Source organism: Carcharhinus amblyrhynchos, unplaced genomic scaffold (genome assembly GCF_965287045.1).
Source record: "Carcharhinus amblyrhynchos unplaced genomic scaffold, sCarAmb.v2.hapA scaffold_92, whole genome shotgun sequence".
Taxonomy (NCBI): domain Eukaryota; kingdom Metazoa; phylum Chordata; class Chondrichthyes; order Carcharhiniformes; family Carcharhinidae; genus Carcharhinus; species Carcharhinus amblyrhynchos.
The window spans coordinates 176063-230308 of NW_027649832.1; the positions used below are offsets into that span (position 1 = coordinate 176063).

A 54246-nucleotide genomic window follows, 5' to 3' on the forward strand; every position below is an offset into this window, starting at 1 on the left:
GTGTCTTTCAGCGTTTGTAGGTGTCTATTGTGTTCCTCCTCATCTGAGCAGATCCTGTGTATCTGGAGGGCTTGTCCATAGGGGGTTGAGTCTGTGTCTATATATGCTCTATTTGTGAACCTAACTCTCCACTCATCTGATGAACGAGCAGTGCTCCAAAAGCTCGCGATACCAAATAAACCTGTTGGACTTTAACCCTGGTGTTGTGAGATTGCTTACTGTGCTTACCCCAGTCCAAAGCCGGCATCTCCACATCATAGAAAGCAAGGAGATGGTCGATGAATTAAACAGGCATTTTGCATCTCTCATCCCTACAGAGAACACAAGTAAAATCCTCGAATGAGCTGTAAATCAGGAAATGCAAGGGAGGAACAAACTCTAGAAAAAACAGCAGGAGAGTGGGATTGAACAAATTATTAGTTCTGCGGGGCTGAGAAATCCCCTGGTCCAGATGGACTTCAACCTAAAGTTCGTGAAAAAAGTGGTTTGTGAAGTAGTTGAAATATTGCATTTAATTTTCAAAATTCCGAGGACTCAAAGATGGTTCCATTAGATTGTAAGAGAGCAAACGTTATTCCATTATTCAAGGAGACAATAAAACTACAGGCCAGTTAGCCTAACATCTGAGGCACAGAAAATGTTAAAAAATGTTATTAATGATGATATAACAGACCACTTTGAAAAAAATTAAGGTAACCAGGCAGAGGTTTCGTGAAAAGGTAATCCAGTTTAACCAATTTATTGGTGTTCATTGAAAGACTCAGATGTGCTGTGGTTGGCAGAATGTGACACATGGTGTACCAGTGCCGGAACCTCAAGCTTTTACAATTTATATAAATGATGTAGATGAAAAGACTGAAGATATGGGTTGCTAAATTTGCTGAGGGCAAAAAGATAGGTAGAAAAATGAATTATGAAGAGGGAATAAAGTAACATAGCTTAAGTGAGCAGGCAAAACTCTGGCAAATTGACTATACTGTGGGAAAATGTAAAATACTCCAGTTTAGCAGTAGAAAAAAGTTTATTATCTAAATGGTAAGAGATTGCAGAACTCTGAGGTGCAGAGGGATCTGTTGTCCTTGTGCATAATCACAAAAGTGAGGTTCCCAGGAGGAGCCCTGGGATTTGGCTAAAAGCCAAGTTCTCCATTCTCGCTGGCACGCGAGATCCCAGAATCGTGTAAATCACTGGAAGGAGCCCTGGCGCGGACTGAATTGGAGCAAATGGCCCGTTTTTCTGTACATTCAATGACGAATGCTAACTCCCTGCCTGTTCCAACAGTGAATTTGATCACGATCGCAATTCTGTACCGGGGCAAGTGCGGCCTTTCCAGGTGCGTTAGCCACTACCTGGTGGCCATGGCATGGACGGACCTCCTCCTGGTCGTCACTGCGGTGATATTGAACCGGATTGGCAGCATTTATTTCCCCCTCAGCCTGCTCTCCAGCACGCCCGCCTGCAGCCTTAGCACCGTGCTCATTTATATGACCAGGGACAGCTCTGTCTGGCTGACTGTGGCTTTTACTTTCGATCGCTTCATCGCCATTTGCTCCCAGAAGCTGAAAGGCAAACACTGCACCAAGGGACGGGCAGTAGCAGTTATCGTAATGGTGTGCACGCTGTGCTGTTTGAAGAACATTCCTTATTACTTCACCTACGAACCCCTGTACAGAATCGATGGCAAACCGTGGTTTTGCAGCATCAGGTCCACGTTCTATTCTTCCCCTGCCTGGAAGGCATTTGACTGGGTTGACCGTGTCTTAACCCCCTGTGCTCCATTCTTTCTCATCCTCCTGCTCAACCTTTTGACCATCAGGCACATTCTAGCAGCGAACAGAGCTCGGGGACGGCTGCGGGCACCCAGCGCCAGGGAGCAACGGACTGATCCAGAGGTGGAGAACAGGAGGAAGTCCATTGTGTTGCTCTTTGCCATTTCGGGCACCTTCATCCTGCTCTGGTTGACGTACATCATCAATTTCCTCTACGTCCAAATTCGTAAAAGTTCCTATTTCTCTGGTTTCAACTTCAGTGACTCACGGTTCATCCTCCAGGAAAGTGCAAACATGCTGCAGCTTCTGAGCTGCTGCACCAACTCATGTATTTACACTGCAACTCAGAGGAGGTTTAGGCAGGAACTGAAGAACGGCATGAGATATCCTCTGAATTTTGTTATTAAGGGATTGAAACAGTGACCAGCTCTGCCCATTCCATATTCTTAGAACTCTTAGGTATAGTGAGAGGTGGGAATCTGGGTGTACATGTCACTGAAAGTGGCAACACAGGTGGATAAGTTTGTCAAGAACGCATACGGCATGCTTGTCTTCATCGGTCAGGGCATTGAGTATAAAAATTGACAGATCATGCTGCAGTTGTACAGAACCTTACTTGGGGCTCATTTAGAATATAGTATACAATTCTGGTCACCCACACTACTACAAGGATGTGGAGGCTTTGGAGAGGGTACAGAAGAGGTTTACCAAAATGTTGCCTTGTCTGGAGGGTATTCGCTATGAGGAGAGTTTGGATAAAGTCAGGAGGGATGACCTGATGGAAGTTTACAAGATTATGAGCGGCAGGGACAGAGTGGATAGTCAGATGCTCTTTCCTAGGGTAGAAAAGTCAAGTACTAGGGGACAGAGGTTTAAGGTGCGTGGCTGAAAGTTTAGGGGAAATATGCAAAGCAAGTTTTTTACACAGAGGATGGTGAATGTCTGGAACACGCTGCCTGCGTAGGTGGTGGGAGCAGGTATGATTGCGGCATTTAAGGGGCAATGAGACAAATACATGAATAGGATGGAAGGATAATAATAACAATAATAGTAAGGATAATGGAAGAGTTAATTACTAGGAGACATCAGTTTAAGGTGCGAGGGGCAAGGATAATAATAACAATAATAATAAGGATAATGGAAGAGTTAATTACTGGGAGACATCAGTTTAAGGTGCGAGGGGCAAGGTTTAAAGGAGATGTATGAGGCAGATTTTTTAGACAGAGAGTAGTGGGTGCCTGGAACTCACTGCTGGGGAGGTAGGGGAGGTGGATACGGTAGTGACTTTTAAGGGGCATTTTGACAAGTACATGATTAGGTTGGGAATAGAGGGATATGGTCCCAGAAAGGGTAGGGGGTTTTAGTTAAGTCAGGCAGCATGGTTGGTGCAGGCTTGGAGGTCAAAAGGGTCTGTTCCTGCGCCGTAATTTTCTTTGTTCTTTTCCTTCTTCTAGGCTAGACTAGGATAATTGAAGCCCCTCCCCATTATCACAAGTCTCCCATTTTAGCATCGATCGATCATGCTCTCAGTTAAACGTACAGAATGGTTATAGGGCTCGACTGGTACAGGATGGTTTGCAATTGTTATCTGCTTCCCCTGGTTGTTTCTGGGAGGTGGGGGGTGTTTCCTAGAATCAGGCTTGCAGTCTCCGAATGGGACACAAGCTATTTCGGACTAAGAGGAAGAATTTCTTCACTCAAAGGGCAGTGAATCTTTGCAGTACGTTCAAAGCAAGAGGTTGATAGATTCCAAGTCATTAAGGGATGTGGGGATATTGCAGGAAGATGAGGTTGAGATAGATCAGCCATGGGCAGAGCAGGCTTAAGGGGCTGAATGGCCTTTTCCTTCATTTGCTATTTCCTTCCTGCTATTTGTTTCTCTACAGAACATACCCAGCAGCACAACTCTCCTTCTCTCCATTACTCCAACCAAATTCTTAAGTACATTATCCTATTACCACCGTCCAAAGATATGCAGGTTAGGTGGATTGGCCATGGTAAATTACCCCTCAGTCTCCCAAAATGTGTAGATTAGATGGCTTAACATGGTAAATGTGTGGAGTTATGGGGATAGGTTGGGGGAAGGGGGGATGGACCAGATGCTCTGTTAGAGAGTCAGTGCAGACTCAATGGGCCAAACTTTTGCAACTGCATGTCAATGTCACAAACCGAGGGGGCACCTTGGACCAGCAGTACACCAGCCTAGCTTGCCATGCTCTACATACCTACACACAGGCACTTCAAAACCTATCTTAATCCAACTTGTATTTCACTGACTGCTCCCATCACTCACCCACTTTGTATCCTCACGCTGTTTATCCTTCCCGGACACCACGGCCTGGATTCTTCCCCCCAAATATTTAAATGTCCAACAGGTGGGAAAATGGGAGAATTCCCTGCCCGTTCTTTAGTGGAACGAATCTCTGGCACTCTGTGCATCACAGAATGCCTCAGAGGGATTCACAAAGAAAGTACGGGGCGGGACCTCATTCCCCTGGCAAGACTGGCAGCATAGTACTGAGTGGGCCACTGCGCCTGCACCTATCCATCAGTGGGGAGACAGATGTTCACCAGCCCCATCATCATCGGCCTCCTGATCGCAGTCCCACTAGACACTGATCACCAGTCCTCCCCTTCCCCTCCTCTCCAATCACCGGCTTATCAAACCGCCCCTCCAACTGATCGCTGACCTCCCTGCTTTCTGCCGCCTCCCCCACCCCCCCACCCCCAACCACCAGCCCCCCAAGACTAGCCCTGAGCCCATACACCCCCAGCCCTGATCACCACCTCCCTCCCAATCTAACTGGTCCTATTGCAGAGTGTGCAGCCGGACTTTCCCCACTCACCACCACCGCTGGTCTCTCAGTAGACCTCACCCACTTAGGCCCCACCCAATGCCAGGCTGGCACTGCCCAAGGGGGCATGCCCTGCCCACCACCTGCTGCAGGGTGGGGATGGGCTCTATGGCCTCTGCCCCCACCAGAAGTAGTTTATTTATTAATCACAAGGCTTACATTAACACTGCAATGAAGTTAATGTGAAATTCCCGTAGTTGCCACATTCTGGAGCTTGTTTGGGTCAATCCACCTAACCAGTATATCTTTCAGACTGTAGGAGGAAATCGGAGCACCCGGAGAAAGCCCACAAAGAACATACAAACTCCAAACAGACAGTGACCCAAGCCGGGAATTGAACCCAGGATCCGGGCACTGTGAGGCAGCAGTGCTAACCACTGTGCCATCCTGTAACAGCATGCCTGTTCCTTGCTGGTGGCGAGCAGTTGTAAACCCCACTGGTGAAAACCTCAGCCAGCGTGGGAGGGGGCAGGGGGAGACTCTAGTGGGACCAGAGGCTACTGTCCTGGGCTGGCTAAACACATGGATTTCCATAAGGTAATCAGCTCGCACCATTTTCCAGCACGAGGCTCATTAGATAGTTAAAAAAGGCCTGGGAGACTTAAGAGTGGCCAGCCCCCCCACTGATGTCTCCCAGCCTGCAGTGCAGGGAGCTGGGAGAATTCCGGCCCATATCAGTTGATTTCTCCATGATAATGCAAATAACAGAAGGATAAATTAGTATCTTGTCATGTTAGTGCACCTTTAAAATGTTTTTTTAAAATCATGTACTCTGCAGTTGAAAAAATGTTTTCAGGTTGTTTTTCTCATTGTTACTGGGCTGTCTACAGGAATCTTTTTATTGGTTTGTTTATTTTTACTGGGATCTTTATGACACTGCATTCTTGGGAGAAAAACTGGTTGGCAGCTCAGGTAATAGTTCTTTTTCATTTTCAGTTTGGAGCTGCAGGTTTTGGTTTTAGAAAGGGCATTAAGCTGAAAAGTCTCTCTCTCTCTCTCTCTCTCGCCCTGGTTTTGGAAATTCTGTGGGTTAGCTGAAAGCAAGGTCTTGCCTTGCTGAAGGGGGAAAATCGGCTGCTGGTGGCTTGCCTCGAGTTCCTGGTATTTTGGGAAGCTGTGACAGATAGTGTGACATGAACTCAACATCCCGATTGAGGCTGTCCTCATGTGTGTGGAACTTGGCTATCGGTTTCTGCTCAGTGAAACACTCCCGGGGCAGGTACAGCACGGGGTTAGATACAGAGTAAAGCTCCCTCTACACTGTCCCCATCAAACACTCCCAGGACAGGTACAGCACGGGGTTAGATACAGAGTAAAGCTCCCTCTACACTGTCCCCATCAAACACTCCCAGGACAGGTACAGCACGGGGTTAGATACAGAGTAAAGCTCCCTCTACACTGTCCCCCCATCAAACACTCCCAGGACAGGTACAGCACAGGGTTAGATACAGAGTAAAGGTCCCTCTACATTGTCCCCATCAAACACTCCCAGGACAGGGACAGCATGGGGTTAGATACAGAGTAAAGCTCCCACGACTTGCCTGGGTTTGCAAAATCTCACTAACTGTCCTCTCTGGAGACAATACACATCTCTTTAACCTGTGCTTAACACTCTCTCCACTCACATTGTCTATACCTTTAAGACTTGATTATCTGTAAAGACTTGCATTCCAATCATTATTTTGTAAATTGAGTTTGTGTCTTTATATACCCTGTTTGTGAATAGAACTCCCTGACGAAGGGGCAGCAAGAACTCCGAAAGCTAATGGCTTTTGCTACCAAATAAACCTGTTGGACTTTAACCTGGTGTTGTGAGACTTGTTTACCCCAGTCCAGCACTGGCATCTCCAGATCAATGTTTGATAGGAACAACGTAGAGGGAGCTTTATTCTGTGTCTAACTCCATGCTGTACCTGCTCTGGGAGTGTTCGATGGGGACAATTTACAAGTTTCCTTTGAATTTCTGATTTGGTGTTACTTTGCCCACCAAGGACACTCCCTTTCCTCTGCCAACTCCTCCACAACCTTTCCCGTTGGTTTGATTTAATAATTATCTAAAACAGAATATAAATTGCGAACTGCTCCGTCACTGGGCACTGGATGTTGAGACTAAGCAATGACAGCAAACAGCTGTCTGTGTTGGGTTTGAATTCACCAGCTTGTTTGGATAACACTCAGCTGGAAAAGCAAGCTTCAAACGCCAAAGGAAATATTCTGCACTTTTATTCTGTGTAATTTCTGACATGAGGGAAATTGTTTCCATGTTAAGTTCGTTCTTCAGCTTCTCGTCCACTCTCCATGCTTCCTGTCCCTCTCGGCCTCAATCCCAGACACGCACACTGGCTGATTAGATCCGGCTACAAGCAGTTCTGGTTCTGGAGAATGGCAGGAAATAATCATCCAGCTCCAGTTCTCACACTCTGCCTCTCCCCGCTCCTCCTGTGTCTGAGAGACAGTTCCCAATTCCTCCACACACACATCCCAGTGATGTTGGCACAAAGTCGCCCTTTCTCAGCAGTTATCCCATCCCGCCGGGAATCTCGGCTTCGCACAATACCTCAGGAAGCTGCGGACAAGGGCTAGGATAAGTTCCAACCCTGAGGAGGAGAGTTTAAAACATTTCTGCTTCACTCTGTGTGTCTGGATACAGGGAGACCCCTGTTATTGGGGAGAGGAACACAGCCCGCTTTGGGGGTGGAGGAGGGGCACAGAGAGTGGGGAAGAGGAAGTTGCTGGGGGGGCGAGATAGGAGTAAAGACTTGATTGGGATGGTTTACACGGAGCATGAGGAACGGAGCAGAGGTCCAGCAGGAAGTTGCAGGTGATGATTTACTGACGGGCTGCGCAGCCTCCACTTTCCCTTTACTGAAACGTTTGCCCTGGCAGCCCAGGGGTCTCCTCTGCCCGTCGCTCCCATTCTCCTCTTAGTTCTTGTCCTGTCCCTCCTTGTGGTGGACGTAGCCTTTGCTGATCAGCTCTGGGATCTCCACTGCAAGCCACGGTCCTAACTGGAAAAGAAACACACAGTCAATTGCAAGTACAACCCTGCCTGCCGAGAACTCCTCCTCAGGCCTGACAATCCTGCCCTGGCTGTGATGGAGAGCAGCTTCACACCTTCAGTATAGCCAGCCCCACAAGCAGGAATGCCAATTACTGAGAAGGGGAAGTGGATCCAATTTCAGAATAAATGGATGGCCTTTCATTAACATTGCAATTCAGACAAACATTTAGTTTGAGACAGATTGACGGCCAACAGTGCCAAAGCTCTCTCCTGTGGTGGCAAATGATCGGCAGAGAGAGGATTCACACTGCCGGATATCTGAGAACGATCCACATAAAATAGTGGTTAGACACAGAGTAAAGCTCCCTCTACACTGTCCCCCATCAAACACTCCCAGGACAGGTACAGCACGGGGTTAGACACAGAGTAAAGCTCCCTCTACACTGTCCCCCATCAAACACTCCCAGGACAGGTACAGCACGGGGTTAGACACAGAGTAAAGCTCCCTCTACACTGTCCCCCATCAAACACTCCCAGGACAGGTACAGCACGGGGTTAGATACAGAGTAAAGGTCCCTCTACACTGTCCCCATCAAACATCCCCAGGACAGGTAAAGCACAGGGTTAGATACAGAGTAAAGGTCCCTCTACACTGTCTCCCATCAAACACTCCCAGGAGAGGTACAGCACAGGGTTAGATATAGAGAAAAGGTTCTTCTAATCTGTCAGGAGGACATTTCGATTCCAGCCATTTGCAACTGGGATGATACATCATCACATTTTGTGTGGACCTTTGAGCTCCAGGAAAGAGTGAATTCTTGGAACTTTGCCATTCTATGACGTTGCAGTCTGCTTAGTTTCCATTTGCGAGTTTAGCAAAATGCACTGCATTCTTATCGCAACTGTCAGGGAATGGATCGATTGAACACTGACATTTAGGAACTTACCCCAAGTGCCATCAGATGTCCCAAACCGAACTTTGGGACATTACGCGCCCACAGTGGCTTGAAGTGATCCGTTAGACAAATCTTTCCACCTCTGCATAAACAGAGTAGAAATGGGAACATAGTCACAACATGAAGCAGTTATAGGCAGTCATTCCACTAAACATGAAGCAGTAACAGGCAGTCACTGTGCTAAACATGAAGCAGTAACAGGCAGTCACTCTGCTAAACGTGAAGCTCTCCATTCCTCTCCTCCTCTCTCTTTCATGTCCCATTACTCATTTACTCAGTCTCTCTCCCTCTCTCAACCAACCCCTCTTCAACCCATCTCTTTTATGTCCTCTCCCTCTGTAACATCATTTCTTTCACCCTGCTTCTCTCTCTCTCATGTCTCCCTCACCGTTTCCCTCTCCCAGCCCGCCCCACCCTCCCCCTCTCCCTCTCTGCCCCACCCTCCCCCTCTCCCAGCCCGCCCCACCCTCCCCCTCTCCCAGTCCGCCCCACCCTCCCCCTCTCCCAGTCCGCCCCAGTCACTCTCTCTCAGGATATCCCCCCCTCCCCTTTAGCCTGTCTCTCCCTCTCTCTCAATTTGATAAATTAGTATAACGGAGATCTGTATTCCAATAATTTGAGTTTGAGTATGCCTGTATACAGCCTCAGTTGATCTGAGTTCAAGGACAACATATCCCATCTCCTTCTCTGTGTCTGTGTATGCGCTCCTCCCTCCTTCCCGGAGGGTCTCCCTCTGTCCCAGTCTTCCCCCCGCCTGACCCAGTCTCTCTCTCTCTCTCCCCTTTCCCCTCTTACCCAGAGACTGCACCCCCCCCCCGCCTCAAACCCAGCGACTCTCTCCCTCTTTTATCCTGAATGATGTCCTGTGCTGATGAAGACTGGAAGTAACACACAGCACCAATGAGATAGAGACAGTGTGAGGGAGAGAAAGAGGAGGAGTGAAGGAATTAATCAGTTCTAAATCAGGAATCTTTGCGTTGTGTCACCATCGTTCCATCTCCGGTTCTCCACTACCCTCCCACACCCACCTCCCTCATTCCTACCTGTACATTTTGGCAGTCTTTCCGTCCAGTTCTGGAATGGCAATCTCAGGTGCTGTCGTGGGGTACGTGATAGGAATCTGTGGAAAGCGAGAAGTCAGTTGGTCCTGGACCTGTACACAACAGACTGTACCGATTTGTCCCTTCCTTCCTGCAATACTAGTGGACACATCCTCTCATTACAGAACCTCTGGGACCTTGCGCGAGGGAACCTTCTTCACTTTAGTGCACAGATGGGCAACTTTGCAATGCAGAGACCAGAAACAAGCACAATTCCCTCAATGTTCTTAACATTGGCTGCAGAAAAGATTGACCAGGAGAATCCCAGGAATCAGAGGCTGGAGTTACGAGGAAATGAATGAGGAGACTGTTGGGGAGTTTGTTCCCTTACAACAGGAAAGGTGAAGAGATGAGTAACCGTGGCATTCTGCAGACTCGCTCCACTTCAATAACGCTCTGCTTTTTTTTAAACTTTTGCTGCAAAACCACATTTTTTCCATGTTAAACTCCATCAGCCAATTTTTTTTACCCACTCAGTAACCCCTTTAACCAAATTGCTTCTTGATTTATCTTCATCGCGTGAGCAAATTTGGTCTCAGTAGAGTCAATCCTTTCATCCAAGTAACTAATATTGATTTGAAATAGTTGAGGTCCTGACGGAAACCTTGTGACATTTCACTAGTTACAGTTGGCCAACCTGAAAACGTCCCATTTATCCCACTCGCTGTTGCCAGTTCCTTAGTCAATCCTTTATCCATGCTGATACATCACCACTGATACAAAGTTACTACACAAGATAACGTTTGTGGCACAAATCCAAATACATCACATCTACTGGTTCCCCTTTGTCGAACTTGCTTTTGCATCCTCAAAGATCAGTTAATTCCACATGATTTTCCTTTCAGTAAACCATGTGGACTCTGCAAAGAATATGGACAGGAAGTTAGCTGAATGACAGGAAACAGGGCAATGATAAATAGCTATTTCTTCGGCTGGAGGAAGGTTTGTCGTGGGTCGATATTGCTCTTCCTGACATAAATTAATGATCTACATCTTGATGTGCAGGGGGCAATTTAAAATCTGTGGACGATACAAGGCTTGGAAATACTGTAAACTGTGAAGAGGACAGTGTAGAACTTCAAAAGGACAAAGACATGTTGGTGGAGTGGGCAGACAGGTGGCAGATGAAGTTCAATGTGAAGAAGGTTGAGGTGATGCATTTTGGCAAGAACATAAGAAATAGGAGCAGGAGTAGGCCATCTAGCCCTTCGAGCCTGCCCCGCCATTCAATAAGATCATGGCTGATCTGTCGTGGCTCAGTTCCACATTCCCAAAGAACATGGACAGACAATATAAAATACAGGGTAAAATTCTAAAAGGAGTGCAGGAGCAGAGGGACCTGGTGATCCTTAACTGAGCAGGAACATTTATTCCCGATCTACTCTGCCCAGTCCCCTCATGATTTTGAACATCAAATCTCCTCTCAGCCTTCTTCTCTCCAAGGAGAAACAGATTGGAAAAGTTAGGATTCTTAAAAGTTTCTCAACCCTGGAATCATTATTGTAAACCTCTTCTGCACTCCATTATGTTCCACATCCTCCCTATAGTGTGGTGCTCAGAACTGCACAATATTCCAGCTGAGGTCCAACTAGTGTCCTGTATAAGCTTAGCATAAACTTCTTGTTCTTGTACTCTATGCTCCTATTAACAAAACCCAGAATACTAAGCACTTTATTACGTGAGTTTATAAATGTGTCTGTATATGTGTTTGTGGGTGCGGTGATTTATATGCAGGTTTAGATGTATGTATATATTTGTCTGTGTGTTAATGTACCCATACATATGTGAGAGAGAAAGATCCAGCCCAGCTCTATATTAAAAAGAAAGCTGTTACTCACGTCAAACTCAATGTCAAATTCATATTTCAGAAGCTCGTGAATGTACCAACATTTTCCAAACCACCTGGAAAAGAGAGGGAGAAAGAAAACTGCTAACAATCTGATCAAAGCCAGTTCCTCTGCGTTTCCTCCCTCTAACTGGGATGAGTGCAGCCAGGCCAACAGTTACAAGAGTACCTGTCCAGAGCAGTTTGATTAATCAGTGTCTTAGCCACCAGATTTAACATTCATTCCCTCCAGCACCCACTGAGTACATTTTAGCAACTCACCAACCTTCCTGACACCTCCTGTATTCCCTTGGAGCTCCATCGATGAGGACAAGACCAGGAATGTTATGGGAACCACTCCCCCGCACTTCCTCTGATGTCCCTCAGGGATTCATATGTTGGTTTTCTCCTTTTTCTCAACTAAATGCTGTCCCTTGGAGATATCATCCCAAACAGCGTTCACACCCACACTGATGCCACCCAGCTCTATATCAACTCATCCAAAACCCGGTACTGGAAGAGCTGACACTTCCTCCAATTAAATATCGGGAAGAGTAAAGTTTCCAGTTGCTGCTCTAAACTCCAATTGCTAGCTCCGGGCTCAATCCCTCTCCCCGACAACAGTCCCTGATTAAGATTCATACCATCAAAAAAACTGCCCATTTCCACCCGTGGCAACGGGAACGTCTCTGTTCAGCGGCTGCTGGAAGCCTCATTCCTGCCTTCGGTACCTCCAGAACTGACTATTCCAACATACTCCTGGTTACACTCTCCCATTCTACCTGCTAAGCCAATGCCTTAATTCAAGTCCTATTCATCCCTCAGCCCTGTTCTCGCAGACCTACCATGCTTCCCAGTCAAGCTGCATCTTGCAAACTCTCAGCCTTGTTTCCAAATTCCTCCATAGCCTCCCGAGGTCTCTGCATTCCTCTAACTCCAGCCTCCTGAGTATCCCAAATTTTAACCGCTCCGTACACCTCTCCCCCTTGGTCTTCCTCTATCAGGACATTTCTTCAGCTTCCGGTCGTCTCTACCTCGCTCGGTGCTATAATTCGTTCCCTAACACTTTGCTCTGACCCATCTTGTGTTAAAGGTGCCACAGAAACTGGTCATTCAGCCTGAACAGTACATGCCAGTGTTATCACTTCAAAGAGCAAAGAACAATGAAATTTACAGCACAGGAACAGGCCCTTTGGCCCTCCAATCCTGCACTGACCATGCTACCTGACTGAACCAAAACCCCGTACCCTCCTGGGGACCGTATCCCTCTATTCCCATCCTATTCATGTATTTGTTCAGATGCCCCTTAAAAGTCACTACAGTATCCGCTTCCACTACCTCCCCTGACAGCGAGTTCCAGGCACCCACCACCTTCTGTGTAAAAAACTTGCCTCATACATCTCCTTTAAACCTTGCCCTTTGCACCGTAAACCTGTGCCCCCTAGTAACTGACTCTTCCACCCTGGGAAAAAGCTTCTGACTATCCACTTTGTCCACGCCCCTCATAATCTTGCAGACTTCTATCAGGTCACCCCTGAACCTTTGTCATTCCAGTGAAAACAAACCAAGTTTCTCCAACCGGTCCTCAAAGCTAATGCCCCTCATACCAGGCTACATCCTGGTAAGTCTTTTCTGTATCCTCTCCAAAGCCTCCACATCCTTCTGATAGTGTGGTGACCAGAATGGAACACTATATTCCAACTGCGGCCGAACTAAAGCTCTATAAAGCTGCAACATGAATTGCCAATTTTTAAACTCAATGCCTGGCCGATGAAGGCAAGTATGCTGTACGCCTTCTTCACCTTGCATAGCACTTTCAGTGACCTGAGTACTTGTACACCCAGATCCCTCTGCCTATCAATACTCTTAAGGGTTCTGCCATTTACTGTACATTTCCTACCAGTACTAGACCTTCCAAAATGCACTACTTCACTCAAGACTCCTCCCATCTTTTCTCATCCAAATCTATCATTGCCATCCTCTATATTTCACATACTTTTTAAAAACTAATTTATGGCACTGTTGACTGAGACCAGCCTTTATTGCCCATCCATAAGCGTCCTTGAGAGGGCAATGAGGCTCTGGAGTCATTCGTAGACCAGACTGGGTAAGGATGGCAGATTTCCTTCCCTGAAGGACATTAGTGAACCAGGTGGGTTTTTAATAACAATCGACAATGGTTTCATGGTTATCATTAGACTTTTAAGTCTAGATTTGTATTGAATTTAAATGTCACCATCTAACATGGTGAGATCAAACAGCTGCCCAAAGTTTTCCTCAAATCTCTGGCACAATGGTTAGCACTGCTGCCTCACAGCGCCAGGGATCCGGGTTCGATTCCTGGCTTGGGTCACAGTCTATGCAGAGTCTGCACATTGTCCACGTGTTTCCTCCGGGTGCTCTGGTTTCCTCTCATAGTCCAAAGATGTGCAGGTCAGGTTGACTGGCCACGCTAAATTGCCCTTTAGTAAATACTTGGGTCTATGGGGATAGGGGCTGGGTGGGATTATGGTCGGTGCAGACTTGATGGGCTAAATGGCCTCCTTCTGCACTGTAAGGATTCTATGGATTCTGTGTCTGTGTCGGTTTCCTCCAAGTGCTCCGGTTTCCAAAGATGTGCATGTTAGGTGCATTGGTCATGCTAAATTGCCCTGGGATGTGTAGTTAAGAGGGATTAGCAGGGTAAATATGTGGGGTTTCGGGGCTAGGCCTGGGTGGGATTGTTGTCAGTGTAGACTTGATGGGTTGAAAGGCCTCCTTCCGCAATGTAGGGTTTCCATGATTCAATGATCATATTACCTCTGTTCACTTTCTAGTTGTTGGTGTTTACAAGTCGGTCAGATTCTTTAAAAGGCAGAAGAACCAGTTAAAATGCTGTATACCTCACTGAGCTCTGGCTGCAAGACCTCTAGGCTGACTGACAGGCTACTGGAGAGTTCCTGCCTTACATTTACAATCACTCACCGTGTTCCATCCTTGTTTGACTCCAGTCTGAACCAGTCATTGTCTGCTTGCTTGTTATTTTCCACATACTGAAATGAGAATGAACATTATTAAAATGAAGGGGAGTGCATTGTTAAACAATGCTAAAACACCTCTGGTTTGCTCTGCTTATTTTTGCAGGCTTTAACGTTCTGTACAACTCCAACATGACTTCCCTGCTTTTGGAATCTATACCTAACGCCCCATATGCCTTTTCCACCAGCCTACTAACATGCCTTTCTGCTCTGACAAATTTACTAGAGTTCTATGAGGATGTGTCTAGGGCGGTGGATAGAGGAGAGCCGGTGAATGTGGTCTTTCTGGATTTTCAGAAGGCGTTTGACAAGGTACCTCACAGGAGGTTATTGCAGAAGGTCAGGGGACAGGGAGTTGGGGGTAGGGTGTTAGCGTGGATAGAGGATTAGTTGTCAAATAGGAGGCAGAGAGTGGGGGTCAATGGGTGCTATTCGGATTGGCGGATGGTGACTAGTGGAGTGCCTCAGGGGTCGGTGCTGGGGCCTCAGCTATTTACCATTTATATAGATGATCTGGAGGAGGGAACCGAGTGTAGGGTGTCGAAATTTGCTGATGACACCAAGATTGGAGGAAAGGCAAATTGTGCGGAGGGTGTGGAGAGTCTACAGAAGGATCTAGATAGGCTGGGCGAATGGGCCAGGAAATGGCAAATGGAATTTAATGTTGGCAAGTGCGAGGTGGTCCACTTTGGTAGGAATAATGGTAGGAAGGATTATCACTTACGTGGCGAAAAACTGCAGCAGGCGACGGTGCAGAGGGACCTTGGGGTCCTTGTGCATGAGTCGCAAAAACCCAGCTTGCAGGTGCAGCAGGTGATCAGGAAGGCGAATGGGATGCTGGCCTTCATAGCGAGGGGGATTGAATATAAAAGTAGGGAGGTCTTGCTGCGGATATATACGGCATTGGTGAGGCCGCAGCTGGAGTACTGTGTGCAGTTTTGGGCGCCGTACTTACGCAAGGATATTTTGGCCTTGGAGGGAGCACAGAGGAGGTTTACTAGGCTGATGCCAGAGTTGAGGGGGTTGAGCTATGAGGAGAGGCTGAATAAACTAGGCTTGTACTCGTTAGAGTTTAGAAGAATGAGGGGAGATCTCATTGAGATGTATAAGATGATGAATGGGATGGATAGGATAGAGGTGGAGAGACTCTTCCCGCTCAGAAAGGATAATAGGACTAGGGGGCACAGCCTCAAGATAAAGGGGGGGCGGTTTAGAACAGAGTTGAGGAGGAACTTCTTCACTCAAAGGGTGGTGAATCTCTGGAATTCTCTGCCCATTGAAGTGGTGGAGGCTACCTCGCTAAATATTTTTAAGATGCGGGTTGATGGGTTTTTGATAAGAGAGGGGATTAAGGGTTATGGGGAGAGGGCGGGAATGTGGAACTGAGCCACGACAGATCAGCCATGATCTTATTGAATGGCGGGGCAGGCTCAAAGGGCTAGATGGCCTACTCCTGCTCCTATTTCTTATGTTCTGTGCACAAACACGCCAACATCCCTTTGTTCCACAGAACTTCCTAGTGTCCTACCAATCATTGAGTACTTTCTTATCAAATTACTCCTTCCAGTGTGTATCACCTCACACTTTTCAGGGTTAAATGAAGCAGGTTCATCCCTTCACACTCAGGGCCTTAACAAATATGGGATATCTCCTGGAATGCAACAAATCGAGGGATCTGGTCACGGATGGCAAATCTGAACAGACATTCAGTAGTTGAACAAAGATTTGACAGAGGTGTGCAAAATCATGAAGGCCTAGACAGAGTAGATAGGGAGAAAGTGTCCTTATTGGTGGAAGGTTGAGAATGAGATGGACAGAGTGGATAGTCAGAAGCTTTTTTCCTAGGGTGGAAGAATCAATTACCAGGGGGCATTGGTTTAATGTGCGAGGAGCAAGGTTTAAATGAGCTGCTGGGGGAGGTAGTGGAAGCAGATATAGTAGTGACTTTTAAGGGACTTTGACATTACAAATACATGAATAGGATGAGAATAGAGGGATATGGTCCCCGGAACGGTAGGGGGCTTTAGTTCAATCCAGCAGCATTGTCAGTGCAGGCTTGGAGGCCAAATGGTTTAACACGTGAGGTGTCTGAGTCAAATGGATGACTGGAACTCGCTGCCGGGGGAGATTGTGGAAGCAGATACGATCGTCACTTTTAAGGGCCACCTTGACAAATATATGAATAGGATGGGAACAGAGGGATATGGTCCTCAGAAGGGTAGGTGCTTTAGTTCAGTCAACAGCATTGTTGGTGCAGGCTTGAAGGCCAAATGGTCTATTCCTGTGCTGTAATTTTCTTTGTTCTTTCAAAAAGGTAACAACCACTACCTGAGCCACGATTAGATTATTCAGCTAAATGCATGGCTTAAAGATTGGTGTGGGAGAAATAGGTTTCAATTCATAGGATATAAGCTCCTGTATTGAGGAAGAAGGGACCTGTTCTGATGGGACAGTCTTCACCTAAATCATGCAGAGAAAGGCCCAATGAATCCAGGAGAGTTGGCCACCCTCTTCATTCACCTGACAAAGGGACAACCCCAAAAGCTTGTGAGTTTACTATCAAATAAATTGGTTGGACTTAAACCTGGTGTTGCCAAACTTCTGACTGCGTTAACCCTCTTCAGAGGGGAGCAATATAACCAAAGGCCCACAGCAGCAGCAGCGAACGCCCGGACGTATTTGAGGGTGACACTCGCCGGAAGTAGTCAGCCGGACGTTGTCCCGGCGGACGCCCTTTCCCGCAGCAGCCAAGCTCTCGCCGCTTCAGCTAACCGAGTGGCGCGGGCGTTACCTTGATCAGCGCCTGGTACTCCTCCTTGAGCCGCTCTCGCCAGCGCTCACCGTCCCGCGGGCCGGCGTTGGTTCGCAGTAACGGGATTCCGCTCAGGATGCGGCGAGTGGCCTCATCCGCCATCTTTCCCGTCAAGTCAGCAGCCGCGGCGGAGCACGGTACTACGCAGGCGCGGGATGGAGGGCCGGGGTGATGTCAGGGAGGCTGCCAGCTCCGCGGAAGTGACCTGTGGTGGGTTCTGGGAGTTGTAGTCTCTCTCAGTGCTGGCTCATTCCTGCTGATAGTCCATTCAAATCAATGTGAACTTGACTTTGATTTGATTTATTATTGTCACGTGTATTAACATAGAGTGAAAAGTATTGTTTCTTGCACGCTATACAGACAAAGCATACCATTCATAGAGAAGGAGAGGGTGCAGAATGTAGTGTTACAGTGATAGCTAGGGTGTAGAGAAAGATCAACTTAATGCGAAGTAGGTCCATTCAAAAATCTGACAGCAGCAGGGAAGATCTGTTCTTGAGTCGATTGTTACGTGACCTCAGACTTTTGTATCTTTTTCCTGACAGAAGAAGGTGGAAGAGAGTATGTCCAGGGTGTTGTTTCTTGCACACCAAACAGACGAAGCATTCTGTACATAGAGAAGGAAAGGAGAGAGTGCAGAATGTAGTGTTACAGTCATAGCTAGGGTGTAGAGAAAGATTAATTTAATGTGAGGTAGGTCCATTCAAAAGTCTGACAGCAGCAGGGAAGAAGCTGTTCTTGAGTTGGTTGTTACGTGACCTCAGAGTCCGGGGTCCGTGGGGTCCTTAATTATGCTGGCTCCTTTACCGAGGCAGCGGGAATTGTCGACAGAGTCAATGGATGGGGGTCTGGTTTGCGTGATGGATTAGGCTATATTCACAACCTTTTGTAGTTTCTTGGGCAGAGCAGGAGCCCATATCAAGCTGTGATACAACCAGAAAGAATGCTTAGGTTGATGTGTTGCAGAAGTGTTACGCACAGGCCCATGAACCAGCAGGTCTTGGGGCTTCTTTCTCTATTCTTTCACAGGATGGCTGGGCCAGCATTTTTCGCCAATCCCTAGTTGTCCCTTGAGAAGGTGGTGGGTGAGTTGTCTTCTTGACCTGTATGTACAGCCACAGAGCTGTTTGGGAGGAATTTCCAAGACTTTGACCCAGCAACAGCAAAGGAACGGCTTATATATTTCCAAGTCAGGATGTTGAGTGGCTTGGAAATAAAGAAACGTATAAAATAGGAGCAGGAGCAGACCATTCAGCCCTTTGAGTGTTCTCCGCCATTCAATATGATCATGGCCCATCATTAACTCAGTAGCCTGACCCTGCCTCTGCCATATACATCAATCCCTTTTGCCTCAAGTGATATATCTAACTCCTTCTTGAAAACATATAATCTTTTGGCCTCAACTGCTTTGGTAGAGAATTCCACAAGCTCACCACTCTTAAGTGAAAAACTTTTCCTTATTTCAGTCCTGTATGCTTTGACATTGACCCCTGGTTCCAAAATCCCTTGCCAACAGGAACTTCCTTCCCGATCAGATCTATCCTCATTCTTTTAACCTCCAGCGAATATAATCTTAAGTGACTTAATCTCTCCACATGCATCAGTCCTGCCATCTCAGAAATCAGCCTTGTAAACCTTCACTGCGCTCCCTCCTAAGCAAGAACATCTATCCTCAAATGAGAATAAAACTGCACACGATACTCCAGGTGTGGTCTCAGCAAGGCCCTCTGTAACCACAGCAAGAGATCCCTGCTCCTGTACTGAAATCCTTTGATGAAAGCAAAAATACTATTTATCTACTTTACTGCCTCTGCACCCGTATCTCACCTTCAGGAACTGATGTACAAGGACACCCTGATCTTGTTATACATTTCTCTCTTTTAATTTCTAGCCAGTCAGATAATAATCTATCTTCCTGCTCTTGGCACCAACATGGATAACCTCATATTTATCCGAATTAAACTGCAACTGCCATTCGTTTGCCCACTTACTCATCTTGTCCGAATCAAACTGAAGGATTTCTGCATCCACCTCACAGCTCACCCTCCCACCCAGCTTTGTGTCATCTGCAATTTTGAAGATATTAGTTTCCTCATCTAAATCATCAACATACATCCCTGCAGTACCCCACTAGTCACTTGAGAACATCCAAGTGCTGATGTTCTCAAATATCTGCTGCCCGTGTCTTTCTGGATGGGCATGGGTTTGGAAAGTCATGAACCAGCAATGATCTCATTGAATAATAGTGGGGTTAAGTGACCTCCTGTTCCTTCGGTGCTGCCAGAGCAGCCTTGGTGATGTAGGACAGAATGAGGCCATTCAGCCCATCTTATCTGTGCAAAGATTCCCCCCTTTTAAATGTATGTTCAATTTCCTTTTGGAAATTTTTAAAATCTTCTTCCTCTGCCCTGTTTCAGATTATAAGAGTAGGAAAATCATTTGTGTGTCCTCTTTGCTTCTTCTAACTAAAGTTAACTAAAACGTGTGTCCTCTGGCCCCTTATGTCCCTGCAGTGATGCACTTTTTCTCGATTTAATGAATCAGAACCCCTCTTAAATCTCTGTGTAACATTTTTGCTTGAAAGAGAACAATCTTAGCTTCTCTCATCTCTCTAACTGAAGTCCTTCCACCCCCTTATCGCAATAAAGGGGGTTGAAGTACAATGGTGAAGATATAATACTTCAGTTTCATTGGACTTTGATGCAACCACCCATTTGAAGTACAGTCTGAAATTTTTGCTTTATTATCCTGGGAATCAATCAAGCAGAATGGTCCTGTACCCACTGGAACTAAGGATGAGAGATCCACTAAAGATGGAAGATTCAGAGCGTGTGATGGGGTAGCTTTGGAGAGGCTGTTTCTCAGACTGGAGTGTATATATTTAAGTGGTTGCAGGTTGCTTTAAGAGCTGATCACATGATTTCATGATGATGTCATTAGCAGAGTCTGTTGCCTTACTTCCAGTTTATCCTCTGTACAAGCAATAGCTCTTAAAATATATCTGTTGTTATTAGTTTGAATCTACATGTGCGTAACACATATTCTGTGTAAAACCACTACCATAGTTAGGAAATTACAAATGCCGAGAGCTATGGGGGACACTCTCGGGATAAGGGAACAATAATTGATGATTGAAATTAGTAGAAATGTATTTACTCGGAGGGTTAAGACTCTTTGCGATTGTCTGGCCCGAGGGTTTTGGAAACTCAATTACTGAGCGTGTTGAAGGCTAAAACCTAGAGTTTTTGGACTGGATGGATAATCAAGAGACTGTGGGAATCAGGTTGGAGATTGGAGCTATGAATGTATTAAATGTAGAGCAGGCTCTTCAGCTTACTTCCACTCTTGTTTCCTATATTCCCACCATTCTGACACACCTCTTCAAGGTCTGGACATCCTTCCCAAAGTGCCCTGAATTTTGTTTTTTAAAAAGCTTTTAGACAGTTACATGGGTATAGAGGGATATGGACCAAACGTGGGCAATTGGAATTAGTTTAGGGGTTAAAAAAGGGGCAGCATGGACAAGTTGGGCCAAAGGGCCTGTTTCCATGTTGTAAACCTCTATGACAATTGATCGCTGAGCAAACATTCATTGCACAGCAGGACTCCAAAGTCTGCCACTGCCCCACCCCCAACCAGATGCCTTTCTAATTATTCAAAATGAACTGCAGAGATCAAGGCATATGCATTGACTGGTGGGCATTCTTAGGAGGGTGCAGAACACCTCGGCCAGACTAGACTTGATCTCGAAAATAATAGGGAGATGGAATGAGGTACAGTCCCAGATTCTGGAAATGAGCCGGCCAATGTTCCCATTTGTTTGTCTATCAAAGAGCCCCAACTAACAGCTTCTGCAAATGGTGCCACGTGCAAGACAATCCAAACTTCATGGAGGTTGGCACTGAATCATGATTGGCAAATGTCAAGGGCATTTATGTGGGATTATGACTACATTTTTAGACTGTGGCACAGCAGGAAGTATCACACTGAATAAACTAGCACCTTGCAAGTATCACGTTTATCTAAGTTCAAGTAATATACAGAAGCAAAGATTCTCAAATTATACTGGAAATTATAGGCAGTAATTTATAAGTCTCCTGGAATAACATCACTAAACAATTGGTGAGGTGTTACATGCGAATGATATTTGATGGAGAATTCATTGCCCTGCTTAGTCTGTTCCTTTGCAAAATGAACAAAGAATCCATGAAAAGCATTTTCCATCTCCTTTAGCACCTCAGCATCAATGTAAAGTCATCATAATTTTGTGATGCCCAGCGGCACAGTGGTTAGCACTGCTACTTCACAGCACCAGGGACCCGGTTTGATTCCTGGTTTGGGTCACTGTCTGTGTAGAGTTTGCACGTTCTCCCCATGTCTGCGTGAGTTTCCTCCGGGTGCTCCAGTTTCCTCCCACAGTCTGAAAGACGTGCTGGTTAGGTGCATTGATCCGAACAGGCGGCGGACTGTCGGGACCCGGGGAAGAACTTAATTGCAGTGTTTATGTAAGCCTTACTTGTCACTGATAAATAAACTTACTTTAATACATATTCCAATATGCAGCAACTATTTCACACACACAACATTGATCAGAAACACTGCTGACTGATGTCAAACACCATTACAGCTGTAAGGTCTGTGCTAAGAGACAAGTCCTTGAGTTTGTCACGCTGACACACCATTAAACTGATCAAAATGAATAAGCTGTCGTGGTAATACCAGAAATCTCCCATGCTTGGTGCGCACTGCTAAGAGTGGGGTGCTTTATTGATCCTCATCATCACATTTTGGTTTGACTGGGACGTGATGGTTTGAGTTATAAGGAGAGGCTGGGTAGACTGGGACTTTTTTCCTGGAACTGGGAGGCTTAGGGGTGATCTTATAGAGATCTATGAAATAATGAGGGGCATAGATTAGGTAAAAGTCAACATCTTTTCCCAAAGATAGGGGAGTCTAAAACTAGAAGGCATAGGGTTTAAGGAAAGAGACTCAAAAGTATCCAGAAGGGCATTTCTTTCACCCAGGGAGAGGGTCTGGAATGAGCTGCCAGAGGCAGTAATAGAAGCAGGAACAATTTTGTCTTTGAAAAAGCATTTAGGCAGTTACATGGGCAAAATTGGTATAGAGGGATATGGGCCAAATGTGGGCAACTGGGACTGGCTTAGTGATACAAACTGGTGCAGCATGGACAAGTTGGGCCAAAGGGACCTGTTTCCACGCAGTAAACTTCTATGACTCTTAAGGTTTAAATTTCATTTGTGATTCATTTTTGCTTCAGGCGGTATCCCTTTAAGGGGGCTGCCCCTTTAACTTGTCCCTCAGTTTGATTTATTCTGATTGGTTATTTGATTTTTTTTCTTCACCAAAACACGGCGTAACATTTATCTAACGTTAGATAAACATGGAGAATAAACCAGAAACTTATTTTCTCCCGGGGCAGCGAGGAAAAAGAATCTGTTATTCTTACTTCCTGCAGTGTTATTGCCTGTTGCAACAGAGAGTCAAAATGGCCACGCGTCTCACTGCCGATTGTGGGATCTTGCTGTGCACAAATTTTCCTGCCACATTGCCTGCATCGCAGCGCCGAAAGCAAAACGCACCACAATTTTGGCGGTGAAAGGCAGGACGTCCCGTGGTGGTGATAGGCCAATATTACTTCGGGGCTCTGTCATAGGTCAAAGTTGTCCGCTCACGCGCTCAAGCTGAAGTCAAACTGGAGTCAGAGCTCCCCCCCCACACCCCTCCCTCCCTCCCTCCCTGGCTGCTGAGCCTTCTGTCACCTCATCCGGTCCCTTTAAGGGGCGTGAGTTCGCTGATGCACTCGCAACCTGTTGGAAGTGCAGAACCGCTCGGTGCAGTGGGCACAGTCGAAGGGCTTCTCACCGCGATGGACGCGTAAGTGGGCATCCAGCAGACTGGGCCAGCGGAGCCACTTGCCGCACTCTGCGCAGCAAACGCCTCCCTGGCGGCCGAGCCTTTGAAAGCTCCCGTCTCCTTCGCCACTTCCTTGTCACTGCTCGCCGTCACCTCCTGCATCACCGTGATCTGCCCGGCAAAGAAGAAAACAGGGATCAGCAGCCAAATAATTTACCCACCGCTGGAAAATAATACCCCCAGCCCTCCACCCGATCTCCTTCAATTTCCTCCGTGGAAAAATATCTCATTCCCCCAGTGTGACTGAGCAGAGATAAATGTCTCTTCACTCCCCCATGCCTGACGTCCGCCCCTGCTGTTTCCAAGTATCTTTGCAAACTCTCCAAGTATCTAACCATTTCCCTTTGGAAAGCTACAACTGAATCTAGTCCATTGTCCTCTTAAGCAGCACCTTCACTGCCTCTCCTGTCAATGATTTGAAATTTGTATCCTCGGGTTCCTCCCAGCCTCATGAGAAAACGTGCCAGGCAATGACTATCACCAAGAGACATTCTCACCAGTGCCCCTTGACGTTCAGTGGTGTTACACTGCTGAATCCCCACTATCAACATCCTGAGGAATACCATTGATCAGCAACTAAACTGCACTAGCCATGAAAATACTGTGACGACAGAGCAAGTGAGAGGCTGGGAGTCACGCGGAGAATAATTCACCACCTGACTCCCAAGAGCTTGTCCACCATCTACAAGGCACAAATCAGGAGTGTGATGGAATACTTACACGGATGAGTGCAGCTCCAACAATACTCAAGAAGCTTCATATTAAGCAGGACAAATTAGCCCCGCTTGATTAAATGTTTTTGGATAGTGTGTCAATCTCTCCATCACCAATGCACAGTGTGTACAATCTACAAGATGCACTGCAGGAACTCACCAAGGTTCTTTAGGCAGCACCTTCCATGAGCATTGTCGTCTAGAGGGACAAGAGCAGCTGATACCAGGGAACACCACCACCTTAAGATTACCATCCAAGTCCTTTAACATCCGAACTCAGAAATATATTGCCATTCCTTCGCTGTTACAAAAAATCCTGAACTCCCTCCCTAACAGCTCTGTGGGTTATTTTTTATTTATTCATGGGACATGGGCGTCGCTGGCTGGCCAGCATTTATTGCCCATCCCTGGTTGCCCTTGAGAAAGTGGTGGTGAGTTTCTTAAAACGCTGCAGTCCATGTGCTGTGGGTTGACCCACAATCCCATTAGGGAGGGAATTCCAGGATTTTGACCCAGCGACTGTGAAAGAACAGTGATATATTTCCAAGTCAGGATCTTGAATGACTTGGAGGGGAACTTGCAGGCAGTGGAGTTTCCATGTATCTGCTGTCCTTGTCCTTCCAGATGGAAGTGGTCATGGGTTTGGAAGCTGCTGTCTAAAGATCTTTGGTGAATTGCTGCAGTGCATCTTGTAGATAGTCCACACTGCTGCTACTGAGTGTCAATGGTGGAGGGAGTGGATGTTTATGGATGTGGTGTCAAATCAAGAGGGCTGCTCTATCCTGGATGGTGTCAAGCTTCATGAATATTGTTGGAGCTGCACCCATCCAGGTAGTGAGGAATTTTCCATCACACTCCAGACTTATGCCTTGTAGATGGTGGACAGGAGGGGAGTTAATTCTTGCGTTATTCCTCGCCTCTGACTTTTTCTTGTAGCCACTGTGTTTATGTGGTGAGCCCTGTTGAGTTTCTGGTCAATGGTAACCCCAAGGATGTTGACACTGGAGGATTCAGTGATGTTTATCCATTGAATGTTAAGGAGTGGTGGTTAAAGTGTCTCTTTTTGGTGATGGTCATTGCCTGGCATTTGAATGACGTTTATGTTACTTGCCACTTATCAGCCCCAAGCCTGGATATTGTCCAGATCTTGGTACATTTAAACATGAACTGCTTCAGTTGTGAATAGTGTTGAACATTGTGCAATCATCAGAGCTCGTCCTCACTTCTAACCTTATGATGGAGGGAAAGCAGCTAAAGATGGTTGGGCCAGGGACACCTCCATAGATGTCCTGGAGCTGAGATGACTGACCCTCCACAACCACAATCATCTTTCTATGTGCCAGATATGACTCCAACCAGCGGACAGTTTGCCTCCTGAAAACCACTGATTCCAGTTTTGCTGGGACTCCTTGATCGAATGCGGCCTTGATGTCAAAGGCTCTCGCTCTCACCTCACCTCTGAAATTCAGTTCTTTTGTGCACCAACACCTTAGGCTCTGCAGCTATTGAAAACAGCAGCTCGCTATATCACCTTCTCAAGGGCAATTATGGATGGACAATAAATGTCGACCTGGCCATCAACACTCACATCCTGTGAACTAATTTTGTTTTAGAAGATCTCTACTCTTCCTACTTCACATTTATATATCCGTAAGGAGGGAAAAGAGGTGACGTCTTGGGAACAGATGATCTTTTGCCAAAGCTTTGACAAAGGGTCAACTGGACTCGAAACGTCAGCTCTTTTCTCTCCTAACAGATACTGCCAGACCTGCTGAGATTTTCTCTTTTGGTTTCAGATTCTAGTAATTTGCTTTTATCCCATTTATACATGTTGAACTTTGTTTGCCAGAGAGAGAGGAAAAAGAGAGAGGGATTGAAGGTGATATCAAAATGAGTGAGAAGCCTCACCACACCAGGTTAAAGTCCAGCAGGTTTATTTGATAGTAAATGCCACAAGCTTTCGGGGTTTGCCCCTTCGTCAGGTAACCTGATGTTGTGAGACTTCGTACTGTGTTTACCCCAGTCCAACGCCGGCATCTCCAGATCATATCAAAATAAGCCAGAGAGACATGGAGAATGAGACAGAGTAGAAAGAGTGAAGTGTACGTTTCTCACTGTGGCCCTCGTTGCGTTGATGGCGGGTCAGGTTACTCGCATGGTAGAATCTCTTCTTGCAGACAGAACACTGAAAGGGTTTTTCTCCAGTGTGGATGCCTTGGTGCTGGATCAGGTTGCTGGAACAATAGAACCGCTCGGAGCAGATGGAGCACTCGAAGGGCTTCTCGCCAGTGTGGAGCCGCTGGTGGACGACCAGCTCGCTGGGACGGTTGAACTGTTTGGGGCACTCAGGCTGGTTCTGGCTGGCGTGGGCACGCACGTGGACTGTCAGGTTGCCCACCAGGTCGAAGCTCTTGGCGCAGCCCGAGCAGTTGTAGGACTTCTCGCCAGCGTGGACGTGGCGGTGAACACCCAGCTCGGCGCAGCTGTAAAAATGTTTGCCGCAGTCAGCGCAGCCGTGAGGTTTCTCGCCGCTGTGGACCCTCCGGTGCCGGCTCAGCCGGCTGAAGGTGGAGAAGCATTTGTGGCACTCGCCACAGTGGAAGGGCTTGGCGCCGTCGTGGAAACTCTGGTGCCGGCTCAGCTGGCTGGAGCGGTAAAAGGTCTTCCCGCACAGTGGGCAGGCAAACGGCTTGTCGCCGGTGTGTGTCCGCTGGTGCACCCGCAGCTCACCAGACTTGCCGAAGCGCTTGAGGCACAGCTGGCAGACAAAGGGCTTCTCGCCAGTGTGCACCCGCAGGTGGGCATCCAGCAGGCAGCGCCAGCGGAAGTCCTTCCCGCACAGCAGGCACGAGAAAGCTCGGCCCCCCTGCACCCCCAAGTGGCTAGGCCCCGGGATCTCAGCCTGGTCGCTCAGCAATGCTTTTGATTCCTTTGTAGCTTCCATCTTCCGCTAAATCCAAACTCCTCCAGTTCAAACCTGATAAAAATAAACATACATTCATCATTAAGTGATAGAACATAGAACACTACAGCACAAACAGGCCCTTTGGCCCACAAGTTGCGCCGATCATATCCCTACCTACCAGGCCTATCTATAACCCTCAATCCCATTAAACCCCATGTACTCATCCAGAAGTCTCTTAAAAGCCCCCAGCGCGTTCGCCTCCACCACCACCAACGGCAGCCAATTCCACTCACTCACCACCCTCTGATTGAAAAACTTACCCCTAACGTCTCCTCTGTACCTACTCCCCAGCACCTTAAACCTGTGTCCTCTCTTGAGCTCTGCACGACAACGTTCCGATGAGTGAGGGAGGTTTTGGTAGGACATGGGAACCGTGGTGCACGAAGGTTGTGATGAACCTAGTCAGAAAGTGATCTGGTCAGGTTGTTGGTTTAGAGGCAACTTTCATTTGAAAGTGGAAATCCAATAGCCGTCACAGACGCAAGGCAGGAGGCCATTCAGCCCATCAATGCCATGCCAGTTCTCCCTTTAGTATTCCTATCCAGTCATTCCTATTCCACCCCAGGGTCCCCATTCCCACTCCATTATCCTACAAGTTTATTTCCCTCAAGCGCACGTCCAATTTCCTTTCAAAATCAGTCATTGTCTCTGCTTCAACAGGTTGGCAATGAGTTCCCCATTATTTGGCTGTAAATAAAAAAATGACCAAACAAACCATATCAAATAAAACTGAGGGACAAATTAAGGTGGCAGCCTCTTAATGAGACACTGCCTTAGACAAAAAAAAACAAATAAAACTTACAACATCAAACCAAAACATGATGAAGAGTTCGATAAGGCACCCCGTCCCCAAACACATGAGTATGTTGAGGATTTCATTATGATCTTGCGGCAACATTATTTTTTTTATTAATATATCATTCATTCTATGTTATTATACTTCTGCATGGCGGCACCGTGGTTAGCACTGCTGCCTCACAGCGCCAAGAACACAGGTTCAATTTCTGGCTTGGGTCACTATCTGTGCTGAGTCTGCACATTCTCCCCGTGTCTGCGTGGGTTTCCTCTGGGTGCTCCGGTTTCCTCCCACAGTTCAAAGATGTACGGGTTAGGTGGATTGGCCATGCTAAATTGCCCCTTAGTGTCAGGGGCATTAACAGGGTAAATATGTGGGGTTACGGGAATAGAGGCTGGGTGGGATTGTGGTCGGTGCAGACTCGATGGGCCAAATGGCCTCCTTCTGTACTGGAGGGATTCTATTCTATCCTATTAGCAGACAGGAAAGTTGAATGAAAAGCATAGAAAATAAAGCTGTCTTCAAAATAGAATTACAATCCGGATCAAACATAACTCTCCCTCTCTTTCCCCAACCACTAGATTTGCAAATAGATCCAAGGCCTACTTACTAGGACACCCAGATCTTGCTGGGCAACCCCTGGAGTCTGTTGGACAGGCCTGTCTGGGATCTACTGGGCAACCCCTGGAGTCTGTTGGACAGGTCTGTCTGGGATCTGCTGGGCAGCTCTTGCTGGGGTCGGCGGGGCAGTCCCTGTCCTCCTGGCTCCAGTCCCTTTCCTCCTGGCTGCAGTCCTTCTCCCTGTTTGCAATCCCGCTCTTTGCAACAAGTTGCCGGGGCCCAGGCTCAGCTCTCTGAGCTACGCTGTACCGCAGTCCTTTGTGAAGCCGCCTCCCATTCAGCTGATAGAGGGCTTTCTGGGCCGCACTGCGCTCTGGGAAGGCTGGCTGCCATAGCCGGCTGGGCGGAACTGGTTAAAAACACAATTGTGTGGAATATTCCTCCGCTCAGCCCTCGAAGCCACATGGGCAAGCATCATTTGGCGACTTGCAATTTTTTTTTGCTGAACAAACTCAAGGTCTGGTGGACAAATGAGTCCCTGTGGTATTTTTAAGTTTAACAATTTTAAAATTCAAATTTCATCACCTGCAGCAGGGAGCACACTGCAAACTTTCTCTTCCATGCCTTTATTACCCCAGACTTGACTATTTACTGGCTGCCTCCCCGCCCCCCTTCCCGCTTCTTCATGTTAAAAATCCTTGAGATGTGTTAATATGTTCAAGCTGTTCTTGCTGAATATCACTTTGGGATATCCTGAGATCATGAAAAGTGCTTTACAAATGAAACTCATAATTTCTTCTCGCATCAGATCTTTTTGAATGAGCACGTTTTTAATATAATTCCTCTTAGACTTTCTGATAGATGATCACCGGAACCACGGAGATTGAGGGGCGACCTGATAGAAGCTTACAAGATTATGAGGGGCATGGACAGAGTGGATAGTCAGAAACTTTTTCCCAGAGTGGAGGAGTTAATTAGTGAGGGCCTTGGTTTAAAGTGCGAGGGTTTAAAGGAGATGAACCAGGCAAGTTTTTACACAGAGGGTGGTGTGTGCCTGGAATTCACTGCTGGGGGGTGGGTAGTGGAAGCTGATACAATAGTGACTTTTAAGGGCATGTTGACAAATACACGAATAGGATGGGAATGGAGGAATATGGTCCCTGGAAGGGTAGAGGATTTTAGTTCAGATGGGTGGCATGTTTGGTGCAGACTTGGAAGGCAGAAGGGCCTGTTCCATTGCTGTAATTTTCTTTATTCTTTATTTTTATCATTCCCGACTATTAAGGGAAATTCAGGCCGGAGGTCTCTGATCTCGTACACCCCACTATTGCTGCCAGTGAGAACTTTTCGCCCAAATCTCAATTCACAGCAGCGAGACCAAAGAATCCCTCACTATCTGGGGGCTATCACTGATAAGGAACTGAACTGGACTAGCCATACTAGTGGCTACTAGAGCAGATCAAAGTTGAGGAATCCTGCAGTAACTCACCTCCTGACTCCCCACATTCTATCCACCATCTACAAGGCACAATTCAGGAATCTGATGAAATACTCCCCACTTTCCAACAGCACTCAAAAAGTTTGACACTACCCAGGACACAGCAACCCCACTTGATTGGCATCACACCACAAACAGTCAGTCCCTCCACCACTAGCAGCTGTGTGTACCATTCATAGATGCATTGCAGCAACTCAGCAAGATTGCGTAGACAGCACCTTCTAAATCCATGACCACTACCATCTAGAAGGACAGGGCAGCAGATGCCTGGGAACACCACCATCTGTAAGTTCCCCTCCAAGTCCTGACTCAGAAACATACATGGAGATTCTATCCCAGATTGTACGAGGGGGTTCTATCCTGGGATTGTACATGGAGATTCCATCTCAAGATTGTACATGGAGATTCTATCCTGGGATTTACCATGAGGATTCTATCTTCAGGGATACTCCAGCTCTCTGTCCCTCACTTTCTCCCTCCCCTGACTCCCTTTGTCCTCGCTCCATTCCCCTCTCTCGCTCATCCTCACTGTCTACCTCTCACTCACTTGTGTCCCTCCTCTCCCTGACCTCACTCTCATTCTCTCCCTTACTCTCTCACTTCATCCCTACCTCACTCTATTCCTCCCAATCACACTCCCTCCCTCTTGCTGTTTTCCTCCCCCTTGCTCACTCCCTCCCCCTCGTTCACTCTCTTCTCCTCATCCTCTGCCTTCTCCTCGCACATTCCACCCCTTGTCCTCTCCCTACTTCTCACCTTCTCCAATCCACTCTTTCCTCCTCTCACTCTCTAAATACCTCTTCCTCACCCTTATTCTGATCCCCATTCTCTCCCCCACTTTCTCCCTCACCCTCTCCTCCCCCTCTCCCTACCCCAAATTCTCTCTCTCTCACACCTCCATACATCTCAATCTCACTCCCCTTCATTCTCTCCTCTCACTGTCCCTCACCCGCACTCTCTCTCCCCTTCACTCCCACTATCCCTTACTTTCTCCTTCCCCCTCACTCTCTCCCACCCCTCTCTCTCCTCCTCACTCACAAGAACACGAGAAATAGAAGCAGAAGTAGGCCATCAGGACCTTTCAAGCCTGCCCTACCATTCAATAGGATCATGGCTGATCTATGCTGGCCTCAACACCTTCCCTGTGCCATTCCTCCATAGCCCTCTATTTCTTGATTAATCAAATGCTTATCCATCTCCACTTTAAATATATAGAATAATCCAACCTCCACTACCCTTAAAGGCAGAGAATTCCAGAGATTTACCACCCTCTGTGGGAAGAAACTTTCGCACTTCAGTGTTAATTGACCAGCCCTTTATCTTGTAGCTGTGACCCCTTTTTTTAAGGCTCTCCCACAAGTGAAAATATCTCACCATCCACCCTGTCAAACCCCTTCAGGATCTTATAATTTGAATAATGTCACACCTTCCTCTTTTAAACGTCAAGGAGTACAGACCCTGACTATTTATTGATTTAACTATTATTGTCACATGTGCTAAGATACAGTGAAAAGTATTGTTTCTTCTGAGCTATAGAGACAAAACATACAATTCACAGAGTACATAGGGGAGAAGGAAAGAATAGGGTGTAGAATATAGCATTACAGTTACTGATAGGGTGAAGAGAAAAATCAGCTTAATGTGTGTTAGGACCATTCAAAAGTCTGATGGTAGCAGGGAAGAAGCTGTTCTTGAATCAGTTGGTGCATGTTTTCAGACTTCATCACCTTTGATATACATAGGGGCACGTCCTCCACTACATTTTGTGAAGTCAATGACTATCTCCTTCATTTTACTAAAGTTTAAAGTTTATTTATTGGTAAGGCTTACATCAACACTGCAATGAAGTGACTGTGAAATTTCCCTAGTCGCCACATTCCGGCAGCCGTTCGGGTTAATGCACCAAACCAGCGCGTTTTTCAGACTGTGGGAGGAAACTGGAGCATCCGGAGGAAACCCACTCAGGCACGGGGACAATGTGCAAACTCTACACAGATAGTGACCCGAGCCAGGAATTGAACCCAGGTCCCTGGTGCTGTGAGGCAGCAGTGCTAACCAGTGTACCACCATGCTGCCCTACATTGACAGCGTTCACTGACATTGAGGGAGAGATTACTGAATTGCACCATTTCAACAGATTCTCTATCGCATTTCCGTACTTCACTTCGTCATTGTTTGAGATCCGACCCAATACAGTGGTGTCATCCGCAAACTTGAAAATGGAGTTCTGCATTCTATTCCAGAAATTGAGAATTTGGCCATGTTGTCATAAGTGCATAAGGAGTATAGTAAGGGGCTGAGGACACAGCCTAGTGGACCTGAGGGTAATCGTGGAGGAGATGTCATTACCTATCCCTTCTAGTTGTGGGTTAGGAAGTCTGGAATCCAGTTGCAGTGGGAGGAACCAAGCCCTAGGCTATGGAGTTTGCAGATGATGGCCCTGATTTTACTGGCATGGCCACCCGAAATCAGGGCAGGCAAGGTTCGAGCATCTCCCTTTGGCCTCGGGCGCGATCTCATGAGCCTTGGGCGGCTGTGCCAGTAAAATCAGGGCGGTGTTTCCCACTGCAGAATTATAATTTCCTCATCACAATCTGCCCTGCCATCTGTCTTCATATCATCGGCAAATTTGTAAATGTACATTCTGTTTCTTCATGCAGGTCAGCGAATAGTGAACAATTGCGGGCCAAGAACTGCTTCCTGCGATACTCCACCAGTTACATCTTTAGACCATAAGACATAGGAGCAGAATTAGGCCACTTGGCCCATCGAGTCTGCTCCACCATTCAATCCTGGCTGATATTTTTCTCGTCCCCATTCTACCATCTTTTTCCTATAACCCCTGATCCCCTTATTAATCAAGAACCTATCTATCTCTGTCTTAAAGACACTCAATGTCCTGGCCTCCACAGCCTTCTGCGTCAAAGAGTTCTACAGATTCACCACTCTCTGGCTGAAGAAATTCCTCCTCATCTCTGTTTTAGCCTGAGGTTATGCCCTCTGGTTCTAGTTTTTCCTATTCGTGGAAACATCCTCTCCACGTCCACTTTATCCAGGCCCCGCAGTATCCAGTAAGTTTCAGTAATTTCCCCCCTCATCCTTCTAAACTCCAACGAGTACAGACCCAGAGTCCTCAACCGTTCCTCATATGACAAGCTCTTCATTCCAGGGGTCATTCTTGTGAACATCTGCTGGACACTTTTCAAGGCCAGCACATCCTTCCTTAGATATGGGGCCCAAAACTGCTCACAATACTCCAAATGGTGTCTGACCAGAACCTTATACAGTCTCAGAAGTACATCCCTGCTCTTGCAATCTAAGTAAGAAGTCTCACAACATCAGGTAAAAGTGAGGGGATCAGGGGTTGTAGGGAAAAGATGGGAGAATGGGGATGAGAAAAATGTCAGCCAGGATTGAATGGTGGAGCAGACTCGATGGGCCAAGTGACCTAATTCTGCTCCTATGTCTTATGGTCCTATGGTTTATTTGGCAGCACTAGCTTTCAGAGCCTCAAGCTCCTTCTTCAGATGACTGAGGACTTGTGTTCACAAATAGGGCATATAAAGACACAAACTCAATTTACAAGATAATGGTTGGAATGCGAGTCTTTACAGAAAATCAAGTGTTAAAGGTATAGACAATGTGAGCGGAGAAAGGGTTAAGCACAGGTTAAAGAGATTTGTATTGTCCCCAGCCAGGTGAGTTAGTGAGATTTTGCAAACCCAGGCAAGTCATGGGGGTTACAGATCGTGAACCCAAGATCTTGCGTTCTAACCCTCTTGACATGAATGTTAACATTGCATTAGCCATACTAATTGCCAACTAAACCTGCACATTAACCTTAAGAGAATCTTGAACAATGATTCCCAAGTCTCTTTGTGTTTCTCATTTCCTAAGCATTTTCCCATTTCGAAAAGTCTATGCCTCCATTCCTCCTTTCTCAATACTACCTGTCCCACTACATATCTTTGTACGATCTGCAAACTTAACAACAGTGCCTTCAGTTCCTTCGTCCAAATCATTAATGTATATTGTGAAATCCTTCCACTCTGTAAACTCCCTCCCTGCCTTCCTTCCCTCTTTCTCCCCTTCTCTCAGATGCCCTTTGACCTACGGATGAATGAATGGATGAACGAACACCACTCAACAATCACCGGGCAAGTCTGTTCTCTTCCTGTTGGGGAACATGACAGCAGTCATGGGCATTCAGCCTCTGATCTTTGGGTAAGCATTCTCTAAGGCGGCATTTACGACAGCACACAGTCGCTGAGCAGAGACTGATAGCCAAGTTCTGCACACATGCGGACGGCCTCAACCGGGATCTTGGGTTCATGTCCCACTATCTGTAAACCCCATAACTTGCCTGGACTTGCAAAATCTCACTAACTCTCCTATCTGGGGACAATACACATCTCTTTAACCTGTGCTTAATGCTCTCTCCACTAACATTGTCTGTACCTTTAAGACTTAATTATCTGTAGAGACTCGCATTCCAATCATTATTTTGTAAATTGAGTTTGTACCTTTATATGCCCTGTTTCTGAACACAACTCCCCACTCACCTGATGAAGGGGTAGTGCTCCGAAAGCTAGTGGCTTTTGCTACCAAATAAACCTGTTGGACTTTAACCTGGTGTTGGGTGACTTCCTACTGTTCTCAACCCAGTCCAAGGCCAGCATCTCCCACATCATGCCCTTTGACCTTACCAGGACAATGGACAACTGCTCAGAGTGTGGGTATGCTGGCGTTGGACTGGCGTAAACACAGTAAAAAGTCTGACAACACCAGGTTTTAGTCCAACCTATTTATTTGATAATATACTCACTAGCTTTCGGGGTTACCCCCTTCGTCAGGTGAATGGAGAGTTCTGGCCTCAGACAGAGCATATAAAGCACAGACAGTTTAGAGATTACTGATTAAAATGCGAATCCTTACACCTAACCTGCTGTTCAAGACCTGAAGTGGCTGATAATGTGAGTGGAAGGAGCACTGATCACAGTTTAAAGAGATGTGTATTGTCTCCAGACAGTACAGTAAGTGAGGTTTTGCAAACCCAGGCAAGTCACGGGGGTTACAGATAGTGCGACATGAACCCAAGATCCCTGTTGAGACCGTCCTCATGTGTGCGGAACTTGGCTATCAGTCTCTGCTCAGCGACTCTGCGCTGTCGTGTGTTGTGAAGGCCGCCTTGGAGAATGCTTACCCGAAGGTCAGAGGCTGAATGCCCGTGACCACTGAAGTGTTCGCCAACAGGAAGGGAACAGTCTTGCCTGGTGACTGTCGAGCGATGTTCATTCATCCGTTGTTGTAGCGAACATCTCGAACATCTCGCCAGGGCCATCCCCACACCCCCACTTCTTGCTTTCAGACAACCACACAACCTCAAACAGACCATTGTTCGCAGCAAACTACCCAGCCTTCAGGAGAACAGTGACCACAATACCACACAACCCTGTCACAGCAACCTCTGCAAGACATGCCGGATCATCGACATGGATACCATCATCACACGTGAGAATACCATCCACCAGGTACATGGTAAATACTCTTGCAACTCGGCCAACATTGTCTACCTGATACGTTGCAAGAAAGGATGTCCCGAAGCATGGTACATTGGGGAGACCATGCAGACGCTACGACAGAGGGTAACCCCTCGAAAGCTTGTGAGAATATTATCAAATAAACAGGTTGGACTAAAACCTGGTGTTGTCAGACTTTTTACTGTGTTTACGCCAGCCCAACGCCGGCATACCCACATCATATCTGTGGGTCAGACAGTAACCATCCCACCCAAACACAGGCCCAGCGCCGATCTCGCCCCGCCCAATCCCCGGCTCCGACCCCGCTCCAGCGGCGAGTCCCCCGCCCCCTCCGCGTCCGCCCGCGAGACAGCACGGCCCAATGACGCCTGGCGGGTCTGACGTCACCGCGCTGATTGACAGGTGCTCTGTCCATTAGGAACCGCCGGGCGGGCCTGGCTGCGTCCCCGCCCCCCAGGGGCTGATCCAATGGGAGCGCAGGAGGAGGCGGCAGGGAGAATCCGGCTCCCTTTGTCCCGAGCAATCTGTGTCAGAGTGGGTAAAGCTGCAGCAACCTGGAATATCCTGGAATAGACACATCCCAGCCTGGAAAATTCTGAAATAGACACATCCCAGCCTGGAAAATCCTGGAATAGACACATCTCAGCCTGGAAAATCCTGGAATAGACACATCCCAGCCTGTAATATCCTGGAATAGGCATTTCCCAGCCTGGAATATCCTGGAATAGATACATCCCAGCCTGGAGTATCTTGGAATAGACAAATCCCAACCTGGAATATCCTGGAATAGGCATTTCCCAGCCTGGAATATCCTGGAATAGATAAATCCCAGCCTGGAAAATCTTGGAATAGACACATCCCAGCCTGGAATATCTTGGAAAAGACACATCCCAGCCTGGAATATCCTGGAATAGACATATCCAAGTCTGAAATATCCTGGAATAGACACATCCCAGCCTGGAATAGACACATCTCAGCCTGGAATACACATATCCCAGCCTGGAATAGACACATCCCAGCCTGGAATATCTTGGAGTACACACATCCCAGCCTGGAATATTTTGGAATAGACAGATCTGAACCTGGGATATTCTGAAATAGCAGATCTGAAGCTGCAATAGATGCATCCACTCTTGTCTGGAATACCCTGGAAGAGAATCTTGTCCAGTTTGCAGCAGATCCACCGCAGCCTGGAATACCCTGAAATGGACCAACCCATCCCGGAATAGGTTGATCTTTGCCTGAAATAACCTGGAATAGATGTGCGACATACAATCCAGCAGCCTCTCTCATCCAGCTTTAATTCATACTCAGTTTGAATCCAGACTCATTCCGGTCCCTCGTTCTAATCCAGCTTCAGTTCTGTGGTGGAGTTAATTCGTTAAATAGAGATCCCAGTTTACAGTGTGGAAGCAAACCTGAAGCTTTGTGTGTGGAGCAAAGCTGTGAGTGAAATTCTTTTCCTTTTACTCTTTGGCCTGGATTTAGAATTTTATACCCCCCCACCCTCTAGATCTTAAAGGGGTAATTGCATTCCTCCCTATGCGATTGACGATTACCTTCCATTGTTTGTTAATTAGTGAAGTGGCAAAGCGTTTGAGGGGTCGCTTCAGCTCCCTCCCTTCCGTTTTCTGTCTTCTAGACCAAAACTAATTGACCGACCATGCTGATCAAACTGGGTTAAACAAACATAAGATCAGTAGAAACAGAAGCAGGAGTAAGCCATTTGGCTCCTCGAATGCACAATAACACAATAATTAGTGGCGGCTTGGTGACACAGTGGTTAGTACTGTGGCTTCACGGTGTCAGAGACACGGATTCAATTCCAGCCTTGGTTGACTGTGTGGAGTATGCATATTCTTCCTGTGTTTTTATCGGTTTCCTCCAGGTTCTTTGGTTTCTTTCCATGGTCCAAAGATGTGCTGGTTAGTTGGGTTGGCCATGCTGACTTGGTGCCCAATGATGTGCTGGTTAGGTGGATTGGCCATGCTGACTTGGTGACCAATGATGTGCTGGTTAGTTGGGTTGGCCATGCTAACTTGGTGTCCAATGATGTGCTGATTAGGTGGATTGGCCATGCTAACTTGGTGTCCAATGATGTGCTGGTTAGTTGGGTTGGCCATGCTGACTTGGTGTCCAATGATGTGCTGGTTAGTTGGGTTGGCCATGCTGACTTGGTGACCAATGATGTGAAGGTTAGTTGGGTTGGCCATGCTAACTTGGTGTCCACTGATGTGAAGGTTAGGTGGATTGACCATGGTAAATGTGTAGGGTTTCGTGGATAGGGCCAGGGTGGGATGAGTTGGGGGCTTGGGTGAGATGCTCTGTTGGGGAGTGGGGTGCAGGCTCAATAGGCAGAATGGCCTCCTTCTGCACTTTTGGGGGTTCTAGGGCTATTCTGATTGTGGCCTTACCCAGTTTTCTGACTGTCTTCCTTCAAGCCCTGAATCCCTTGTCGATCAAAAATGTCTCACCCAGCCTTGAATATCTCACTGCCCTCTGGGGAAGAGAATTCCAAACATGAACTGATCCTCCAAGGGGAAATAAAAGCTCCGGATGGAATTGCTTTTAAATTCAGCAAAGGCCAATGGTGGGGCAGGAGATGTGGCATGAAGCCCGCTGACCACGATACTGGGTTTTTGCTCTGTATTGCCTGGCATTTAGGCAAAAAGAAACGTGAGGCTCAGAGGTGGGTGGCCTCTCATTCACCCGGCCCAACACCACCTCATTACTCCACTTAAACGTTGCCTTAACGTGTGCCGGTCACCTCTCCTTGGTCCACAGCAGTAGGTGGCTGCAAAGAAGGCTGCCCGCACTTCGTCTCCCTGAGCACAGGGGAGTCACAGCTTGGTGTCTTCTAACCTCCCACAGGGAGGACAATGCTAAACTGGGGCACCAACACAGCATAGTGGCAGCACTGGTCAGTGCCAACTCCCTGCACCCAGTGATGCAAAAGGGTGAGTGAGTTTCTCTGTTCGGCCGTAGTTTCTTTTCCATTGCTGACACACACCCACAGGGCACTCACTCATTGCCACCTCAGGGGGCACCACCATAGAAAATTACAGCAAAGAAACAGGTCTTTTGGCCCTCCTTGCCTGTGTCGAACTATTTTTTGCCTAGTCCCACTGACCTGCACTTGAACCATATCCCTCCACACCCCTCTCATCCATGTACCTGTCCAAGTTTTTCTTAAATGTTAAAAGTGACCCCGCATTTACCACTTTATCTGGCAGCTCGTTCCACACTCCCACCACTCTCTGTGTGAAGAAGCCCCCCCTCCTAATATTCCCTTTAAACTTTTCTCCTTTCACCCTTAACCCATGCCCTCTGGTTTTTTTCTCCCCTAGCCTCAGTGGAGAAAGCCTGCTTGCATTCACTCTATCTACACCCATCAAAATCTTATACACCTCTATCAAATATCTCCTCGTTCTTCTACGCCCCAGGGAATAAAGTCCTAACCTATTCAATCTCTCTCTGCAACTCAGCTTCTCAAGTCTTGGCAACGTCCTTGTGAACCTTCCACACACACACCCATCCTCATGTCGCCTACGGCTCATTTCCTCATAGCCCCCCAGCTCCTACTCACCATCCGCACATACAGACCAGGTACCCTTACTATTTGTCCTGCCATGCATCCTGCTTATACTCTCTCCCCCTTGCTTTCACACAGGACACTTTGGTTCATAATAAAATGGCAGCGATCCCAAATGGGAGGAGGGATTCCAGAAGTGAAAATCCTCCCAGAATTTGAGGAAGCAAGCACTCCAGCTGGGCTGTGTGGAAGTTGACTGTTCCTGCACCAACGGTGAGGAGGCAGTGACGAACCAACTGAGGATCCAGCACAGCATCATCCATCACACAACATTGACTTGAGTCATGTCTCCTGGATGATACAGATTAGAAACCCCAAAGTATGTTACAAAGCCTGACTAGACCCAAATAATTTATTTTATTTTGGTATTAGTGTGAGGATAAGGTACTTTAGTGCAGATATGATTCTCCTGACACACTAGGAAGCTTTTATCAAAACAAATTTTATTTAACAATACAGTTTAACAATAACAAATGAAGTTGCTTAACTTTTCCCAACTGCAATACTTAAGCATGCCAAGCTACAATTTTTAACTGCTAATCTACCTCTGCTAACCTATTTCTATAAGTTACAAATCAAGCACTATTCCTCTTATAGACATAATTTCTCTTCAACATCAGTTAGAAACATACAAGCTAATGTGGTTGTGTACTTGGGTGGCCGGTCCTGGATCCTCCAGAGCACCTCTGGAAATAGAGACCTGTTTCTCCTAGCAGGTCCCAAACAGCAGCCTCCAGAGAGAGAGAGACCTCTTGCTTCTTTCAGAACATTGCAGTTACTACCTTCTTTTCCCTTCAAGCTTCACTCCTCCCCTTAAGCACATGACTGTCTCAGTCAACCAACCTAATCAAAACCCCAACTCTGAAATCCCCGAGGGAAAACAAATCATCAAAAATGCATTAACTCAGATTCAAACAAACACATCCCTAGGTAAAATCAAGCCTGCATTCTCAGCATGTGAGCTGCCTGGTGCAGACAAATTGGCACTGTGTAAAACAGCTGAATTTTAAACATACTCTTCACAAGAAACATGATATAAAAACATTTCTTAAAGGTACAGTATCATCACATTGCTGCCACAGCAGGGGAACAGCCCAGGGAGTCCACCAGCCAGGACCAAGACAGCTCCGAGACCAGCCTGGATGATTTCACTGACATGGGGTGGAATCATCCCAGATTCTCTGACCCCCCGCCATGGCTGGGATTCTCTGGTCCCGCTGCAGTGAATGAAGATTTAGCTGAGTGCTAAATTCACCACTCTCGCTGGCAGCAGCGGCGCAGTGTGAATGTCAGTTTCAGACTGAAAACCAGCATGGAGCTCTCCAGCTGTGCAGCTGAGTTTTCTCTCCAAATTCTCCAGCCCTCAGTGCACAGAGAATCCAGGATGGGGTTTGATTTGGCGGCACAGGGTCTGATAGAGCCAGCAAGACCTAGTCCACAGGGTGCCATCTTTAAAGGGTGTCCTCATGTCTGCAAAACTTAAACTTTCACACATGGACACAGAGGACACCCGCCAAACCCCAAACGTGAGGTGGCACCCCCCCCCCAAACATAAGGGGAAACCACCCCCCCCGTCCAAAACCGCCCTATTGCACTGCCACCTGCCAGACTGGCACTACCAGAGAAGATCGCAATCAGAAACCTCACCGCCAGGAATCCCGTTTTCAGCCTTGCGTGAGTTTTAGCAACTGTTTCATGATTTGCACCCACGGCTCATGCAGCTGCTGAATTGCCTGAAGAACCATCACAGTGCTCACCCACACCCTGCACCAGTGCAGAGATACACATCTGGGTGGCACCTCGTTTCAGAGCAGCCTCAGGGTCATAGCACCACCCACAGCAAGCGGAGGCGGGATGGCCCCAGGAATCGGCACTCAGAGGCCTGGAGTCTGCCGAGGCCCAGTCGGATGACGAGCCTCTGGACTCGGTCATGCCTCATCTGCTGGAGTTCCAAAGGCAAAGCCAGGAACATTAGGAAGGGATGTCAGCTGCACTCACCTCCTTTCCGAGGAGATGGTGCTGGCACTCCGACACAACCTGGTCAATACAGGTAAGGCAATACCTTACCTGGTCAATAAGGACAATGGGAACCTTGCATTGTCCCAAGGTTCACTCCCAGGCCCAGTCAATGGGAAGCACCTGACAAGACGCGTATCAGCACATCTTGGAGGGGTCAGACAGCTCTCCCCAGCGAATGTGCTTACTCTTTGTCAAATGGGATGTATATAGCTTGCCTGATCTCGGGACTGAAAAGCTTGATGTACGAGGAGTGTCTGAGGCCTCTGGATCTGTACTTGATGGAGCTTAGAAGGACAAGTTGGGGAGGGGGGGGTGGTGGGGAAATAGCATTGAAACTTACAGAATAATGAAATGTGTGGACAGAATGGACACGGGTTAACTGTTTCCATTAGTGGAAGAGACTAACAGCCGAGGGCACCGCCTCAGGGTAAAGAGACAACCCTTAGACTCGAGAAGGAATTTCTTCAGCCAGAGGGTAGTGAATCTATGGAATTCATTGCCACTGAGGTTGTGGAGGTCAAGTCATTGAGTGTGTTAAAGACAAAGGTAGATAGGTTCTTGATTGATAAAGGGATTAAGAGTTACAGGGAAAAAAAGTGGGAGGATCGCATTCATAGAATCCCTACAGTGCAGAAGGAGGCCATTTGGCCCATTAATAAGAACATAAGAAATAGGAGCAGGAGTAGGCCATCCAGCCCTTCGAGCCTGCCCCGCCATTCAATAAGATCATGGCTGATCTGTCGTGGCTCAGTTCCACTTTCCGGCCCTCTCCCCATAACCCTTAATCCCCTCTCTTATCAAGAACCCATCAACCCGCGTCTTAAAAATATTTAGCGAGGCAGCCTCCACCACTTCAACGGGCAGAGAATTCCAGAGATTCACCACCCTTTGAGTGAAGAAGTTCCTCCTCAACTCCGTTCTAAACCGCCTCCCCTTTATCTTGAGGCTGTGCCCCCTAGTCCTACTGTCTTTTTTGAGCGGGAAGAGTCTCTCCACCTCTATCCTATCCATCCCATTCATCATCTTATACGTCTCAATGAGATCTCCCCTCATTCTTCTAAACTCTAACGAGTACAAGCCTAGTTTATTCAGCCTCTCCTCATAGCTCAATCCCCTCAACTCCGGTATCAGCCTAGTAAACCTCCTCTGCACTCCCTCCAGGGCCAAAATATCCTTGCGCAGGTGCGGCGCCCAAAAGATTCTGCACCAACAACAATTCCACCCAGGCCCGATTCCTGTAACCCACATATTTACTCTGCTAATCCCCCGACACTAGGTTCAATTTAACACGGCCAATCAACCTAACCCACACATCTTTGGACTGTGGGAGGAAACTGGAGCATCCGGAGAAAACCCATGCAGACACGGGGAGAACATGCAAACTGCACAAAGACAGGGAATCGAACCCAGGTCTCTGGCGCTGTGAGGCAGCAGTGCTAACCACTGTGCCACCGTGCTGCATTGAGAAACCTATCAGCCATAAACAACAAAATCTAACGCCTGCAGTCACTTACGAACTCGCTGGTGTCTGAACAGGTGGGATGACCGAGTGAATCCTTTCCCACACATGAGCAGATGAATGGTCTCTCCCCAGTGTGAACCAGCCAGTGTTTCAGATTACTGAATGAATCGAGCTTCTGGGGATTCCCTTGAATGTTGTATAAGGATGTGCATGTTATTGATGTTTTTCTCTTTTAATCCACAGGTGCTTCGGTCTGCCTTGTTGTCCAACAAGGGGCATACACGCGATGGGTCGTACGAGGGCTGCTCTTGGATGTTTCGAGAGTAGCCTAGTGCTTCACGTCATTAGTGTACGCTTAAACTGGACCAGATGCTGGACAACACGACAGCTCAGTGACTATCACTGTTTGCTGTGCAGATACATGGATTTGGGCCTGTAGCTGTGAGAGTTTGCGCATTCTCCCCGTGCTTGCGTGGGTTTTCTCCGGGTGCTCCAATTTCCTCCCACACCCCAAAGATGTGCTTATAGGCTGATTGGTGTAACAAATTGTCCCTAAATTAGTCTTCCCTCAATGTGGAGTGCCGTAAGCATAGACAAGGGTCATGGGTGGAGGGGGGACTCATAATGTTAAAATGGCGGCGCGGGCTCGTTGGGCCGAAGGGCCTGTTTCCTGTGCTGTGTTGTTCTTTGTTCTTTGAATCCGTTACCACACTCAGAGCAGATGAACAGTCTGTGTCCTGTGTGAACCTCGCTGGTATCTAAGCATCTCAGGTGACTGAGTGAATCACTTCCAACGTTCAGAGCACATGAACAGCCTCTATCCAGTGTGAACTAGCGGGTGTGTGAGCAGGTTGGATGACTTAGCAAATTCCATCCCACATCCCGAACAGACGAACAGCCTCTCTCCGGTGTGAACTCGTTCATGTGTAAACAGGCGGGATGACTCAGGGAATTGCTTCCAACACACAGAGCAGGTGAATGATTTCTCTCCAGTGTGAATGGCGGAGTGGACTCGATGGGCCGAATGGCTCAATTCTGCTCTTCTATCTTATAGCCAATGGTGCGGGGAATCCATAGCTGTCACTGAATGTAGAGTTTAATGTGCCATGGGTTAACTGCCGAGTAGCAATCAGCGACACTCACACACAGCAATGGTGAATTAGTGGGCATAACTGCATGAACAGTTAGACGTGATGTGGAGATGCCGGCGTTGGACTGGGGTAGACACAGTAAGAAGTCTCAAAACACCAGGTTAGAGTCCAACCAGTTTATTTGATCGTAATCTCACAAGCTTTCGGAAACAGTGTTCCTTCGTCAGGTGTGTGGAAGGTTCCACACCAAACGCCAGGGACCGGGGTTCGATTCCTGGCTTGGGTCACTGTCTGTGTGGAGTTTACACACTTTTCCCGTGTCTGCGTGGGTTTCCTCTGGGTGCTCCAGTTTCCTCCCACAATCCGAAAGACATACTGGTTAGGTGCATTGGCCATGCTAAATTCTCCCTCAGTGTACCCAAACAGGCACCGGAGTGTGGCAACTAGGGGATTTTCACAGTAACTTCATTACAGTGTTAATATAAGCCTAATTGTGACTAATAAACAAACGTTAAATTTAAGCCTCCTCTGAAATCTCTCTGCTCCCAGCCCCTCCAGTCTCTCCGCAGAATTGAAATGACTAGAACCGAGAATCACGCAGGTACAACTCCTCCGCAATCTCTCCGAGGCTTTGCCAAGTCAATCACGTTGTTCCTGCGAGCTCCCTTGGGAGAATATTCATCAGTAAGCTGGGAAATCTGGGACTGTTGAAGACGGAAGCTGGGCCGTTGGGCGGCACGGTAGCACAGTGGTTCGCACTGCTGCTTCACAGCTCCAGGGTCCTGGGTTCGATTCCCGGCTCGGGTCACTGTCTGTGTGGAGTTTGCACATTCTCCTCGTGTCTGCGTGGGTTTCCCCCGGGTGGTCCGGTTTCCTCCCACAGTCCAAAGATGTGCGGGTTAGGTTGATTGGCCATGCTAAGAAATTGCCCCTTAGTGTCCGGGGATGCGAAGGTTAGAGGGATTAGTGGGTATAATACGTAGGGATCTGGGGCTAGGGCCTGGGTGGGATTGTGTTCAACTCGATGGGCCGAAGGGCCTCTTTCTTCATTGTAGTGTTTCTATGATTCTAAGTGGGATGAGGGAGGGGTTGGTGCCTCGGGAAACAGAATCAATCTATCTGTCCATCCTCAAGACTGCGAATGTCCTGACTTTCTCTCCTCCTGTTTGTTAACTCGTTTGATTTCTTTTTAAACAGGCCGCTGGAAATGGAGCATTTGCAACCCAGGAGCTCAGAGGGAGAGGATTTGATGGAGCCGTTCAGTTCGTCGTCCCTGGCAGCGGGCAGGAGGCACGGCGCGGAGCGGGCCTATCGCTGCGGGGAGTGCGGGAAGGGTTTTGCCCGGCCTTCCTACCTGGAGATCCACCGGCGGAGCCACACTGGCGAGCGGCCGTTCAGCTGCTTGGTGTGCGGCAAGGCCTTCAGCCAGTCGTCTAACCTGCAGACCCACCAGCGGGTCCACAGCAGCGAGCGGGCGCTGCCCTGCGCCCTGTGCGGGGAGCCCCTGGGCCGCGCCCCCGGCCGGCCCCTCTACGCCCAGGGCTGCTGCTCCCGGTGCGGGCAGGGGACGGGCAGCCGCGCCCCGGCTGCCACCCGTCCGTTCCCCTGCTCGCACTGCCAGAGGCGCTTTGCCAGCGTGTCCCACCTCCGGACCCACCAGCGCAGCCACACGGGCGAGAGGCCCTTCGTCTGCTCCCAGTGCGGGAAGGGCTTCATCTGCTCCTCCCACCTGCTGAAGCACCAGCGCAGCCACACCGGCGAGAGGCCCTTCGCCTGCCCCCAGTGCCCCAAGCGCTTCGCGTGCCCCTCCTACCTGGAGATCCACCGGCGGCTGCACACCGGCGAGCGGCCCTTCCAGTGCGCGGTGTGCGGCAAGCGCTTCGCCTGCTCCTCCAACCTGCTGACCCACCGGCGGGTCCACAGCGGCGCGGGGCCCTTCATCTGCACCCACTGCGGCCGGGGATTCAAGTACATGTCCAAGCTGCAGGCCCACCAGCCCACCCACAGCGCCGAGCGGCCCTTCACCTGCACCGAGTGCGGCAAGCAGTTTAACTACCCCTCCCAGCTGGAGACCCACCGGCGGGTGCACACCGGGGAGAGGCCGTTCGCTTGCCCGCAGTGCGGGAGGGGCTTCACCCGCTCCTACCACCTGCGGATACACCAGCGAGTGCACACCGGGGAGAGACCCTTCAAGTGCTCGCAGTGTGAGAAAGCCTTCACCTGCTCCTCCTACCTGCTGAAGCATCAGAGTGCTCACTCTTGACTTGGCAGGGCTGTGTCTGCTCCCTATGGTGTTAAACACAGCCAAGGGCTTCTACTGCGATGGTCTGGCACTGGGGGGAGAGGGCACGGATGCGAGGAGGTGGGTGTACTTCTTCCTGCTGATGTTGGTTGCCTTCTGTAATTCACCTAGATGTTTAATCTTGTGCATATATACGTATAAATGTCAAATAAACCTCAAACACTTGTGTGTTTCCAGTCCCATTATAATGTGTCCAGGGCATTTGATGGCTGGGTGGCGGATTGGGGAGGTGGCTGCAGTGCCTGCATTAAGAGCTGTGTCTGGTTTGTGGGGAAACGCCTTGTTTTTAGACGGTACTGCTACCTCATGGTGCCAGGGACCCGCGTTCGATTCTGGCCTTGGGTGGCTGTGCAGAATCTGCATGTTCTCTCCACGTCTGCATGGGTTTCCTCCAGGTGCTCTGGTTTCCTTCCACAATGCAAATATGTGCAGTTCAGGTGGATTCTGAATTGCCACTTAGTGTCCAAAGGTGTGCGGGTTAGATGGATTGGCCGTACTAAATTGCCCCTTAGTGTCCAAGGATGTTCTGCTTAGGTGAATTGGCCATGGTAAGTTGCCCCTTGGTGTCCAAAGAGGTGCAGGTTAGGAGGATTAGACATGGTAAATGCACGGGGTTATGGATGTAGGGTGTGTGTGGGTCTGGGTAAGACATTCTTTTGGAGAGTTGGTGCAGATTTGATAGGCCAAATAGCCTCCTTCTGCACTGTAGAGATCTGAAGGCTCATGGGCCGTGCAGAGATTATTAAAGGGGGCATGGTGTGTTTCCAGGTAAAGTGGCATGGGGGTGTTTCCTCCAGTATCCAATTTGTCCTGAGCTTTTGAACTGGGTTTTCACTCGTTACAAGATTTCAAATGGTGTCGCTATTCTGTTACACAAGTCTTCATGGCCCTGAGGAATCAGAAGGGATTCTCCTGTCCACCATCATGTCCCAAGTGTTCATATGCCAGAGAGACAGGTAACAACTGACTGTTTCTCCCCACTTTGCAGTGCAGACCTTTTCCTGGTTGTTCCCGAGATATTGAACCTCAAGAGGATTACAGTCGCAGATTGGCTGAAGATTACCAGGGTTCCCTAGTGATCTCTTATGACAAGGAATGATTCCATAAACTGTGCTCGTGTTCCCTGGGATAGAGAAGGTGAAGGGGATGATTTGATTGAGATTTTATTGGAATTGCTTGCGGGTGGGGAGCAGATTTTAATGTGATCCCAGAAAAACCTGACCTGGGCATTGCTGCATTCTCCGCAATACACACCCGACCTGGGAGTTTTGTTCTTTATACACAGAAGCCTAATTCACATTGCATTCTGCAAGCTATGGGCAGCACAGTGGTTAGCACTGCTGCCTCACAGCGCCAGGGTTCGATTCCTGGCTTGGGCCACTGTCTGTGTGGAGTTTGCACCTTCTTCCCGTGTCTGCATTGGTTTCCTCCGGGTGCACTGGTTTCCTCCCACAGTCCGAAAGATGTGCTAGTTAGGTGCAGTGGCCGTGCTAAATTCTCGCTCAGTGTACCTGAATAGGCGCCGGAGTGTGGCAACTAGGAGATTTTCATGCTAACTTCATTGCAGTGTGAATGTAAGCCTACTTGTGATTAATAAATAAACATTACCGTGATGGAGTGCATAGGCGTGTGGATGCAGAGAAGGGTTGGTTAGAGGCCACCTCAGTTTTCCAACACATCTTGCAAGATCATTTGAAGGCCTCCTAAACATCACTTATCCCATCCATGCTTCACCCCCTACCCACCCAGGCCCTCTCTAATCATCCAAGCTGCCTCAGACTCCCCCCATTCCCCTCTGCCTCCTCCATTAATTGCCTTCTCAGTTACAAGAGATGGTTTTTTTAGTTTATCTAGCATTTTTTGGCATTCCTGCCACTAAAATTTGATACTCTACTGATTTGTCTGAATTTGATTTTGTTTCAAAGCAATTAAGTACATGAATGAAACTAACATAAGGCATTCCCTGGCGCTGTGAGGCAGCAGTGCCAACCACTGCGCCACTGCAACTTTAGGCAGGCTTCAACGCACAGGTTGAAAAACATGGGATTTGGGCCTATTGTAAAGTTGCAGTTCTCTGAAACTTCATGGAATACAATCTAAAATGGTTAAAGTACAGATCGAGGCTATTCAGCTCCTCATGGGAATGTGCAATGAGACCTGGGTGTTTTTGTACACCAGTCACTGAAGATAAGCTTGCCAATGCTGCAGGCAGTAAAGAAGGAAAATGGTACTTTGGCCTTCATTGCGAGAGGATTCAGGAGCGGGGTGCTCTTGCTGCAATTATGCAGGGCCTTGCTGAGGCCACATGTGGAGTATTGTGTGTACTAAGTTCTTAGACTATGTCAATTGTTCATGAGTTTGATTTTCCTCTTCACATTGTCAGTTGAATCCTGGCATGCATTATTATCTACTGATTGTCCAGATACTGACTATTTAAACTGTGACTTTATAGTCAGGAAATGGTTTTTGGTACGTGTCTAATTGGCTGTAATCTGCAAGGAAGAGATTAAGGAGCCAAAGATTAGCAGGAGGCCACTCAGTCCATCAAGTGTGTTCGTCATCCAATGAGATCATGGCTGATATATATTTCTACTCTATTTATTCTGCCTCACATACTCCACCATAAAAAGTCTATCAAAAATAAGCAATATGCTGCGGAAGCTGAAATATCAATCTGGAAATTGTCAAGAAACATCAATTTTCACCATCTTTTTGGGAGAGGAAGTTCCAGATTTCCATTGCTTTGTGTGATTGCAGAGCCTAGCTAACTCTCACCAGAAAGTCCTTTTCTCTTTCTATCAACTGGTGCATTGGCCATGCTAAATTCTCCCTCAGTGTACCCAAACAGGTGTCTCAGAATGTGGCAACTAGGGGATTTTCACAATAACTTTGTTGCAGTCTTAATGTAAGTCTACTTGTGACTAATAAATAAACTTTACGTACTCCCGGAATTCTCAGAAACACCTCAATCAGCTAGCTCATCACTAAACAGCTCACTGAATACAAAGGCACATGCTACAACTTCCCCTCAGCCTCAACAGGGATCTTGGAGTCATGTCACAATACCTGTAACCCCCACGACTTCCCTGGGCTTGCAAAATCTCACTGACTGTCCTGGCTGGAGACAGTACACATCTCTTTAACCTGTGCTTAACGCTCTCTCCACTCACATTGTCTGTACCTTTAAGACTTGATTACCTGTAAAGGCTCACTTTCCAACCATTACTCTGTAAATTGAGTTTGTCATGATGTAGATATGCTGGCGTTGGACTGGGGTAAACGCACCTGACGAAGGGGGTAACCTCGAAAGCTAGTGAGCTTGCTATCAAATAAATCGGTTGGACTTAAACTTGGTGTTGTCAGACTTTTTAATTGAGTTTGTGTCATTATATGCCCTGTTTGTGTAAGGAAATTTGTACTCAGTATGTAAGCATGTTTGTACTCAGAGAATTTGTACTGAATAATTGTACCTAAACTGGGTATGAAATATGGAATCACGGATAGTATTAGAGTGTCTTCCTGAAATAGATTTAGGATGGGTGATAGGATGGGACTAGTAGGTTACTTCACATAATCAAGTATAGCTGATGAAATCAGTGCATGCGACCCAATGAAAGTAAACAGCAGTCACTTGGGGAGACAATGGGTACTATACAGCTGTCCAGCTTAATATATGATCGTAACAAGCAGGAAAGAATAAAGTGAGCATGTTTTTCTTCACATTCGGCCTAAGTCAGCTAAACCACTATTGTTGTACAAGCAGAGTCGTAAAGATAAGGGCAAAGGATGTAACTACCATGGTTTCGAGAGGAAAAGAGACATAACAATGGGTGACCAATCTCAAGCAAGGTAAATAAGGGGTCAGTACAGAAACAATGGTGGCTAAACGAGGTCGCATTGTAAAAGCGAGATAAGAATCTTGAGATATGGAGCTGAAATGTGCATAAAAAGACTGTAAGCCGAGGGCTCTGTGGAGTGTTCCGGACCTCCCGGCTTTATTTCTCTTGTACTGGAAATAAAGTCTATTGCTTGGAAGATTACAACTCAGACTCTCTGTTTCAATCGGGTTAAATAAGTTGTCGTCTTGGGGAACCACGACAAAATTGGCGCTGCGAGCAGGGTGTTGTGGGAAATCGCCCAGAAAATAGCATCTGGAAGGAGTAGCGGAGACGGTGGTCCGACTGGGGCTGGACATCCCAAAGCCGGCATTCTGACAGCAAGGTGAGCAGACTTATATTGCATGTAAATCCTTGTTGTCGGAAAAAGGGATCTCGAGGCCCAGCGCACCCGGCTCTCTGCTGGTCCTGGATCTCCCCAACCCAAAGAACATCCTGCAAAGGTAAAACTAAATTGGGAAAAACATTTTGAGAGACTGAGTCTGATCTGAAGGGTAGAGTTTTGCATGCAAAGCGCGCTGCGAATACTGTGTTGTCTGTGAATGGGTAAAAAGTGCGACGCAAAAAGAACCGAACGCTAATCGATGCAACTAGGTTAAGTCAAGCGGTTTGGAGCGGGATTCCAGGTTACGACTTGCCCAAGGAGAGTAAGTGTAGGAAGGCCTGCCAGTCCGAACCTACCCAGGACCTCGGGGAAAAGACGTCACCCGAGAGGGAGAGAGATCTGTGAGAGATTGCTCTCTTACCTAATACGGTAGTTAAAACTAAGGGGAGGTTATGTGATGAGGGAGCAGAAAGAGTAGAGAGAAGTATGTCAATGGAACTGGGAACCCTGACATAGGCTTTTACTGAGGTGCGGGGTGAACGCTAATAGCAGTTCTGTATTTGGAATTGTGCATGACTATATGACTGTTTGAGAGAGAAGGGGATTTGTCACGACATGAGACACCCATCAAATTTATTAGAGGCCAGTGAGCTCCCACCAGTAAAGGGTTAAAAAAAGAGACAAGCAGGCTGACTCTGTATGGTACAGAGAGAGAGAGAGAGAGAGAGAGGGTGGAACTGTGTAATTGAGACCCTCAGGTGATGTAATAGGTATAGCCAATCAAAGTGAATTGCTTTAAGTTTACTAAATTATGCAGGGATCGGACAGAGATTTGAATTCTGCCAAGTGGGAAAGGTGGCATTACATTGCATCTTAAAGTTGTAAGGAGAGTTAACCATTTAGGCACACAGTAGATTTGATTTTGTACTTGCCTGTGTTGGTTACAAAGGCAGAGCTGTAGAAATAATTAAACATGTAAATTGCACATTAGAATGCTTTCAGTATTTCTTCGTGCATCTGTGTTCCAAGTGATGTTTTGTTTTATTGTACCAGAATTGTAAGAAGGTGCAAGGGTCTTGATTTAGTGAGGATATTTAAAGGTGATAAAAATAAATCTTATTTTGGATTTTCTGAATCAGGCTTTAGTTAATTAAACTGCTGTACTTTGACTCACAATTAGTCTCAGAGGTATCTTTACCTACAAGAATTGGTGCTGAAATCTGGGATCTGTTTATGGGTCCGGTTGAATGGCCACAACCGGAGCTCCGGAATAGATTACCGAATTTAAGGGAGTGAATCAAAGTACAGTAGGTGCTCATCTGTGATGAAAGAGTGTGAGAGTGTGTGAGAGGTCTGAGTTGAGCACGTGCAAATAAGGAGGTGTCTGTCTTTACACCCAGCCTTAGACCAGTTGTTAAGAGGGGTAGCCCCCTATGCGAAGCTCAGAAGTTTGAAGTGAGTGTAAAGGCTAGAAAAGGATGCCTGGGATGTGATGTTCAGATGAGAGTAAGAAAGAATCTGTCTGAGAGGTCGCCGGAGTAAAGAAAGATAGTGCCAGGACAGGGGGCTACGGGGAAGTGGATATCGGAACCCCGGTTAGAGTTACAAATACTGGCAGGGGAGTCGCAAGGGATAAGTGAACGGGGGACCGAGCCTGGAAAAACAGTACATCGAGTGATAATAACTATAATACCAAACTCTGACGAACTAAGCAATAAAGATCACGGCAGCGAGACGAGAGTACAAATAATGGCAAGCAAAGCTAAAACACCAGTGGAGATGTTAGAGGATAAGTTCCCAGCCCTCAGAGGGGATATAGCACACATCTCTAAAAAATGGGCTAAAAGAACAAGTAAGACAAATACACAGTGGCCGGAGGAAGGCACCTGGTGCATAGAGAGGTGTGAGGATCAGAAGGGAATGATAAAGAACTATAAAATCAAGGATAGATCGAGCAAAAGAAGGGAGAAGCGAGAAAAGGAGTTAGAGATATTGGCGTTGTTCGAAGAAGAAGGGAGAGAGAGAAGAAGGGCATGGGGGAGGGGTAGGATGCAAATGCCAGTCCAAGCTCAGGAAAGAAGGAACTGGAGGACCCAAACGTAGCCCCACCCCCATACCTGGAAGGGTCAAATCCCGTAGGACTGTACCCAGTTATATCAGGTACAATGAATTTTGAGGGAGAGTTTGACGTGAAGCAAATGACAAAGGAACAGTGGGCACAGAAGGAGGAAGAAAGGAGACAAGGTATTGAGGAAGAGACTAAGAGGATGGAAGAAAACCTGAATGGGTTAATTCAAAGGAGGAGGCAGTTAGAGGCAGAAGTAAACGTGGTAGATCTTTTTGAATGGGCAAAAAAGGTAATAGAAGGAGAAGGAGACAAGAGGCACGAAAGAGAAGGGACTGGGGCCAGAAAAGAATGCGAGCAGAAAATGGGAGAGGATCTCCACGAATGTGAAAGTGAGATATCACAAGAAAAGATAGAAGGAAAGAGAGTCGGAGGGAGGAAAGAGGAAAAAGAGACAGAAAGCAGCACAGAGGAAAAATGCTGGGAAGTACAAAGAGGGGGTGACGGACGAAAGTTTGGGAAAGCCTGGACATGGAAGCACCCAGAGAGAGAAAGAATAGAGGAAAGAATGGAAGGAGGGACAGAAGAAAGTAGTGAAGAGGAGGAGAGACAGTCAGTGTTAGGGGGACGAAGAAAATCAATGCGAAAAAGACACCAACCTGTAAAATATCCAGCCGAGGAACGAAGGGAGAAAGGGGTGTTCCCGGTGATTCTGAAGGGTGGCAGACTGCAATATATTCCTTGGTCAGGTCAGGACTTGCCCAATTTAATTAACGAATTACCCAATATTTTGGACGGAGCCGGAAGGTGGATTGGACAGCTGGAGGCTGGAATGATGGGAAAGAGGATGGCGCTGGGTGACATCAAAGCTCTCCTGACAAAAGTGCTGGGAATGGACCAAATGGCTGAAGTAATGAGACGTGCAGGCATCCCAACCGCAGCCTATGACCCGGATGTGGATGGAACACTAATGGACCCATACCGCCACGACATTTGGCAAGCACTGCGGGATATGTACCCCAATCGGATGGATATAAAAACTCTGAGAGGGGAACCGTTGGGTGAGGAAGAGAATGCGGCCGTGTACATAGAAAACCAATTAAGAAGGTGGAGAAGGGACACAGAGAGGGACATTCTAACAGACCCGCTAACCAACTCCCTGTTCCGAGCCGCAATCCTAGAAGGCCTGCCGACTTCAGCTAAGGCAAGACTGGAAGAAGTGGTGGGCCTGGATTCGAAAAACTACTGAGAGTTTGTGGACTATGTTGCCCATGCAGTGGAGAGACACCGCAGGGAGGAAAAAAATGCAGACAAACAGTTGAAGGAGATACAACGTAAACTCCTGCAAGCCCAGCTGGAAGAAATTAAAAGTAAGGAAAAGCTGAAAGTGAAAGAAGACCCCACACCCAAGAAAATAGCACCGATGGTGGTGAACCAAAAGACAGAGGAAATACCTGCACCGATGCTAGGGAGAAACGGAGATGGAGGCCAGCCCATCATAACCTACAACATTTCTGCCTTCCTGCTGTCCATGAACCCAGGAGGCTATGGCTTAAATTATCAAAACCCTTATGCTCCACAAAATCAGACTGATTGGAATAGAAATGAGAAAGGACAGGGAAGTGGCAGGCCACCCTATCAGAATCAGAGAGGACAGGGGCAGGGAAATCAGCAGCTTCTAAGGCAGGGACCGCCGCCTGGCCCTCCAGGCGTATGCTGGGGGTGCGGGGAAGCAGGACATATAAAAAGAAATTGCCCACAGAACTCTCACAGGCAGGGAGAAAACCAGCAGCAGATAGGCCAGCAAATGGCGCAAATGCCGTTGAGTAACACCCCCGTGCTGCAGGGACCTGTGAATTTTCAGAGCTCCCTATAGGGGGGCCCTGAGAACCCTGAAATGGCAGGACAATACGTACAAATAACAGATACAGCAGATCAGGAACCCATAATTAGTGTTAGAGTAGGAGGGGTTGAGGTCCCCATGATGATAGACACCGGCGCCACGTGTACGTGCATACAAACAAAATATGTGAATCACCTACCATTATCAAACCAGTTTGTGAAAACTGTGGGGTTCTCGGGGAAAGTAACGTTAACTCAGATGACAACGCCGGTACCTGTCACCATTGGAAGCAAAACTACTCATGTACCT

The 54246-nt window shown here is 47.5% G+C and overlaps 3 protein-coding genes across 3 annotated transcripts; 1 reads left to right on the top strand and 2 right to left on the bottom strand.

Annotated features, from left to right (window-relative positions):
- Positions 1–6830: 6830 nt before the first annotated feature.
- Positions 6831–17488, bottom strand: ufc1 (ubiquitin-fold modifier conjugating enzyme 1). The gene is made up of 6 exons (XM_080182835.1): positions 17315–17488; positions 14471–14538; positions 11520–11583; positions 9625–9701; positions 8573–8663; positions 6831–7632 (listed from the first exon to the last, which is right to left on the bottom strand). Exons 1-6 carry the CDS (start codon positions 17435–17437, stop codon positions 7549–7551), a joined length of 507 nt encoding a protein of 168 aa, XP_080038961.1. The 5' UTR covers positions 17438–17488; the 3' UTR covers positions 6831–7548.
- An 8491-nt stretch (positions 17489–25979) lies between these two features.
- Positions 25980–26926, bottom strand: LOC145338060 (uncharacterized). Its single transcript, XM_080182844.1, has one exon. The coding sequence runs from the start codon at positions 26924–26926 to the stop codon at positions 26027–26029; it is 900 nt and encodes a 299-aa protein (XP_080038970.1). The 3' UTR covers positions 25980–26026.
- An 8920-nt stretch (positions 26927–35846) lies between these two features.
- LOC145338054 (uncharacterized) lies at positions 35847–45943 on the top strand. Its single transcript, XM_080182838.1, has 2 exons — positions 35847–36787; positions 44704–45943. The coding sequence occupies exon 2, from the start codon at positions 44714–44716 to the stop codon at positions 45767–45769; it is 1056 nt and encodes a 351-aa protein (XP_080038964.1). The 5' UTR covers positions 35847–36787; positions 44704–44713; the 3' UTR covers positions 45770–45943.
- Positions 45944–54246: the final 8303 nt, after the last annotated feature.

Coding starts and splice junctions, on each gene's coding strand:
- LOC145338060 (XM_080182844.1), bottom strand. CDS start 26,926: ATGGAAGCTACAAAGGAATCAAAAGCATTGCTGAGCGACCAGGCTGAG.
- LOC145338054 (XM_080182838.1), top strand. CDS start 44,714: ATGGAGCATTTGCAACCCAGGAGCTCAGAGGGAGAGGATTTGATGGAG.
- ufc1 (XM_080182835.1), bottom strand. CDS start 17,437: ATGGCGGATGAGGCCACTCGCCGCATCCTGAGCGGAATCCCGTTACTG. Junction 8,664..9,624: donor AAGACTGCCAAAATGTACAG/GTAGGAATGAGG, acceptor CTGTTTATGCAG/AGGTGGAAAGATTTGTCTAA. Junction 7,633..8,572: donor GACATCTGATGGCACTTGGG/GTAAGTTCCTAA, acceptor TTTCTTTTCCAG/TTAGGACCGTGGCTTGCAGT.